General features: G+C 38.5%; 3 protein-coding genes and 2 non-coding genes across 6 annotated transcripts; 1 reads left to right on the top strand and 4 right to left on the bottom strand.

Annotated features, from left to right (window-relative positions):
• Nucleotides 1-2216: 2216 nt before the first annotated feature.
• Nucleotides 2217-32748, top strand: LOC134819893 (uncharacterized). Of its 2 annotated transcripts, XM_063830046.1 has the most exons (13): nt 2241-2356; nt 2449-2557; nt 2749-2843; nt 2995-3307; nt 3433-3531; nt 24545-24645; nt 26859-27011; nt 28826-28882; nt 28977-29062; nt 31631-31742; nt 31993-32148; nt 32294-32388; nt 32522-32682. In XM_063830046.1, the coding sequence occupies exons 1-13, from the start codon at nt 2279-2281 to the stop codon at nt 32598-32600; spliced, it is 1533 nt and encodes a 510-aa protein (XP_063686116.1). In that variant the 5' UTR covers nt 2241-2278; the 3' UTR covers nt 32601-32682. The 2 variants fall into 2 exon arrangements, with proteins under 2 accessions (XP_063686117.1, XP_063686116.1); XM_063830047.1 differs by lacking the exon at nt 28826-28882 and having other exon boundaries at nt 2217-2356; nt 32522-32748.
• LOC134819785 (glutamate receptor ionotropic, kainate 2-like) lies at nt 3734-6612 on the bottom strand. The gene is made up of 2 exons (XM_063829926.1): nt 3942-6612; nt 3734-3738 (listed from the first exon to the last, which is right to left on the bottom strand). Exons 1-2 carry the CDS (start codon nt 6610-6612, stop codon nt 3734-3736), a joined length of 2676 nt encoding a protein of 891 aa, XP_063685996.1.
• LOC134819891 (glutamate receptor 2-like) lies at nt 11487-14887 on the bottom strand. The gene has a single exon (XM_063830043.1). It carries the CDS (start codon nt 14885-14887, stop codon nt 12002-12004), a length of 2886 nt encoding a protein of 961 aa, XP_063686113.1. The 3' UTR covers nt 11487-12001.
• Nucleotides 29247-29317, bottom strand: Trnag-gcc (transfer RNA glycine (anticodon GCC)). Its single transcript has one exon. It is a non-coding gene; the product is annotated as a tRNA-Gly (tRNA).
• Nucleotides 29751-29821, bottom strand: Trnag-gcc (transfer RNA glycine (anticodon GCC)). Its single transcript has one exon. It is a non-coding gene; the product is annotated as a tRNA-Gly (tRNA).
• Nucleotides 32749-60948: the final 28200 nt, after the last annotated feature.

Genomic DNA, 60948 nt, shown 5'->3' with positions numbered 1-60948 from the left:
AGGCGTAGTGTGGGCAGACCCTAATACATCGCTTTGCAATTGCACTAATGACTAATTGTATTCATCCTGTGTTTTGGGATTTCGATTCCACCCCAGCAGCGTATACGATATCTAGTACAAGCTAAACATAAAGGTGCCGTTCTCTTGTGCAATGTGCATAATGCCGTTCTCCATGCAGTTCGGCTTTGTATTAGAGATTCCATAAGGCATGCTAATCGAGAATAGACGACTTCAAGTCTCCGTCGTAGTCCGTTTTATCGATTCGCATCTACCTTACCTGGATATAATAGCTTATAATGTTAGTTATCTTAATGACCAAAAAGATGCTAAATATTTATTTTTTATTAATATTATATTATTTTTAATTAATAATTGATTGATTAAAAAAATCAATGGTGGTTAAAAAGAAACTTACTCGTGAATATCATTGATCTTTTTTCAGGATCAGCAACTGAAGATATGAATATCATATTTCATAAATCATACTGAGTTAATAAGGATAATAACTACAGAAATAACTTATGGCAGAAAAGCAATGGAACCATCATCATTGCAACATCATTTCACCACTAGAAAAGTTATTGATTGTATTCGGGGTGATTGTTTATTTTTTGGATATCATTTTGGATCTAAGAGTGGCTCACTACATGTATCATGAGGGTAGTCATGTTTGGGGAACACTCATCTTATGTAGTTCAGTTACATCTGTCCTTATCAGTAATGGTTGTTCCCTTTCAAAACGATTTGACAGAAAAAATCATCTACTGCCAACAAGGTGTGACAAAATCATTAATATTTCATCTGTCAACTTGTATTCATTCAGAGGCTACTTCTGTCCATGGAAATGGGAAAGAAATCCACGCATCATTCTAAACATACTCTCATTATTGCAGTTAAATCCCATCATTGATATGCTTGAGCTTGTTTTCCACGAAAAGCAATGTATAAGATCCATAACATTGAAACTTGCTCATTATAGATCTACTCAAAAAGTAAGTAAGATGTTAGTTACCTCAATCGTTGTGACTCTCCAAACCATAAGTCTTGTCAACTTTACTCATGAAGAGGAAGGATATGTGTCCAACACGTTGCAATTCAAGCTCAGGATAGCTTCTGTTTTGGTTTCGTGTATCAGTTTGTCCTATATCATTGCTTGCGAGGAAAGGGCAAGAAGGTTTGCTGACCGTTATGAATACGACTTTACAATAACATATGCACTGCAATCTGTGATTCTGTTTACCGGCTGCTTCATGATATATGTTTCTCGAGTCTTTTTAGTAGCTTTGGTTTATTATCATTTCATTACACTCACTGGTCTAACCTTCGTTACTGTGATTGCAATTGAATGCCATCACTTGTTTATAGTTACCATCAATTTAATCTACCTATACAAATCCAATGTGTTTGATGATGTTGTGGTCAGAAGGAATCGCTCAATTTGGTTCTCGATCCCAATGATATATCTGCTTGCAACCTTGGAAATATTTATGGTAAACCTAAGGTTTCCTGTGCAAACTGTGGGTATTATCCTGAAAAAAAGAGAGGCTGTAGGCTGTAGAAGTGGAAGTATGTTTGGGGGATTGTTCATTTTGTTTGGTATAGAAATGGTAACAGTAGTTGTCATAAGCGCTTGCTTCAGTAAAGACATGCACTCAATGTTTTTCTACCTTTGCTATATATCAATTGCGTTGTATATTGTCTCTGGTACGCTGTTTGCAACATACTTCCGCCCGAACGTGCATCCTGACAAAAGAAAGGAAAAGCTCAGTCACAAAAAATTCATGACAGTCTTACCCATTACCTGTGACGTCCCCTTTGAAGATACTGTTGAGAAAGTTTGTATTGTACGTAGTGACATCAGTATGCAAAGCATTATTCTCAGTATTCTCAGTGGATGAGCCGATGATTGTAAATATAAATGACAGCAATCAACAAGTCAATTTTCACAGTTTTATGATTATTCAAATAATGTCGTTCAAGCCATGTTCACACACAATATTCAAATTAGTAGACACTTTCATTGTTAATTTTTTTGTCACTTTGATTTTCAATATCCCATATACATGTTATTTGCACTGTCTTTTTCATTTTATATAATATCAGATGCATGATTGTAAATGAAAAATACAATTTATACTTTAGCATTACTCTAACTCAATTAGACTTTTTAAATTCGTCATTTCATAGTTATAATAACCTACCAATATCAAAGTAAAGCAGCGAACTTAGTTCACAGGATATGGGTAATGGATCAAGCAAAACTATCACTTTGCCAGACATGAAGTTGAAAATGGTGCTCATTGGGAGTGGAGGCTCAGGGAAAACATCTGTCTTTAGTAGAATCACTTCAAATCAGGTTAATAGTGGATTCTTTTGAAATAAATAAATAATTAACTTAGAAGTGGTGATTGCTGTCAGATCTGACAAAATTATATCCCTAAATCTCAGTTCAACTACCACTACACACAAACCACTTCTGTGAAAATTGGAACTATTGTGAAAAAGATAAACGTTCCTGTGGAGTGTCTTATTTCTTTGGCTCTGTGGGATCTACCAGGTAAACTAACCACACCTGCCTGCTCCGGAGTCTCTTAGTTAACTGAGAATTGGATGCATTTCATAATGTTGTATGCGTAAGTACATGACCGTACATTACGAGATTTTTATAATTATCCCATTTACCTTTCTTCCAGATCTCCAAATTCAATAAATTTTAGATAACATCCTTTCAAAATAACTGTATTCCAGGACTTGAAGATATGGACATGAGAAAGAGCTATTATGAAAACATAGATGGAGCTGTGCTGGTTGTTAACATAAACGATACTGAAAGCATTTCTGAGGTCAGATGAAATTTTAATGAACTGTCGTCGTTAAAAACTATTGCCAATTTGGAATTAAAATTTAGTGTTGGTTTGAGATACAAATACGTTAGTTGGTTACTTAGAATTCATTTTGAAAATATACCATGTACTACTTCACTTTCATTCTCAGGCAGTTCAGTTGAAGGAGGCTTTACTTGAGCTGACAAAAACCTCATCAGAATTGGCAACATTCGAAACTGTAGAAACTATGCCAAATGAAGTTGGTGTCGATTCCAAAATAGCTAATACTCAAGATGAAGCTGAAAAACAAACTGATGACCTTGAGCAAAACAATCTTCTCACTGAACAGTCAACTGAGTTTACCCATGAAAATATCGAACAAAAGAAAGATGCATCTCCCCCAGAAGAATATGTGACGAAGGAGTCATGTTCACCCCCTATTCCTGTCACTAAACTCAAAGAAATCCCTACCCTCTTGCTTGGTGTGTTGATTCAAATATTCAGAATTAAATCATAGTAATCATACTATTGCGTCTGATTAATTTAATTGATAGGTGTATAATGATCATTAGAAACCATGAATTCAATAGGCATCATGTCCAATTAGGGAGTAAAGTAGACGATCTACAGATTGAAGAAGACCAAGAAGAACTTCACCCCAACGTCCAGCACCTTTCTGACATCTGCAAAGAGGCCAATTGCACAGGTATTAAAGCAGGAGTAGTTTTTTAATGCATATATTTCTGATCAATGTCCAATTTATTGTTGCATTCAGATGACAGGTTTGACTCCTAACAGGTTTGAAAATCACAAAAACAAATAAAACAATTTATCATTCGAATCTAAAAATCCATTTATTTTAAAACTATAAATAATATAGTAATATACTAATAATAAATTACACCATATTACCCTGTTCATATGTCAGAGGTTTAACCGACAACTCAATGCCATTATCTAAATCTCCACTCACAGGAAAATGTTCTTTACCGTTGATAGGAAAATGTGCTATTGTTTTTCGATTAGATTGCCTAACCCACTGTGTTTTGATATCCAAAATTTTCAACCGAAATCTTCGGGAAAGTTTAGAACCAAAACTGAGATGATCAGCATCACCTTCGTCCTTATGGGCGGCTATGACCATTTCTATCAGTATCAACATAACACTGATGACGACACCGATGCTAAGGAACAGAAATATCCCCCTAACATTTGTGAGCGTGAGTGTTACCCCCTTGCTGTTGTTGTTGCTGGAGCCACATCCTACATGATCAGGTGTCTTATCCCAACTCTTCCACACTTCATCAAAGAACCCCTGCTCACGAAGTCTGATTAGTTGTGTGTTTATCAGCGGGGAGTACGGTGAGTTCTTTGGAAAACCAAACGCATAGTCAAAAGTTTGAACTTCTCCTCCAACGTAGAAAATATCACACTCACCCATGACGTTGTAAGAGATTGCCGGGGTCTCGTCTATGAAGACAAAATTACCATCTCGAACTCTCTGTACTCCGTCAGCTACACTTGTGAGTTTCTCTGCTCGGTCTAGAATCTTCTTATATTCAGGGTCAATGTTATTTTCTAAAAGAGCCTCAACGAAACTGTCATTCAAAATACCCCAGGTATATCTGTTTTGACTCAAAAGATCCTTTGCATTATCTATTTTAACTCCAATTTTGTCTAGTGTAATGAAGGCAGTAAGGTTAGCTGTATAGAGAGATGTCATGAGCATCACAAAGAACCACCAAGTAAAGAGAACGAACCTGCCGGAGGAACTAGTTGGCATGGCTTCCCCTGCCTGGCCTACAAAACCTGCCCCAACTATCCAAACTGCATTGAACAGGGACATGTCCTCCTTGCTGAACTCCTTAGCCTGATCCACTAAACACTCTGTATCTTTGTAATCCTTCAGTCGGACATTTTCCTGGATTGTTATCTCCCGTCTCCTGACACATTCAGTGCAGTCACAGACCTGCATGGCGTGAACTATCCTGCCGTACTCTCCACTTGGCGAGAGCTTGTTGAAGAGACTCTGTATCAGAGATACTATCACTATAGATACTATCACCATTATCCACACACTCTCACTGAAGGGGCTCAGGAAGAAGAAAACATTGCCTTTGTCAGATTGGCCCCTCACTGCCAAGCTGATCCCAGAGTCCATGAAGGACACCGAAAAGTCTATGTAAGTTTTCCGCTCAAAGCTTACTGAAAGGTCCATGGCGATCATGTCTATACGATTGCTGAGAAGATCAGCTATCAGTCCAGTCCATACTTCGGTCTCTTTGTTATAAGTCCCGAATAGCTTGTCTTCGGGTTCAACGAACTCATAGGTGAAGTTCAAATCTGCAGCAAGTTTCCTGACAGTATCTGGTGTTATACCTTCCCAGCACTTGGTGCCTTCACACCCCTTTATATACGCTGCAAAGGGAGCGTTGTTTGTCACACCAAGTCGGAGATGTTCACCAGAAAGTCCCTTAGGACTCCCTCGGGGATGGTACGTGACCCCTCCTATAAACTGTACATCGTCCGAGTCTTTGTGGTAGGGCATGTGCAGACCGTCGTGACTTGTCCAATGTCCAATGTGGGCGAATACGCCGGGGTTGACAAAATTGACTATGTTGTAGGCTGCTTTAGCTCTGCGACCTTCACTTGTAAAGTTGAAGAAACCCGTGATACCATTCATGGGAGTAGATCTCAATTTACGAGACACCAATTCGCCACTGTTCCAAGATCTCTGCTGCGTACAACTTGCACTTTGTTCAGTTGTCTGGTACTGTAAATTGTTTAGTACCTTTCCGACAAGGGTTATTGCATCATAGGTTAATGTCAGGTGTGGAGTGAGGTTATCGGCCGTCAAGCTGCGCTCTTGCAACAAAAGTTGATCTTTGAACGTCTTATACGTATTAGAGTTGGTGTTTATTGATGGAGTGATCCCTATGAGCCCCTCGTAGTAACTCGGATAGAATCCCCCAAAAGCAAGGGCCCGTGGATTAGCAGTGATAGCATCTGTTACTATCCACACATATCCTGATGACATCATCTCCATCTCATTGGCAGCCTCAAAGATGGGTTTAGCGTACTCACTCTCACAGATTAGGATTACCACCCTCGTTAGTGACCTCTTCAAAATCCCTAGAGTACTTGTGAAATTAATCTGATGTATCTGGCGGTGGGCTCTGAAGAAGGTAGATGACTTTATTGAGAACTTTCTGGAAGTCTCCAGAGTAAGGAGGTTCTGGAACGCATTGATGGCATTTGTTCCGTAGCTACTGTCCGAAGCTACAAGAGAAACCTCGTTCCAATCATAGAACTTTAACAAATCTAGGATCGCTCTTGCTTGGTAATCATCTCCAGCCGAGAGAAGCAGTAAACTTCTTCTTGAATCTCGTTTTATCTGTGGATCAGTAGCTACAATTGATAAGAGGGGTATATTTAAAGGGCCGAGTATGTCTGCCTGGTTAGCTACATTACTGGAACCTTCAGGGGAGATCACAGCAGACACCCCCTCCTCTACAAGACTGCAAGTAGCTTCAACTAGACCGTACAAAGAGAACTGATCATACGTCTCAACCAATATTTGTACTGAGCCGTCTCTTGAAGCGTTGTTGAACCTCTCCTCTGCGAATGATACGAGCTTCAGAAGGTTGTCTTTTTGGTGGTTGTCCTCTGCTACCAGGAATCCTATCTGGGCTGTTTCTTTGGACCCTTTGATGTTTGAACGACCGGAGAGGAAGGAAACGGCGTGTGTGTATAATAGTATGTGTCGAACTACATTCAATATTGTCATACTCTGAAAATAGTAATCTCTGTGTCAAGATCCCAATCATGAAAAGACACGAAACATTACCTGGGCAAACGAAAGTGAAGCAGCAAATTCAATAAAAATGCAGATTGTAGATGTAGAGAAGATAGTGATGTGAGATTTTACAATATGCATTATTCAATATGCAGTGTAACTAACTAGTACTACATAAGACATAAGTAGATAGAAACAATATGCATGAGTGTAACTTACTAGTACTACATAAGACATTAGTAGATAGAAACGATTCAATTATCTTCATCGCATCATAATAATAATATCATCATTATAACAATTGTTTCCTTGTCGACAATATTAGCTGTACTACCAATGATAGATGTGTCAAGTGTCAACCAATAACGTAAATTATGGTGCAGTCCAAGTACGTGTTATTTGAGTGTGGTAATACTGAAACTTGAAACAATTCTTTGGATAAAAAGTGAGAAAGTCCAGATTTACAGATCGAAAATAAGGGATGTGATTATCTTTTCAAAACATCTGAATCAGAAACATTTTAAACCAGGATTTCAGGTGTGACCGGAGTGACAAGCAAACACGATTAATTACATTAATCGTACATTTTCCAAGTTCGATTATACTACTGAAAATGAGGCAAAAATATAACAACATAGTAGACTCTATAGTTGTTACCTTGACAATTATCAAGACAAACTGGTAAAATGCGGAAAATGGTTCATATCTCGTAAAATAGCCCGTATTTTGTACGGTCCGTATCTTGGGAGTTTTTGTCGTCTATTTAATGAGGTTACTGGCAGACGTTTCCGCCCCTGCAAGTGTGATTATAAAACTGATGGCAGTGTCCCAATATTTTCGCTGAAAGACATCCTTTGACGCTCCGTAAAATTCATTAACAGTGGAATCCTCAAAGGCTGCATAGTGCATAAGAACACCTATTTAATTTAGTTGTTACGAGGATGGACTTTATGAATATACCTACGAAAAGCCATCGATAAAATTTGAATAAATAGTAAACTCAATATTTCGTGCTCAGTGGAAAATTACAGGTTTGTACTGCCCTAATTGTTGTGATTCTAACCATCTAGCCCTTTTAGTGCAAGAAAAGTGAAGTATTTTGCCACATTATCCTGCATCCTGAGCAGAGAAATAGCCTAAGAGACAAATGTTAACCTCGCCTAACCTGCCTCACCAATGAAAGGAAGAATACAAACTCTGTTCTAACTAAGAGGAACCATATGAATAGGGGGTGAGCCAGTCATCAAATTCAAAGGAATAGTCATCAGACCAGCGTAAACCCCCATTATCAGACCATTATAGACGGGCCTCTAGGCAGGCTAGTCAAGTCATCATCTCCTAAACAGACTCGATGAAGATGTTTGCGTCATGCATCCAACATAATCGTTAATTATATTATGATAATACCGGATTATTTGTGGGATATTTGACAGTTTCATCACTTAATCACTTAATGGCACGGTTTGCATGAAAAATTTTGTGACAATGAAAATGAGATAACGCCACTTTTGTGTTGTCATATGATGTTGGGTCACGACAGCCTGCTAATACCAGATAAATATATCAGAATATTTAATGACTGTAACAAAGCAATTGGGCTATTTGGAGAGTCAGAAACTGATGACTGTAACAAAGCAATTGGGCTATTAAAAGAGTCAGAAACTGTGCAAATAGCCCAAACCGATGACTGATATAGAAGATTTCCACTACGACTAAGGGCTTGCAAGGACGCACTTTAAAGGAGAATGTGGTTGTGCTCGCCAGAACATATTATCGAATATACGGAAGCCAGAGTGTGTGAAATAGAAAGCCAAGATACTTCTAACAAATGCTATCATGGTCAGGGGTGTAGGAATGATTTTCTTCATGGGGGGGCCAAATTCTAAATATTTTTTCAAAACCTGCATTTCTAAAAATTTTCGGGGTAAGGATAAAAGGAAATTGCGGCATGTGCGGTGTCCCGATTTTTCACGTTTGCTGCGACAAATCGCGATTTTTCAGATCCTGGCCTCACGACAAATCGCGATTTTTCAGTTCTCCGCGTCAAATTGCGCATTTTCCTTTAAGTCTGCAGAGGACCAAATTCGCGTATTTTTCTTCAAATCTGTGGGCCAAATATCACGTTTTCTATAATAAGTATATGAAACCAATCACATCCACAACCTTCCGAATGTTATAGGTACGGACTTCAGAAAACCGAAAAAAAATATTTTCGGCTCAGAATGATCAGGGTGCAGGGTAGCATGAAACATGAACAAAAGTAGTTTCCAGAAAAACTTTGAAAAATGTTGACTTAGAAAATGTTCGGTCCGAGTCATTCTCGATACGCACCTTTGAAAGCAGAGCTCCCGCTTCCGAGCTCGTATTGCGAAGGGGAGGCCTGCCTTCCTAGATCGCATTACAAAGAGGAACCCTCGAGTCCAAAATCGTATATCGAACTTCGAAAAAAATATTTTCGGCTCATAATGATAAGGGTAGCATGAAACATGAACAAAAGTAGTTTCCAGGAAAACTTTGAAAATTTTTGACTTAGAAACTTTTCGGTAGGGGGGGGGGGGCGATAGCCCCCCTGCCCCCGCTTCCTACACCCCTGATCATGGTTCACATTTTACTAACTTACTTATTTTAATAAAAGAGAACAAATGGATCAGTATACTCAATACTAATAGCTGTAATACTTTAAAAGTACTAGCTGGAGGTTTTGTGTTCTAGCCATTACAATTATTAAAATCACAAAGAAAGAAATTAAGATGTCTGTTCTATTGTGCAGTACAACTTTATGTTTTCTTGAGTTCAATTTTTCTCAAATTTCCCCTTTGCTATTCGTTGAACTATACAAAATTTTAATTGTAAGCGTGCAAGATAATAGGATATACTGGATGATGGCTTCTACAACTTTTTAAGTAACTCAGATAATAGCATGTCTTCCATTGGCCCTAATATAAGTTATATAACAAAACGGCCAACTTTATTTACAAGGACATACAATACATCACGACTTGTCTACAAGACAAATTCTTAAATTCATTCAAGTCTACAGTCAACAAGCATTTTCTTACTGCACAAGCACTTGAGCCGAATGACAAGGACTGGAACGATTCAAATTTCGTACTTTTAGAAATTTAAATAATTTGGTACAACATACGTTGGTATTGACTAGCAACAAAACGTTTACCTCAGAAAGAAATATGACTATCTTCGAGCACTAATGCCTCCGGGTAGTGCTCCTCAATCAATCAATCAATCACAACAAAGATCAAGTATACCGAATTTATAATGATACTAGTGCCGCAGTTAAAAAGGGTAGGAGTAATTACCCGCTGAGTCAAAACCCGCATTAGGTGACCCGATAGTATCTTAAACAATAATCTGATAATCAGTTCTTTCTCGTGGATAATTAAGTCATTATTAGGCACCACATTCCATGATCATAAGGTCCAAACACCGACTATTACACCTCATCACTTCCGTCTTGAATCGCTTTCCATTTTTATTTAAATCGTTTTAGAAATTAACCCTTGTTAACTCCGCACCACACCCGCCTATTATATTTGAAAAACACGCATAACATTGTCGTATGAAAGTATGAACTCTCTGCAGTCCAAACAGACCCCAAACACTAACAGTGCCCCCTCCCCTAATAAGCTTATGGTATAACATTACAGCAAATCTTACCGGGCTAACCAAATTATGACGCTACTTATGCAGCTACATATACAGTAATGGGAGAGAGAGCGAGACCCGTAACTCTTACCGTTCTGCTCAAGCCATTTCATGTAACATTTGTGGTACAAAACCATCAATTAAACCACTTATCACCGACCGATTTAAAAAACCTTTACCATTTGGCTTCTTCATAGTTTAGTCAGCACACCGAAAAAACCAGCCCCGTAACTCTTACCGTTTTCTTGATTAAGCCGCTCGGAAATTACACACACAGAAAACTCACAGACAGAAAACACACATTCTGAGATTATTGTTTAAGATTATGCGACAGCCCGGAATTCAAGCCAATTTGCCAAGATTCTGTTGCAGCATGTTCCCGTCGGGAGGCATTTTTGCGCTAAAGGGAAAGGACTGCACTACTGTCGATTATTTGTGAAATGGGTTAGGGAAAGGGGCGTGAATTAAAGAGTGTCCAAGAGTCCATAAAATACTAAAACCCCTTCCTCCGTATTCGCTCCTGTACATGGGGAAATTATACATATTTCCCACTTCTAAAACGAAAGCATGGTATACAAATGTTGGCAGGAAATCTGTGCCGTCAAGATAGGTCAAAACTGTGCATCAACAACAATCCTAATATAACACAAGTTCGTTCGTCATCAGTTGAGTCGTGAGTCTCAATCAGAGCGGAGAGTACGACACACAATAACGTGAAATTGTAGTGAACCTCCGTCAGATGAACCGTGGGAGTCTGCGTTATTATCCTAGTTCCGGATACGATACCGTAGCTTTAATGACTAGTACTACTACTGCTACTACTACTAATAACCAATTAAAGGAAACAACCTCTTTTGTCTTTAATGAAGTAGTTACTCACGCTCCTCTGACAAACTATTTCCCAAATTTAAAGTGAACTGTTAATATGAGCATTGTGGGTACGCGACTTATAATCACCCAGAAAATACTCATATAGACATAAATCTTTGAAGATTTTCGAATTTGTCGTAAGTACTAAGTATGCAAATTGCAAGTAGTCATGCTCGTTGGATCTATATTTAATTATATATATATATATATTATCTTATAATTGTGTATATAATTATAATTGCTTTATTTAGTGAGTAGAAAGCTGAGTCAAAATCGTATAATTTAGTTTTTATTTTGAGATAAAATTAGAAAGGAAACTCTCGTTATAACAGCAAAATACTGACAGTTAATTACACTTTTAACTAAATTCCTCTAATTTAACGTAAAGTTAGTTCTCCTCTCACAGATTAAAATTTCGATAAGTTTGCAAAACGAAATACAAAGTTCTCAAAGTTTAGCAACGGATCCAAAGTAGAATAAGAATTTTAATTTAAATTAGCTCAACGGACACAATGCAAAACGTTATTCTCACAACTTCACTCGTTTTAGAAATTGCTTAATATTTGTTTGCTACTTCTTTTGTTTTTCCTGTTATTGTTATCTCTGACATAAAGCAGTTCTCATTGAAACATCCAACTTCTCTGCTGGGTCCATTATGATGTAATCCAACAGTCCGTTGAATCATTATATATGAACATGGGACAATGCAAATTATGTGAGATTTAAATCAAAACAATGGCTAATAATATTTTTGGGATAAATTTATCTCTTGCTACATAATAAAAACGCTGAAACATTAGTTTGGACTAGAACAATAAACAAAGCCCAGTAGTACTAGTAAGACATTTCAAAGAACAGTTAAATTTCCGGGATCGTAAGCAGGAGGAGTTCCGTTCTCACTTATCCCATCCCTTTCCTCGTCAATCTTTTGCAACTTGGAGTAGGGGTAACTAAACCATTCAGTTCTCACGTCCTCTATCTTCAGTCCGATCCGCCTGTTAAACTTCCCCCAAAAAGTCCGGTGTTTGTCGTCGGGAGGGTCTTTAGAAGTAGCAACGACCAGCTCGAAGAAGAAAACTATCATGCTGACAAATATCCCAAAACAGAGGAAATAGAAGAGACCCTTGAGAGTGAGGAGATTGAGAGCAGTACTTCCCCCGGTCACGTGACTGTCACAATCTGAGGAGTGGTCGGGAGTTCGGTCGTATTTCTTCCATAGTCCGTCGAAATATCCCTGCTCTCGCAGCTTTATAATCTGTGTGTTGAACAGGGCGATGTAGGGCGAGCTTTTGGGAAGACCAAACGCGTAGTCAAACGTCTGAATCTCTCCGCCAATGTAGAACATGTCACACTCTCCCATCAGATCGTAGGATATGAGAGGAGTCTCGTCTATCAACACAAAGCCACCTTGCTTCACCTTCCTGATTCCTTCCGACATGTTGGGTAGCTTGAGAGCTCCGTCCACTATCTTCTCGTAGTCTGGGTCGATGTTGTTCCTGAGAAGCGCCTCCACAAAGCTGTGGTTGAGCATGCCCCATGAGTACTTGTGTTGTTGGAGGAGCTGCTTGGCATTGTCTATTGTTATACCTATTCTGTCGAGTGTGATGAATGCTGTGAGAGTTGCAGTGTACATGCAGATAATGAGAAGGACAAAGAACCACCACGTTAGAAGGATTAGGCGTCCAGAGGGGCTCTTCGGCATGGACTCAGCGCCGTGGCCCACAAACCCTGCAGCGTTTAGAAACAGAGCGTTGTAGAAATTCATCTCATCTCTCCTATCGTCCGCTGCTAGTGCGATCATGCACTCTATGTTCCTGTGATCACGCAGCTTGATGTTTTGTTCAATCTTGGCTCGTCGTCTGATAGCACACCTGACACACTTGCAGGTCTGCATAGCGTGGACTCTTTGGCCGTACTCTCCGTAGGGGGACAGTTTGTTAAACAAGTTCTGTATCAGCGACATTGCTATAAATCCAGCAAAGATCATCGTCCAGACCATCAGCTCAAACGGACTCAGGAAGAAGAAGGAGTTGCTTTTGCTGGATTCTCCCCTTATAACCAGACTTATTCCAGAGTCCATGAAGGCGACAGTAAAGTCTATATGTGTTTTGCGCTCAAAACTCACAGACAGGTCCATTGTGATCATATCAGTCTTGCCCTCTAGCATATCACCTATCATTCCATTCCATTTGTCAGTCTGTGGGTTCAGATAACCATACTCATTATCACTTGGTTCGACATATTCGTAAGTAAAGTTCATTTCTTTTGAAAACTCAGCGACAATGTCGGGTGTGATTCCCTCCCAACACTTGTTCGGATCGATATTTGTACAGTTTATTTTTTTATAAGCAAATGGTGGGTTGGTCGTTGCTCCAAGTTTCAGATGCAAGCCTTGAAGCTCGGTAGCAACTCCTACAGGGTGTTGATTGACTCCCCCAAGGAATTGAACCGAGGTAGAGTCCACATCGTTGTACATAATGAGCCCCTTATCGCTAGTCCATCTTCCCACATCAACAAACAGGCCAGGATTCACGAAGTTGACAATTTTGTAAGCCGCCTTGTCCCTGAGAGCCTCGTCAGTGAATGACACATTTCCTGTTATTCCCTCGTGATTCTTACCCAGCAAGGACGAGAAGAACCCCTCTCCACTGGACCAGGAGTCAGTGCTGCTGCACTCCAAGTCCTGTTTAGTGAGATTGGAGCCAGATGCCTCGAGTCCAGCACCTAGAATCTGCACTGCATCGTAAGTGAGTACCACGTGAGGTGCTAGAGAAGCCGCTGTCAGGTTCCGTTCTGCTGATAATATCTTGTCTTTAAACACCTTGTAAGACTTGGAAGTAGTGTCAATGTATGGGTATATCCCTATCAAGCCCTCATAATATGTTGGATAGTAGTTCTCGTAAGACAGTGCATGAGGGCTGGAGGTGATTCCATCCGTCACAATCCACACGTGACCCTTTTCAAACAAACCGAGCTCGTTGGCTTGCTCTAGAATCATTCTCCCGTACCTACCTTCGCAGTTCAATATAATGACTCGAGAGAGGGATCTTTTAACGTTTTGCAGGGTGTTCCTGAACCCCATTGTATCTGGGTGACCTACTGCGTTGAAGAATGTTATCGATTTGATGACAAATTCCAGGCCAGATTTGAGAGTTAGAAGCTGCTGGAAGAAGTTAACTCCGTTGATTCCGTAGTTGGTGTCAGACGCCACTAAAGACACTTCATGCCAGTGATAGAACTGCAGGAGGTCGAGAATGGCATTAGATTGGTACTCATCACCAGGTGACATGAGGAGCAGGCTGGTCCGTGAGGACCGTTTTATGTGGGGATCTGTTGCCACCGCGGAGATCAGTGGGATATTCAGCTCCCCCAGCAAGTCAGCTTGTGTGCCTATATTGTAGGAGCCATCAGGGGAGATGACCGCTACAGCACCTTCACTTACCAGACTACAGGACGCCTCTATCAGGCTGTGCATGGAGTACTCATCATAGAACCGAACCACCGCCTCTAACTTAACTTGCCCCGCTGAATTGTTGTTAAACGTTTCTATTGCGTAGGGTATGAGCCGATCTATGACTTGTTTATGAGTGTTCCGTTTTCCGATAAGGAACCCGATTGTATAGGAGGTGGTATCTTGAGAGTTTTCAGCAGTTTTGAGCGTGGTTTCTGATGTGTTTGGGGTGGTCTGCGCTGATAACAATGAGCTATGTAACAACACCAACAGCCATAACATTCCTAAGGGTAGAATTAGGGGGTTAATAGAATAAAGTGGTGGGAGTGCAAGTGGGGGGGGGGGGGGGGGGGGGGGGGGTGGGGGTTAACAGGAGATTACATACAGATAACCAGATACAAAAAGTCTGAAAGGGTTTCGAAGACCCACTTATCTCCAGCTTTTTACGAAATGGGGAGCGTTTAGTACGAGTTTGGGCTAATGTAAGTAAGGCCCAGAGGCTTATCTGCCTCTTGTCTTATCGATTAAAATTATCCATAAAAAATAATAAAACGTCGGTAGGAATATCATATTCGTTATTTAAAATTATGATCGAATACGTCTCATTTAAGCAAACGTCTTTTTTTCTCTAAAGAATAGAGCACTTTAAGGCGCCTCTGCGCTATTTAACAGTGGAACCGGATCGGCATCACTTATTAAGAAAATGTTTTTCTCTTATATCATTATTCAATATAATTATACCAGTTATTTAATAAATAGAGCACTCCTTAAATAATACAATAAAGTGAAAAGGCTATTGAAAACCACTTACATAACAAAAGCAATATATAGCTTTAAGTTTAACAGATACTTCAAGGTGTCTCTTTCGATCGAATTAATTTTCGGCGACGGTATGGCCCAATTTGCACAGGTCAATTCAGTATCACAACGTCAAGAACAATGATATCAATAACCCTATTGAAAACCTTTTTACAAACAAATAATTGGAATAGCAAAAATACTACAAGGTGCAATAAGTGCATGTGCCAGCTCAATCGAATCAACTTTTTGGCGACGGCCCTTTTGCTTTACAGGCCATTTCTGTATAGCACCAAAGACAATAGATTTAATAAAGCAATCAATTGTGTGTCCCGTCTGAGGATACATAACCGACGGATAGGATGTCAGTTGTCAAACCTTAGTTATAATGGCTTTTGGAAAAGGGTGCATTTTCTTAGCAAAACGATGCTACTTGCTATGGATACTGCATACCAGTTTAGCAGTGTCCAGGAGAAAGTACCACCTGCATACCAGTTTAGCAGTGTCCGGGACTCAAGAGAGTAACATCATAAGTAAAATTTATAATTAAGCAACCATCTGAAGATTAACTTCACTTCAAGACCTGGAACTGGCATTAAAGCAGTTGTCCCCTCCCTACGAAAGGGTGTTGCTGCTTACCACCAGAGTCTCTATGACAATTTACTCGCTGTTATTGGCCCACGTCTCTGGAATTGTCTTCCTGGTTACATCAACAGGATGGAAGAATTTGAATCCTTCAAAATAAAACTTACATCCTTGTTCCGGCAGATCCCTGATCAGCCTCCGGTCAAGGGATACACATCCCCTAATACCAACTCCATCTTGGAATGGCGAAAGGATCCTGTAACATCGGAGCTATGCTATGGGGCGGTCAAGATAGTTGATGACCCTGTTGCAGTGCGCTAAACGCAACAAAAGTAATAAAAGTAAGTTAGTATTAGTAAATACTAATGCCAACGAGCTTGTTGATCAATTAACCATGTTGTTATTAACCATGTTGTTATTGACCATGCTGTCTGAATTCCGATTTAAATCTTGCATAATTCCTGTCGTCTATTCCTTTTCCAGGAAGATATTGCTTTAGACATGTTATACAGATAATCAAACAATAATCAATAGTTTATAGTACTCTCATTTTTAAGAGACATTCTGATCAGGAACTGTGCATTGTTATTATTATTATATACAATAACGAAATAACAATAATATGTCTTTGAACTCAATTTTTGACTATTATATGTTAAATTAAATGCATTTTTCCAGTTACAACTAACGACTAACAACTAACGACTAACGACTGTTTGTTGTCGTTAATGACAAAAAACAATCGTTAGTCGTAGCTGGGAAAATGCTTTTAAATTAAACACATGATAATACCTTATCGGTCATAATTATCACGGACAACTTTTTCACGGACCAAATATTTCACGGACATAATTATTCACGCTCATGGCCGCCCAAAAATGTCCAAAAAACTGTGAACATTTTTGGTGATTTTGATAACTGTTTTACTCTTTTTCCGAACTCTATGATGTGACTGAGGAGTGATTATATTTGTCCTAGTATCTTAGTATACTAATAAGCTATGTAGTAATCAGCTACACACATATCTACGCATATGTAGGGACACACACACTAAAATTAATGGAAATATTTACCAGAATTTATTATTCACGGACCTTAATGCCACAGACATTATTATCATGGACATAATTATTCACATTAAGGTCTTCAGCGTGAACGTAATGTCCGTGATAATTATGACCGATAAGGTAGTCATTTTATAACTTGAGCCTTATTGTAAAGCACATTTGAGGACAAAAAGCTGTTTTCTCTATGTGATCAGACGGGTGTACAACAGTTCTGTCGCAGTACTGTCGCAGTACTGTCGCAGTACTGTCGCAGTACTGTCGCAGTACTGTCGCAGTACTGTCGCAGTTCTGTCGCAGTTCTGTCGCAGTTCTGTTGTTGATGAAATGGTTAATGAACCGGAGTTCGTGGTACGGAATTCTTTTACAAGTTTAGTAAAATTCCACCATTGTCTTATTTCTCAAGTGTTATTGAAGTGGACGGTTCCGTTTTCTGACGGTTTAATCATATCAAACAGAACGTAGAAGTTACTTTTGTCCGCAATTGCGAAATAAATTTCTGTTTCTGTAAATCTGTTGAGTTCAGCTAACAGAGAATTCTTTCTCAGAAAATACAGAGAGTTCAAAACCAGACCCATTGTTTGAAATAACTCCCTCCAGGCAGACCCATTGTTTGAACTGACAACTCAACTGTGTTATGAAGATGGTGTTAAACCATTTAGTAATGTGATGCACAATTTAGGTGAAAATTCGGGCTGAAGATGAAATACAAATAAGATCAAACTGACAAATTTTTTGTTTACTGAGATCAGTATTAAATTAATGCAACTTAATCAACCACCTGTTGGACTAGCGTTTCAGCATATATAAACTAAGGAAATAATTTTACCATCATCAATAACCTGAAACACCCCCTCTTTCTCTCTCTCTCTCCAAGATGAAAGTACTGTTAGCACTCTGTCTGATTGGAACTGCCCTCTCATTAAATGTCCCTCTCTCAGATGTCCTGCGGTCTCCAGCAGCCACCCTGAAACTCTACGGTGATTACAAGGCACTACAACACCTCAACTACCAAGCCAATGAGGACAGGATGCGGCTGAGACTCTTAAAAAGAACGCTCAACTGGTTGCTGCTGTTAACTCTGAGCCTGGAGAAACTGCTCAGTACGAACTCAACTTCTTCTCCGTCATGACGGACGATGAAAAGAAACAGTGGTTAGGACTGAACGCTACAGGGCATCTTCCCAACACTAATATCTCTCCAATTGTCTCCTCCCAAGTAAACACTCCTAAGCAGAAACTGTGGGTGGCAGAAGGAGCAGTAACAGCTATAAAGAATCAAGGAGGCTGTGGTTCTTGCTGGAGTTTTGCAGCAGTAGGGGGACTGGAGACCCGGTATCAGCAGAAATCAGGGAAGCTGAGGAACTTTGCCGAGCAGGAATATCTTGACTGTACGTACGAGGGACAGAAGAACGGCTGTAATGGAGGATGGCCAGATAACGGATACGAGTACTCGGCTAAGAAAGGTGGCAGACTCGCTGCTACCAGCGACTACCCGTACAAAGCTAGTGATGAAGCCTGTAGGGGTGACTCTGTTCGTGATGCAGCAGTAGCCTACAAGATCATGGGAAGTGTTAGAGTCGGTGCTAGCGAGGATGATAACATACAGGCTCTGGGGGAGGGTTCCTTGTCCATGGCTCTGGAGGTTACCAGCAGATTCTCCCAATACGGGGGTGGTATCCTCACTGACAACTCGTGTAGTGGGGGTATAAATCACGGTGTTACTGGAGTTGGGTACACTGAGAGATACGTCCTAGTTAGAAACTCGTGGGGCTCCAACTGGGGTGACCAAGGCTACATCAAGATGGCTCGGCACCATCACAACTGTGAACTCTTCAAGTACAGCAGCTACGCTAAACTTGAAGCTACAGGTGTGCCTGATGAAGGAGGAAATGATAAGGCAACTGACTACCTTCCTGAAGATGATGAACCGACAGAGGAGCCGGCTCCTACTCCCGCTCCTACTCCAGCTCCTACTCCAGAATGTAAGGACAGAGCTTCAAACTGTCATGAGCTTCTAGATTTTTGTTCACCGGACAATAACGAAGTTGCGCAGAAATGGTGCCGGAAATCATGTGGTATGTGTGGGGATGGCTGCGAAAATCAGCATGGTCACTGTGAACAAAAGTTTTGTGAGTACCCTGAATTTGCTAAAAAGTACTGCAAGAAGATGTGCGGGCATTGTGATCAGTAGGATACTCTAAATCTTACAACTATATCGCTATCAGACTGTAGTGATGTCAGGGGTCGGAGAAGAACTATGGTCCTGATAAGGTCCTGATAAGTGACCGACCTCTCACCTTTAATCATTCAACAACTAGATATGATCTCCATTTATCTACATAATTATTGAGTATTCTTTGTCTTACCATCAGGTTGGTTAACCAGAAATTGAAAAATAAAAACAAAAATAAGAGTTTGGCGGATCGTAAGGAAATGGAAAACACAAACACTAAAACATATTATCAACTCTTAGCCGTGCACGTAACTCCCTGTGTCCAGAGAAAATGATATGAGCATAATTTATTACTCGTAACATCCTGTAATGGCACTGTCAAAACAAACTACTCAACACAAGACTCACTATAGGACCAGCATCGTGGGAATTTACCACGATTTCCTACAAATAGTCACGTTGAATGTTGATGCTGACACGTGTTATTAACTCGTAGCTCAAACCTAGGGTGGCAGCAACCTATGAGAGCATGATTACTCTCATATTACAAATTCTAATAGGACAAAAGGAGCAATTTGATCAACCTGCAAGCTGCAGTGGTGGAAATAAAGCGTCCGCCCATTTGCATTATAGACATATTCGACACAATTTCTTGTTAAATGTGGCTCTAATAATCATGATTGCAAATTTTCCCATGTTTCACATCGACTTGGAGAGTCGAAGACTTTTTATAATCGCAACATGACAAAACAAAGCGCAAGGAATTACAGGTTCATGGATGAAAAATAACCATGATAACAAAGTCCAAGAAAGGTTCCATACCGAAGATTGAAAGAAGAAAGCGAAAGGGAAAGATATTATTTCTAAAGGATATTAAGATGGGGTTCATATTGCAGCATTTGGTCGCGTGATTATAAGTTAGATAATTATTAATTCATCATGTTGATTAACTTACACAATATGGGCGCTGCCATACAGTACAGACCAGAAGAAAATGATACTGTATGTGGTTTAGGGAGCAGACTGAGAAGGGATATTTTAGGAGGGGGTGACTGTGGGAGGCAGTTGGAACTGCTTCGTTCCCATGGTTACAATTTAATCAATATTAATCATGATATTACAGTATAATTGTCTACCAAGCTACGAAACTGGGCGTCATGTGAAAACTTTGAAACATTTCGAACTGAACTTAAAAGTTATGAAGAAAAATATATCGATAACGGAGGACCTGGCGAGCTTTGGCAAGCAAACGGTACTTGCGACCAGCATTGATATGAGTTAAACATGACTTTAGTATTCCATTATAATACAGATAATAAAGTTGCAACCTCGCACGCTGAACTCGGTGATTTAAAGTTATTGTAGTTATTTAAAGTTATTGTAGTTATTTAAAGTTATTGTAGTGAGTTTGTAAAGAAGTACAAAGAATGGAACTGTGGCATGTGCCTGTTATGGATGGGGTCAGGGATTTAATCACACATATATTTAAAGTTATTGTAGTGAGTTTATAAATAAGTACAAAGAATGGTAGTGTGGTACGTGTTTATTGTCAGGTCACGAAGGTGCCTGCTGATTAAAAACAAACACACCCGTGAACATAATTGTAAAGAAATTCGCCGTCACGTGCCGTTTTGCGTGATCTGAAACCATGATATCTTATTTAAATCTATTGTCTAGCAAATGATGGGATTAGTTAAAGTTAATTAATAAATTGCTATATAAGATTTTGGTCTCGTAGTTGCAGATAATGATCCTGATAGGCTGGTATATTGATGCAAATGCCGACAAATATGTTCGTTACAAGTACATATCACAATCATTGTGAGTATAACTTGTGAAGTGTGCAAAAAAGTAAGAAAACTTGCCCTTTGATCACTGGAGTGGTTTCAAGGGTAACATTAAAAGGGTATAATATTAACAACAATAATTAGCACTTACTTACATAGACCGTATAAACAAAAGAGGAAGTACTCTAAACCTCAATACTACTCAGGCACTGAGATAAAAGGTAAAAATAAAAGGTAGCAACAGCAGGAAGAAGAAGAACAAAGGGTACTTTAAGAGGCTTTGTTTGCCTTCTCCTCAAGGGGATATGGGTCTTAATTGGGGTGAAAAGGGAGAAAGGGCGAACTTGTTCCATGATTATCTACCAGCTTACTTCCGTTACATATCTTGGAAGTTAAATATTCAAATCAAAGCGTGGATAAAGTGAGATATTAATTAAATCTAACGCTGTTATTTGAGTTTTGTAATCTAGTGAGCAAAACGTATGATCCCGGCGCAAACTTAAATTCTTTTGAATCATAATGTATCGATTCAAAAGAATCTGCAACCGTTTAGGTTCGTATGATCATGTAAAATCGCCCGAATCTTCAAGATTAGTCCTCTCCAAAAATATTTAAACAAAAATACTCAATATATAACGATTTCAACGAACCAAAAAACGCCCAAATGACCACCAAATGAGTTGCTCCATGACTTTAATGCGTGTAGCGGCAAGCCCCCCAAGCCCCTAATAGTATCATGTCGGTGAGAAAACGAAGGCAAGATAGCGCGCTTTACTGGGGATCATTGGTGACTTTAGCTCTGAATTTTGATTTATGACCAGCACTTGAAAACATATCTCAAACTCTACTGTCAGGACCCAATCCAGGCTGGACTTTTAAGTACGACTAAGCTGTAGGCTGGTCAGGTAACCATTAACACTGCATTGGTTCAGGTTGAGAGCCTATTAAAAGCTTGATCTTTAAAGAAGTCAAGAACCGGAAGGCAAGACAAACTGGTGATCTGGAGCAAATAGGGACGAAGTGTAGCAATAAAATAGAAAAATAAAAGGACTTGTTACTTATTGTCAGGCTCATAACCTGTAAAGTTTTAACGATCGCTATAAGATTGAATATCAAATATATGTTGGTTTCTGTTATCAAGTTATCAAGGCTATAAGCCTGCATATTTGACTATGCAAGATGGATAAATGAGCTGAGAGTTGTATTACAGTACAGACAAGGAAACCACTAATAGTAAATACAGAATATTTGTCCACTGATTTCGCTATTTGATAATTCTTTATAGCAGCTCGTCCGATCCCAGCAAATTTATTTGAGAACAGATTTATTCGTTTTATATCAATGTTAATAAACTTTGATCATTTGATCTGAATGATCAATCACCAGTACTACAGTAGGGATATATCAAATATCTGATTGAGATCTAATCTCTTTGTAAGGCTGCCTGGTGTCTGCTAAATCTTAGCAGACACCACGGTGCTGAATATTGAATATGTTATTGTTAAGGTATTTATTAGGTACTACCTAGACCATGGCTGGTTATCAAGTTCTGGCTGTGTGCCAGTTCTGGCTGTGTGCAAAGCGTTAATTTTAAAGAAGCTCACAAATTTGGCCTTTTTTTTATTAATGTATGGTAGCGATACGCAAATTTTTAAAAACATGTCCTTGTTGCCATATACTTTCTCATTGGATGTTGAATTTTGTCGACACCCCCAAGCATTCAAGCAATTCGTTTATAGCCGATTCGTCTATCCCGACCGAATCTACCAATCGAGAAACGTGCATATAATGGGGCTTTAAAATATCTTCTATGTCTGATTTCGGTAAAAATGCCAAAATTTTAGCTTAGTTGTACGTTTAATGTTAAAAACACGGAAGGTTAAAAAAGATATTTGAAGATGATGATAATACATCAGAAGTAAGAAGCTGAATCAATTGCACATTGGACATTCTCGAACGACGTATCTGAAAACAAGGTATTTCGGCGTTGTATTGGGGATGTTGGATATCTTCAAGATGAAATCTCATTAACCAGGCTTGCAGAGACGTTTATAGTATCTTAGTATCTTTGTTCTAAACGGTAAATAGTCTAAACTTCGTCATAATTAGGAGTGACCTCTTCATTCCATTGGGTTACTCTTATTCTAGATTTTAATTATACCAATGACATTTTTAACATACAAAGAAAACAATGACCATTAATCACTGAATATCAATGTTTTATATGATCAATTATTCTACAAAGATTAGCCTCAATGTCAAAGATGTCGGTGATTGGGAGACTTGTAGTGAAATACCGTTCCACCAGCTAGACATGACGTGAACGGTAAATGGTCCATATAGAAGACAGGCTTTACTCTGAACGTTAACAGAAAACTACTCAATAATCTTAATTGAAGTTGTAAACCCAACAATGTGTGCATCTTAGTGCAGCTGTTACGTTAAATAATCGTGACAAGCATGTCAAAAAGCCTAGTGTCTGGGATATCGGACCACTGCAGTCATTAGGAGCAATACATACTGATAAGGGTGTGCGTTTTGGGTTAAAAAATTTCAGTATCTTAATACAAGTGGCAAACATATCCGACAAACAGCAGTATAATACTAGCTCAGTATCCGCTACTCACCATTACATATTGCCAACGTGCACCATCTTTTGGCTGACATCTAATTGCATGATAGTTTATGAACTGTTTTTGATATAGGCTACATTGAATAATCATTAACTTGATAATTTCACAATCAGTGATCAGTTTAACAAAATGGATGGAGCATGGATTTAACTAGATAATCGAATTATTGACGTCCCTGAAGTGGTGCTTTTAGTGATTAGCGAAACCCTGATCTTTCTGCCCAAACGTTTGGCAAATGAAGTTAGACCCGAACCGACCCGAACCAGTCAAAAACAACCGAAAGTTTGGTCATTCGCTTTAAAACAATTATAAAGTTCAATCGGAAGGGCGGCAGTTGAGCACCTATAGTGGGTAAGAGAGGGATGGCAAAACAGAGCGCCAAAATCACCATATTCATGCATTGTGATCACTTAATGTGACATCTAACAAACAGTCACACTACCAATTACAAGCAATTAACAAGCAACATGGAACCTTGTAAAGACTTGAAGTTTTAAATGTTGAGCTGCACAGTGCTACAGTGGTAATGGATTGTGAAACCGGAAGTGACCCCTCTTTTTGGCAAATAATTGGTGGAGCTGTTAGAGACTGCGTCATGTTTTATCAATATTAGCCGCGCGGCGTCTTACTGTTTGTCTCAATCTTAAGTGTTGATTTGTTATCTTACTGACTACAAACTGGTATCTTACAATTCCTGGTATCGTAGATCTGGATACTGGGGGAGAACACGTGACTGTGTTTACATAAAGTAAGTGTTTCAACTAACCAGAGTGAACTATCAAAACCCACAATGTCACGTGTTTCACACACAAATATAATATGGTTAACCTCTCCACCAGTTCACACAATATCAAAACAAGCAGTTATATAACTAGTAGCTAACAACATCTCCTTTAGGTTGGGTACCCGTGTCGGCTAAACAAAACGACAGATCAATAGATTTTGCTTTTACCTCCTTCCTACGATATCTGGTGGAAAAGAAACTTAATCTGGAACAGGTAACATTACAGCGATTGAGAGATCTGAAGTTGACCTGTTTAAAACTACCTACCTATGTCTAATATATAACTAATATACTATATATAATAAACATATTATATAACTAATGCGTTTCAAAACTCTTACAAAGTTCGTCCTACGCAGTAGAACTTGAACTGGCGATAATTGAAGGGAATTGTAACCGTTACTATTTAAATTTAATCGATTTATAAATATATAATTATAATGAGCTATACAAATTGCGCAGAAATCACGCTGGGAATTTCTCTCGGAATTCATCTGAATGCCTATTATATATCAATTTGCCTGCATTTTCCTTGCCATTATAATTGATCTGCTTATTGAATGTCAATTTGTTTCAGCTGCAATTATATGTGAGCGCACTGGCTTGACTGCTCTGCTAACTTACTTGCTAAATGAACTTCCAAAATGAACCAGATCAAATGGATCTGGTTTCGTGCAGTGCACGAAATTTTCGGTTGGTTACCGAAAATATGAAATTCGTAAAGATGAGTTTACTAAAGTTCCCAAAGAACTAAGACTGAGTTAGAATCATTTACCCATTTAGTCTTTAGACTTGCAGAACTTGGATAAAACGCAGCAATGGGGATAGCAACATGGTACTACGCAATATGTAACAATAAGTATCAAATTGGTCGCAACATCAGGTGTATTACCCAAATAAAGACGGCCACGTCCAATCTCAAGTTGAGTTACTGCCCGAACTAGAAATACTATGATCATTATTTACAGAGCCGTGTCTGCCTCATTTCTATCCAGTTTGGAATGCGGATAATTGAGAACCGAATATCTCCGGTTTTTGTTTGCCTGTTTAGAAAATCGATGTGTAGTTGGTAGACGCCAATCCATGAAATCCTATTGGCATTATGAACTATTAAAAATAAGTGAAGATATCAACTGTTTGATAAGAAATATTGGTGTAAAACGGCAAACTTTAGTTTGGAAATAGCCATAATTACGATTGATTTAGATAATAAGTTATTACTTTCTGTAAGTGTAAAGTAAATATTAAATAGATTTGTTACTAAGCTCCACCTCAATCAAATATCAGTGATACTGATATTATAATCATTAATTTACAGGGTTTTTAGACCCATGTACTTGACTGGGACTTCAGTTACTGGGTTGATTACAACTTTCTTGCACAACATTAACATAATTATTGTTATTAATAAGATTATAATTAAGTTGTAAACATTAACATAATTATTGTTATTAATAAGAAATATAATTAAGTTGTGTAAGACAACTTATAATTAAGCCAGTAAATAAAGGTCCAGTCAGTACACCTGTACCGTAATGATTACGTGCTGAACCCCCTACAAATCTATGATATTTACCTTACAGTCAATTTTTAATTCAATATTATACATTAATATAGCATAATAAATCGAATGTGTCCACTGAACTATTAAATAAATCTAATTAGCTAGCTAGATAGGTATCTTGTAGTCAGATTATTAATGACTAATCCTTTAGAAACGCTGGGAAATTGTGTCTAAAAATAGTTCGAATTTAGCTTTCATTTTAGACTTCACGTCTCCCGAAATAAAACTGCGAACAAAGTGAAACAAGGAACTAAGTAACCTTGATAAAGTCCAATGCGTGACGAAAATTTGGTTTTACAGTTTACTTAGTTCCTTGTTTCACTTTGTTCGCAGTTTTATTTCGGGAGACGTGAAGTCTAAAATGAAAGCTAAATTCGTCTCAAACTCACGCTCCGCCTTAAGATCTATTTGTAAAAATAGTTCAACAGAACACTGGATGATCGAAGAATTGGTCTTCTGTGATGGTCTTTAACAAATATTTGGAAAAACTCGAGAAAAAAAGCGACCGAATATTGTCAAGGAAGTAACTGTTAGGCATAAAGAGGTGGAATCTTTGAAGCATGAATATTTGATTGATACGAGCCTAGATATGTTTAAAAATTTACATATGTGACCAATTAATAAAAATGTTTTACGACCGGACCAATTTTTGTACTTCCTCCTAGTAAAGATAATGGAGGAATGAAGCCCCACGTGCTACGTCTTTGCGAGGTTCAATAAAAGTAGCAGTGGATTACTACTTTTGGATTAGTGCCAGAGGTTTTGGTTTTGATTTCCTGCTTTCAGGTTTTCCGTCTGTTTTTACGTTTTACCTTCTCAAAATTATAATAAACATACAAACCACGTGACACTTAAAACGTCAGATTGCAGGTAAAATACGGGGATTGGAGAAGATAAAGACAATGAACACTGTGCCCACGTTCCTGCCGCCCAGCACCGCTGCAACCCGAATCCGGGACCGTTTCCAGCTGCCTACTGAGGATGAGAATGCAAAGAGACTTCCGCTAATTGAATATGTGAGTCTCTGCATAAAACGGGACGGTTACTGGTAAAGTACCTTTTTAAACCAAGTAAATAACTTAGACCTCAAATTTGACAGACAGCCAAAGTTAAGTCAACACAGCAAGTAAAATGAATAGAAATGGCCAAAATGGTACCTCCAAAATAGCACCTCCATACGATTTTTAGCCGCTCAAACATTAAATCATCTGGCTAAATCAGCTGCCCCATTTTCTTGAACAATAAATAAGATTGTCGCACGAAACAGGACCGTTGAACCGTTGGCTGGACACTGTACGTGTGACAAAACACACAGTGGAACTAGCATGCAATATGGGAGCCAGCGCGCTCCCCGCCTACGCTTCATATCAACATAGTAACTAGGTGCAAGATATTTGGTTTATACACCATTTGATGGGTTGTCCTCCCGGTGAGGATCGGGTCTGAGATTAGCTGTTTAGAATTCGAACTGAGGATTTGATCACGTGGTTAACAAGCCGGTAACAATTCCAGTCACGTGTTCTCATCATCCAGTCACGTGTTCTCATCTTCCAGTCACGTGTTCTCATCTTCCAGTCACGTGTTCTCATCTTCCAGTCACGTGTTCTCATCCTATGTTAAGAAACAATTCCTTCTGCACTTGGTCCAGAGTCAAGCGAATGTTCCACATCAAGTTGGGGTATATTCAGCTGTGTTAATAAACACTGATAGAAAAACTACAATTTATCTAATCAAGAACCGTATTAGAATCTCTCCACCGTCTTTGTCAACGAGAGGCTGGGTATTATCACGTGACTGCCACGTGACTTCATTGCTGTATTTATTTTTAGTAGAGCGTGCACCAGGGTTGCCCACGAGAGAATAACAAGTAGATGCTTTGTTTATTTTAGGGTGTGGCAACCCTAAAATAAGAGGGTGTCAGTGATATCATCGTAGGAAATATAGGAGGTGAAGAAGCGAATGGTATGAGAAGGAACTCGTTACATTACCTTATATGGTAGTGTTGCTATGGTTACATTGCCTTATATGGTAGTGTTGCTATGGTTACATTGCCTTATATGGTAGTGTTGCTATGGTAACAGTCTGGAAAACAAAAGAAGGAAACCCGTGGGGATGATGAACATAAGGTTACTCCAGTTACTCAGGATCAATCAGACGATTGGTGTAAGCTGAAAACTTGACTCTCTTTGTAACTCGTTGGTTGTCCAAAATGTCGTTGACAGAGAGGTGAACGTCTTGAAGATATTTGCCTTTAAGTTGTGCTATAGCTGGGCAACACCTCAGAAAATACTAGATGGTCCCTTTATCATGCTCGCACTTGGGACAAGCAATTATTGTGATTGATTCACGAACGTTATGAGGGTTTGTTAACCTTTGTAAGACCATAGTGTCCCGTTATATGATGCATTGCTATCCTTTATATCAGGCTGGTATTAATGAGGGTGACGAAGTTATCAAAAAGTTATGTAACAATAATGTGGTGCAATATGTTTAAGTTTGTTTTACTATAGTAATAATATAATATAGTAATAATATAATAATAATAATATATAATATAATTATTCATTCATTGAATAATTAATAAATCACAACAGGAAATGCGGAAATATATTGTTTTTTTCATCGGCTAGATATTTATTTATCAGGATGATAAAAGTGATTTGCCATGATGTTGTTCGTATGCACGATCTTACTTGATTCATGAATTTGATCATGTATTTCTACATCTTTGCAAACTTCATTTCATTTTTCATAACTTCATAATTCTACGAGAAAATAAAATATCTATAGATTCATCTTGTTAGTAATTAAATAACGTTTTATTTCACAGCATAAGCGCACCTTCAAGCACGTGCTACGATCTTTCGCCATCGCTTCTATTGGAGAGGTTTCACTTTCACTTTCACTTTCACATCTATATTATATTAATTCCATGTTTACTCGTGTACTCTCAAACATTAAAATAACAGTAAACCACCCAGGACCCAGTAGATGCTGAGTACACAATAATCAGACGATTAGTCGGAAAAGTAAGGAGGGGACACAAGGATTGGAGATTAGCTTACAGGTAATTACACGCCATATTATCTTATCTTTCAGGTAATTACACGCTATATTATCTTACGACTATGTCATAGTATTTTAATCTTGGTGGTGGGGAATGAAGAGTGGGGGCTGAGTTAGATCTGCACACATGAAGCGGGATGTTATTTTAAATAGACTACTTTTTAAAACAGGACATGTAAAAGAACTGCGTCGGCCGGGAATCGAACCCGGGCCTCCCGCGTGGCAGGCGAGAATTGTACCACTCAACCACCGACGCTGTTGCACATTATGTGAATATATTTTATCACAATAAAATAAACTGACAACAACTTGCTCTGCTTGCTCTTTACTTCCTTATCATCAATGAAGCATAATAAAGAAGATTAAAATCAAACCAACGATACAGCTAAGTATGACGTAACGGTAAGTGCTCGCCAATTGTCCTTTTATTTACAAAGTCTCAAAATTTTAGGGTTTTCTCAACTTTTGTTTAGCTCAAATCTCTAAGGTTAGTAAAATAAATTTAAGTCAGTCTTTCTTACTCTTAACTCAGAAGCCAAAGCAAACCCTTAGGACGAACATTCATGTAACGTTTATTAGTTCATGAAAAAATTAGTCGAACTACTATACAGTTTAATTTACCCGAGATTACAGTTCAATTTACAACGACATATTTTTTCCTTTACATAAAATGTTGTAGTAAAAAGAACTGCGTCGGCCGGGAATCGAACCCGGGCCTCCCGCGTGGCAGGCGAGAATTGTACCACTCAACCACCGACGCTGTTAGTGCATCATCGATCAAATTGTAATTATACAAAGTTATCCAAACTCTTATCGGTATAGTTCATCTATCATAATCTAATAGCTTAGATGACTGATTCATATTACCGTCCTCAGCCTGGTATCCTGAATTTATGTCTTTATGCGTAAAATTTTGGATGTTGTAAAGTAGGCTGCCCGGTGCCCCCGGCAGGTGGCTCCTGCCTCCTGGATTATATTTTTCGCCCATATTCTTTCGATATTTTGACAGAGTTATAAGTTATAATATATACAGTATAAGTTTGTCCCCAAAATCATTGTTTCTCGCTAGTCTCAGTGGTGAGTAATAATTTGTGAAGTCGGGATTAAGAGAAGTTATTCGCAATAGCCAATATCCTGCGAGGAGTGAAAAAGGAAGTAGACGAAAGGATGAAGTCTGAAGAAAAACACGGCTGGTATGGAGCTAAGGCGGTAGCCGGTAGGGAGTAATATTTTGTCACTGAATGATTAAGAATACGAAATCACATCTGGAACTCCAGTATAATTATAATAAGAATCGGCTAATATTAAGCATAGCATGAATAATGCTCTATTGACTGGCATTGCCATCATTTGGTCGCACTCAAAGAAGTACGTTGACGTAGGGCGCTAAATCATTGTAAAATAAAAACTACCCTGTCTCTCAAACTTAGTGTGACATCTTGTGTGAACGCGCGGCGCGTAATGCGATGATTAATTCGATCGACGCGACGCGAGGTGGGCTTGAAGTCAGTTTTGTTTATCATATTCTTTTATTTCTTTTGTTTATAGTTTATTGACAGAACCTTACTGGGCGGCACTCAGTCTGTCACTCCGCCATATCTTCAATCGGATTGTTATTGAACACTAAGCCTCGCCTGGGCCTGGGATCCTCAGGTACACTACACAGAACTGTAAAGGCGTAAATAGCAGTTTAAGGCTGATACTGGTGGGCTCTTTGAAGATTGGGAGAATGTTTATCAAATGCCCCTGGCCTAACTTTAATAACATCAACATTACCACGCTGCCCGACGTGGAGTCAAATCCTTTCAGTAAAAAAGGTACAAATTGCCATGCAGCGATTGCACTCAACAAAATTTCGGATAGGCAAAGCTCACTTTTGGCCGGACATTATATCCAAAAGCACCATTACAGTTTTACTATTGTAAAGACATCTATTATATACGCTGAGTCAGAAAATGCGCTTGTCGTCAGCAATCCTGGTCAATTTAAGGTCTTTCGTCTTAATTTCACTTGGGTAGCGGGAATTTATTAATACTTGGTTTGGCCCTAGGTAAGCAGTAAGCACATGGCAGTTCCTTTTGTGCTTCTTGCAGTTGGATAGTTTGAAAATATTTTGAGAATAAGGGTTTCAAGAACAGTACTTCACAATTTCAATGGTTGTGACTGGTTAGAAATATTCCGCAATAAACCATAATGAGCATCAATTGAAGGATACAAATTAGAGGCTTGTGATTAAGGGGATGCTAAGCAAACAGTCTCAAGTTTGATCACGTTTCAAAAGTAACGTTACTAATTACCACTGATTACTACGAATTAACTTTTTACTAAGGATTGCAGGCAAAGTTTGTACTGACTGTTATATTGGTACTTTATTTGTCGGAAAGAAACATAACAGTGTTCCGTCACCCATAAAGGGTCGTATATCTGATACATCACCACAATTTTGGTAATTTATTTTTGAAGCCAAGAAATTTATGGTTTATCTTAGTCTTACTTCAGGTGTCACATCTGAAAATCATGGTGACAGAATTGATGTTTGGAATGAATTTTTAACTAATTATTCTTTCAGGAGGTTCAGAAAGTCTGCTTATGATTACCACATAGCCCCCAGTACCAACTGCAGTATCGAGGAACTTATACTTAATATAAAGGAGAGACTCCCTGGAGAACATGCTCTAAAGGTTGGCTCTCTAGTAAAGAAGAAGTATACAGGCCCTGATATAGGAAATTAGAAAGTTTTCGGCCAGTATTTCTCAAACCTTCACTGATGTTCTGATTCACTACTGATCTTATCAACTTATAAAAAGTTGTTGAAGAAACTACATACATATTCAGTAAAATCCCAGCAATAATTTTTAGGCATTTTGAAATGCTTCTTTACCGGTAAACAAAAGTTTCATATATAATAGATGCCATGATGTTAATTACCAGGTAGTAGAGTTCCAAGGATGGATCAAATTGGAACTGGACGACGAAGTGGTGGACATAGACGAGCTGGATGACGATGTGTTAGAAGTGGTAGACTGCTTCAACTACGAACTCTTCCCCAACGCTGCATACGTGGCATCTACCGTTAAAAATGCTATGGTAAATCTCAATTCAACAATTTCCTGCAGATTTGGGAAAGTATTTTTACGTCGAAAAGATATTTTCCCTCAAGTACTTGATAAAGTGAAAGGTTATTTCTTGATAGTTAATCACTGGATTTGACTATGATTTTAATGTGTTCCAGATATCAATATCAGACTGCACAGAACGCCTCACGGAGCTACAAGTTCCAGTGTCGTGCAGTGATCAAGTTAAACTTAATAAACAAGAGATCTCCAGGTAAGTCTGTACTCTATAGACACCATACTGAGGTCCTCCTAATAAGAGATTTTTTTACTTTTTTTTAAACCTGTCGGAGGATTAATACATGGTTAACTTGTTCCAGACTTCCACTTTTACTCTCCACTAACAGGCTGCTACAAATGTGTGAGTCCTCAACAACAGAGGTAAACACTCTACGAAAGGCGATCGAGGTGGCTGCTCTTTGGTGACGCAGTAAACCTGAACTAGCAGTCTTACGCGTTCTGAAGTTCTGTAGAAACTAGAAAGTGACGACCAACTTGTCCTTATATCTTCACAGGGTCATCTCGATTATTCTTGTTGTGACACCTGGTGTGGACATATTCAAAACGTATTTTTAAACATTTTTTGTTTCATTTTTAAACCAACTCTGGTCAGAAACATAATATAGTGACAAAAAGTGAAAGTTACTGAGTAACCATTGACTTAAGCATTAAGAGCATAACACTATGATACATATAATAATGCGATTACTAACGAAATAAGTACGTCTAGATAGTAACAATCACGAACTGAGTACATTAGTAGGTTAAGTGATTCGTTATTGATGATTTTCGGGAAGATTTTGTGAATGGAATATCTGATTGTGTATAATTTTAAATTGTTTGCTCAACTGCAGTGGCGTAACGAAGGGCCCCGCTGACCCCACTTGCACTGTGCGGGGGGGGGGGGGGGGGGGGGGCATCTAAGGAGGCGCAAAATCGTCGTTGGATTGTGGGACATTTTTGAAAAACTCAACTGAGGTACTACTACTAGCAAAACTGCGCGTTTTGCTCTAGAAACACAATTTTTTTTAAAGAGATTTTACCGGCGATTTTACCGGATGATAATTAATCACTCTACACTCGACTGTCACGTGACTTTTTCAACCCGTTCTCTAGCTGGTCCTGAACGACTATTCGAAACCCTAACCCTCTTATCTGATCCCAACCCTAACCCTAACCCAATCCTTAACAAAAGCATATGCTGAAACCCTAACCCTAACGAGAAATTAGACTAACTTCCTTATACGGTCATATCACGTGATCGAGACAGTTTTTCGCCTATATCTCGTCAGGGGATCATTTTAACCCTATGTCATGGGGGGTGATTCGGAATCAGCGTCCGAAAATACATCGATTGAGGTTGGTTTCACCTGTCGGGGGCCCTTTTAGAACAATCTCGAAGATCGACTGTAGAGTGATTTAGTACGCTCGGATTTTACCGGCGTATCCTCTAAAATCACCTAATTTGTCCTATTTTAGGGAGAGGCGCCAAAAGGGGAGGGAGCGCGAGCGTATTTTTGGCGGGGGGGGGGGGGGGGTTGACGCGGATGTTACTCTTCTAAATTTCTTCGAAGTAGCGCGCGCTGCGCTTTCTTCTCGAAGTCGATGGCAAGTGCTACGAAGTAGCGCGCGCCGGGCCAGACCATTAACAATGGTTAAGGGGGGAGGGGGGCGCCAACAGGCAACGTAACCAGTTACGCCACTACTCGACTTGAACTGGTGACTAAAAACTGTTTCTAGTAATACAGGCAGTGAGTGAACTTATATTACGTTTGAGGTTGAATTGACTTCGAGTACTAACAGTAATTTTAATTTTTAAAGTGATTCTTTCCTGTAGCTGTTTTTCCTGTAGTTTTTCGGCACAGTACACCCGGCCCTCTGTGTGAGACTAGTGTTCATAGTTTGAGCCAAAAAATTACATTTAACTTTGAGCCAAACATACTTCATATCCAGAAATTTGGCAAAAATCCTTTAAATATGTGCAGTGTTTGGTAAAAATTTTTTCGGATACTCTACGCGACGTACCCTTGAACGGTCCCACATTTTTATGGTTTGTGGATCACGTTGAGTATTAATAGTAGATTTTCATTCAAATCTACGCTGATTGCTAATATTTGGTACTATTATTGAAGAAACTTTGAAAATGTTGTGAATTATTGTAACCTGTTAATTAGACAGCAAATGACCCCGTAGAGAAGGCGACAGTTCCTGACTCCAATAAAGCAGAACAAACTAAGACCGCCTCAAATACTTCTACCCCTGAGAAGACGACAGCAATTGAGTCCGCAGAAGCAGATCACGCTATGACTGTCATAAATTCGTCTACCCCTGAGAAGGCGACAGTTACTGACTCCAATAAAGCAGAACAAACTATAAAGACTGCCTCAAATACTTCTCATCCTGAGGAGACGACAGCTCCTGCCCCACCGAGTGTGGAGACACAGAGCACCATCGACCCCTCGAAAGAGTCGGCACCGGACGCGGCATTCATTGATACCAAAACTCTTAAACTGTTTCTGAGTAAAGAAACATTGGTGCAACTTGCTGACCGAAACTCGAAATCTAAAATCATCGAGCTGGTGAAGCTGTGCCACATGAGAGTAGCGCATACTTCAGAACAAAACAGGAAGATGGTTCTTGACCACCTGTTGGATGCTTCGCAAGGAAAAGTGAAACTCCAGCCGAGTCTAATCGATAAACTTGTCAAGAGACTTAATGATGAAGCAGTCACTGCCGAACTGATGAACATGGGTCTTGAGGTGCCTCAAAGTGCTAGAATGCGTAAAAACGCCCTTGAAACCTACCTCAATAATGAATTCAGTACTCTTAACTCAAGTGACTTCAATGAAACCTGTTGCTTGGAAAAAAGTAGAATCGGAAGCCCTAAGACAAAAAACAAAACCCAAAGGGAAAGAAAAACAAGAGCAACAAAAAGACTAGGGCAACCAAGAAAACTAACGACAATGCAGCTAACACTACCGCAGAAACGAGAAATTGTGCTAATGTCACTTCGGATAGCAATGCTATATTACATGCCACTCAGCAGAACGGAGAGGATGATAAAATCACTGAAAACACCGATGAACCGTCTGCACAAGACTCAAAGACTGCTAGGTGTTTTCCTACCACACCAGAAGAATCTGCTGAACCACATGAACTTGTCCCCAAGAAAGGCAAACCAAAAATCGGAAGAACAGAGGAAAAAAAACCAGACCCAACAAATCAAGCTACTGGAAGCCTTGGAATGAGCAATCCAGCATTTGAAAAACCCCTCAAAATACTTGAGAATAGTATTCTCAAGCTCCAAGAAACAACGAGCAATCAACAAGCTCAGCTGGAACTTTTCAAGAGAGACCAAATAGCCAAAAGCGTCGACGCAGAGTTGTCAGACCTGAAAAGCAAAGTGCTATCCCTCTTAGAGATGATAAAGATTCAGCAAAGCACCCTTGACAACCTTGTTAATCAAAGATCGACTCAAGAGCAACAAGTTGGGACTTCCAAAGCTCTACTTACAAATCCACCCAAACAAATGATGAACAGAGAAACCCAAACTACAAACCCCCATGATCACAAAATAAATGACAGAGGGACTCATACCGAAACATCATGTCAAACAGATCAACCAGCTTATAATACATCACCATCTCTGATTGAAAGCAAAGAAACCCAGACCATCCTTATGATCAGAGAAGCGCCCTCGCCAAACCAGAGATCTACCACTTGTAGGGCTACAGCTAACAATATTGAACAACAGCCGGAAAATAAAGAAATTCCTCCCAGCGGAGCTGACCAAACTGAAGGAAAAACCCAAACTAGTACTCCATCACAAGCGAACAAAGTTGTATTAGCTACAGCTAACAAGATTGAACGACAGCCGGAAAACAAAGAAATTCCTCCCAGCGGAGCTGACCAAACTGAAGAAAAACCCCAAATCAGTACTCCATCACAAGCGAACAAAGTTCTTTTACCTACACCATTCGTCGCTAAGAAAGCTCACGACCAACATGCTGGAAAAAAGACTGCCAAGCAAGACGGCTCCAAAAAAGATAACCAGTATGATAAAAACTACAGCCACCGTGATGGTTCTATTAGTAGTCACCAGGAGAAAAATAAAGAGACGACACCACCACGTAGCACAAATGACACTAATAAAAAGCCACGATGCCTTCTTGTTTTTGACGACCAGCTGAACGAATTCGAAAGTGATAAATTCAGTAAACAGTTTGATATCAACACATACAAGGTGTTTTCTGTAAATGATATCCTGTCAAGAGGCGGCCTGGTAGCAAAAATAAAGAATGTCTCATACGACACAGTCTTTCTCCATGTGGGACTCCAAGATCTACACTGGCTTAAGACAACCCCTGAAGATCTACACGATAAGTACAAACAGCTTATTTATAAACTCCTAGAAACAACTAATACCAGAATCTGTGTTTCTCAAATCATCCCCATCAAGGGATATCCGTACCTGAACGAAAGGATACAACAAGTCAATGAAATGATGTCCTCCCTGATAAGCTCGATCAGGCTTACTTATGAGTACAAAAAACGTATCTTCACTTCCTGCAATGACAATTTAGCTAACCTTATCACAAGGGCTGTTGGAAGTCATGGAATTGAACTAACCCTATCGCCTGAGGGTAAAAGGAAAATCTGGCTGCTAGTTAAGGATTCCTTGCAAAGAACCCTTGGACTTAATAGAGATAGAGTAAGAAAACTCAATATCTCAAGATACACAAATAAGGACAGAGACAATGACTAGCACAATCGAGTCTTGCTCCTCCGTTCTTAACATATCGCAGCCCAATGTTAGACTGGAAACCAAAATCCTCTCGGAACTCCCGATCTTATCTTGGAACATCCACGACACCGTGATGAGCGAAGAGGGCCTTAAAACAAATGACAGTGATTTTGTGGAAATCCTGCAGCAAAGCTTGATTTTCTGTCTCCAAGAAACCAAACAAAACTTCTCGCTTCCCAATTACGAGTGTTTCAATAGCTTAAGAGCTGACTCTCGCTCTGGTGGCATATGTATTGGTGTACACCGTTCCCTCACTTCGAACGTCAAGCTGTTAAGAACGGGATGTCCGGATCTCCAGGCCATCACTGTATTCCCCCAAGATGATAGTCGGAAATTCACTATTATAAATGTGTATGACTCCCCTGAACAATCCTCTTACAAAGCACGACGAAAAGGATTGTCAGAACCGAGTACATTAGATCTCTTATTGGAATTTAGGGCCAAAACCCCCAATTTAGGAGAAACACTCCTGGTAGGTGATCTGAATGCAAGAACTGCCGGTAAAAACACCACACCAGAAGAGCTCAGTGATGAACATGAACCGGAAGTAAATTACCCTATAAGTTTTCCTGAGTCGGTCGAGAGAATTAGTAAGGACCAAATACACAACTCAAGGGGAGCGCTTTTTCTGGACTTCTTAGCATGCAACAATCTACAAATCCTAAATGGGTGTACACTTGGAGATATATTCGGAGATTTCACCTCGGTTAACTACAACGGAAGCAGTGTAGTTGATTATTTTGCTGCTACTCCTAATACCCGCGAGAGAGTATCTTCATTCCAAATCCTAGAACTCACCAAGTTCTCTGACCACAAACCGTGTTTCTGCAAACTAAAATGTAAAAGTGTTATCTCCGACGCGGAAGCGCTAACAGAAACCCTGGAAGATGCACCCCAAAAACATAAATGGAACGGGGCTGAAAATGAAGCGAACCGGTATCGCTATATTGCAGTACAAAATACCCCTCAGTTTGCAGACCAAATTGAAAGTATAATAGGAACTGAATGTTATAACAAAGAAGACGTGATACGTCTAAGTCAAGGTATTGTTAAGATTCTAAATGATGTTGCCGAAAAAATGACTCCTAATAATAAAACAAAACAAAATAGGAAAAAGCGCCAAAAATACCGAGGAAAAAAGGCTCGGATGAAACCCAAAGCACCCTGGTTTGATGCTGCGTGCATCAATAGCAAGCGAGAACTGAATCGTCTCGCCAAGTCATACGGAAAAAACCCGGCAAGCCAATACCTTAGAAACAGCTACTATGAGAAACGTCGTCTTCACAGAAAACTCATCAAACTTAAGAAGTCATCCTTCTTTAAAGAACTGTGTAGTGATATTGAATCAGGTGACAATATTAATTGGGCAAGATTCAAGAAACTTAAAGAACTGAAGACAGAAGGTAGCAAACTTGACGTCTTTGACATGCTAAACTTCTGCAAATTCTTTAAAGATCTATATGGCAAACCTTCAATCGATGAAACTAGAATCGAGCAACTGCAGAACGGGATGACTAGGAGTAATTTGCAGTCGGAACTCTCTGAATCTCTCGATCAAAACATAACACACGAAGAACTCCTTAGATGCATCAACTCCCTTAAAAGAGGCAAAGCGGTTTCCGAGGATTGTGTCCTGAACGAATTTCTTAAATCTTCGAACATGAACATGCAGACCGCTATCTTACACTTGTTCAATCAGTGCCTCTCTTTTGGTGTCTACCCCTGGAGCACCTCAGTCGTAACCCCGCTGCACAAAAAAGGTAGTATATACGACCCAAACAACTACAGAGCAATTGCTGTTGCTAGTAATATCGGGAAGCTATTTTCTGGTATACTTCTACAGCGCCTGATCAGTTTCAGAAATCTTGCTTGTCCTGACACCTCGAATCAACTAGGGTTCTGCAAAGGAGCACAAACTGCTGACCATATGCTAACCCTTTCAACATGTGTAGAGAAGTATATATCAAAGAAGAAAGAGCGAGTCTACGCGTGCTTCGTCGACTATGCCAAAGCTTTCGACACAGTTTGCAGAGAAGCTCTCTTATACAAGATTTGGCACTTAGGAATACAAGGCCGATTCTTCAGCTGTTTGAAACACATGTATACTAACTCATCAGCGAAAATTAAACTCTTGAACAAACTGTCAGAAAGGATTGATGTTCTTTGTGGCACAGAACAGGGTCACCCAATGTCTCCTGAACTCTTTAAGATATTTATCCATCAGCTCTCTGAAGACCTTAACGAGCTGGAAGAAGTTGAAGTGCCTATCATCAATTCGACACGAGTAACTCACTTACTCTGGGCTGATGATCTAATACTGCTTGCCCTAAATTCGATGAGTCTCCAGAAAATGCTCAACACTCTCGAATCCTACTGCCTTGAGTGGGGCTTGTCAGTTAACATATCTAAAACAGCTATCATGGTTTTCAACCGTGCTGGGAGGATACTAAAAGAAAGCAAAAACTTCACTTACGGCCAAATATCCATCTCCTCTGTCCGAGAATATACCTACCTCGGCATAACATTTACTCTTACTGGAAGTCTGAAGCTAGCACAAGTGAAATTGAAGCAGAAAGCTATCAGAAGCTACTTCTCACTCAAAAGTATGATTGACCTACAGTCAATTAAGAAAACTGTGATATTTAAGCTTTTCGACGCCTTAGTTCTCCCTATCGCCTCTTACGGTTGTCAGATATGGTTACCCCAGACCAAATTCACGACGGCATTCTCTTCCCGGAACAAGTTCCCTCAACTCAAGGAAATTGCCGAAGATCAGATCGAGAAAGTTCACCTCTCCTTCCTAAAGTGGACTATAAGCGTCGGCAAAAGAACCTCCAATGCAGGAGTGTGGGGCGATACGGGTCGATACCCTCTTGCTATTGAGGCCAGTCCCCAAGTATTTAACTATGTTCGAAGACTAGAAAGCATGGAAACTTCCGGATCGGACGCCCTTGTTCGACATGCTTTCACAGAACAAAAGAAAATGGGCATATCATGGTACTCCGGCATTACGTCGATGAATCAATTTCTGGCAGAAACGAACGAAAGGCAACTATCACCCATTCAGAAACGAGATGTTCTCCGTTCTTGCTTTAGAACGCAATGGGATGAAGAGAGACAGCTCAACAGAAAACTTGGATTTTACAATTCGATTAAATCAAGTTTTGGTTGTGAAAAATACCTCTCTCTCTATCTTCCATATAACCAGTCAAAAAGACTAGCCCAAATAAGGACTAGCTCTCACCGCCTAAATATTGAAACGGGACGCCATGGACAAGACAGAAGAAACAACATCCTAAATCGTATCTGTCCTACATGTTCCACTAAGGACAAGAACACTCTGGAGTACATGGCAGAGTTACCCTTCTTTGATCCCATAATTGAAGATGAGGTTCATGTGCTTAGAACCTGCCCCCTCTACCAAGACAACAGGGACCGCCTTAGCCCTGAAGCTAAAACCAACCTCTTCGAGGGAATGGATCTCATATTCACTCAACCAAAGCTTTTAAAAGAGATTGCTAAATTTTTAGTTAATATAGATTCACTTCGTTTCCCGAGAGACTTAGCTTAAATTATGATATTTGTTTTTTCACGGCTTTCGTATCTGATTTCTAGGTTATGATTTCATTCTTGTATTGTCAAGCCAGGAGTGTTAGGGCTTCTCTTGACCAATTAACGTTTAATCCGTTTAATCCGTTTAATCCGTTTAGTAGAGGCTCTTACGGGCATTGTCTGCTCGATACGCTAGGGACCCCAGATACACCTTACTAGACGTATTTTTGACCGTAGAATCGATTAAAAGTAGTTTTAAGATGATTGGACTGACTTTTTGGGGGTAAAATTGCAAAAAACCGATTTTTGGGCAAAAAATAGGCCAAAAACCATGTTTTTTTGATATTTTGAACAAGTTAATTTTGTTGGCATGTCGGCAAAACTTGCATGGAGATAGCTAAAACACAGCCGCACAAGATGATATAAAAATTTGAAAAATCCCTCTATTTTTTTGGGGGTAAAAATCCAAAAAAGTGGTAAAAATTTGACTTTTTTTGCTTGAAGTTTGAATAATTTTTTGCAGTTGCATTAAATCAACCCAAAAATAGTCACATCGTGTTTGCCAAAATTTTTCCTTTCCGAGAAGTACCCACTTCATATACTTTATCGAAGTTTGAATATTGTCACTCCGCAAGCGTTTTTGCCAAATTTTCGACGCGCACTACGCGCAAAAGCATTTAGTTGTTATCAATTGGCAGCCGCGCGTTCATCATAAATTTCAAACAGCTATAACTCAGCGAGATTATGTCCGTTCTAGCTCATATTTTCACACTAAATAGAAAATAATGTGATCTTATTGCTGACAAAATATGAATATAATTACTCTATTTGCCTTAGAGTAATAGACTGTCAAAGTTTAAAACGCGCATTGGTATAGCACGTGACTAATAAGGCCAAATTTATACTTCTTAACATATTATCGATCTTTAGACATCATACTATTGTGTCCAATTAGCGGTTAGGTCTCTAAACTCGTAGCAGAAAACACGTCTTTTTGCCCGTAAGAGCCTCTACTAAATTTGGTTTTACAGGCAAAAAGTCTGGTGATCTTTTCTAATTCTTGTCATATGTTGTATGACCCGCCGCGCACAAGTGCGCGGCTCCCCCTGTATCGTAGAAACGACCGTGGGGGTCACGACGTGATACAAATCCTTTCTAGGCTATATTTAGATCACTAAATAAAAATTATAATGTAACACGCCACAACGTAATGAGTAAAAGTACAAAGTCTAGTATCAAATCTTTTTTTATTTGCCAGCATCGAGTATGACACAGCGCGCAACTCGCAACTACTGTAAACTGAAAGTCACACCGTGCACGAGCGACTTGAAGCTCGTGCGCGCGCCACCGACTACACGTACATACTATATACTATGTGCATCCTTGATCACATCTTGTAGCACGATGCACCACTGGGCCACGATGTATGTTTATAACCTACCAGGACGCGCGCCGAGTTGGACTCGTCGAACATATATTTTACGAGTATCACCCGTTAAAAAGGGTTAAGGAGGAGTTGCGGGTTGACCGACAACTAAACTTAATATAATCTACTTGTTATGTCTGTTTTATGTGTCTTGTGTTTTGATTACATATATATAATAAAGCATAAAGTAATAAATAAATATAAATGATTATGTTTGCAAATTTTCAGGTGTCCGTGTACTCGATCCAATATTTCTAAAAATTATGTTATATAATTTTATTTTTCAAAGATTGTGATCAATAAATCAAATCAAATTTAGTTTCGTCACTGTAAATTAAACTCGTACTCCATACTCAATCGTTCCCTTAATTTCGATTTCGAGCTCGGGTTTTCTTTATTGGGCGGCGCTCAGCCTGTACGTCATTCCACCGAATCTCTATCGTTTATAATTATGAACATTATTATAGCCTGGGGTCCCCAGGTAACGCCGGAACGGTTTTTTAAAGTATTTTGCGTTTGGTGCTGCTATAAAAATAATGAGCTAACTTATCAGCTGACGTATTTGTCCGACCAGATTCCTGAAAGTAGACACCAACACTAAAGCTGAGAGTGAGACCCAAATTGTTGCTCCGCGCTGGGATGATGATTAATCACCCTACACTCGAATGACTCATGACATTTTCAACCCGTTTTGACCCTGAATGACTATTTCAATTTGAAACCCTCACCCTTTAATCTGCTTCCAACCCAACCCTGAAGAAAAACTAAAAGATCGAGTGGAGAGTGATTTAGCACGCTGTGGCCCCAGCCAGATTTAACAAACAGCAGGTATCGTGACGTGAATCTATGCCTATGCCTATGGTACGTGACACACGGGTGTGGTGGATACTGTGATTCATGCGTTCTTTAAATTTACCTACTTGAGAGTTGAGCTAGAGCTTATTTACTGGGCGGCGCTCAGCCTGTCATTCTGCCATATCTTTTATGAACTCAAAATCCTGAGGTCCCCGGCTAAAAGCTTAATAAATCTTTTTATAACACAGACAGAGTGGGTGACAGAGTGAATCCACTTTGAATTGCCCAATTCCACAATCTTACATCAAACGCCTGATCAACGACAAAGTCACAAAACTTAATCAAGAATCATGGATTACTGATGGTCCCAGACACACTAAACTGACACTTGGACATAAAAACATCAACATCATCAAAAATCTCAACACTACACTCAGTAACAACAGACAAAATTACAGAACTGCAGTGCACCTCATCACGGGACATTGTGGCCTCAACAAACACCTACACGCCATTCGCAAATCAGACACAAGTGCTTGTCCTAAATGCGGCGACGGAGAGGAGACTGTCTCACACTTTCTCGGACAGTGCCCGGCTATTGCTCAAATAAGAGGTCAATATTTCCGGGACTACTACCTCTCTGTCAATGACATATTCGACAACCAACACATCTCCACCATTGTCAACTTTACAAACCACACTAAACGCTTAGTGGTGCCAGAGGAGTTGGACCAGACAGGTGTAACATAGCGACTACTTTAACGCCGTCTTATTTCGCCTCTCTCTTCCACACTCAACCACCACTTAAGCGTTTATCTATGACACACCCCACAACACTTGCCATCATCCTTGATTACACATCTTGATTCCACTGGCATCCTCCCACAGGACTGCCATAACCCAGAGGTAGGCAAAGCATTCATATGCTATCCTCTCGTGGGCCAACCAGGCCCAGCCTCTCTTTAAAAAAAAGAAGGAAAAAAAGAGTGGGTGACTCTGATATTCCTTTGCTTTACTTTGCTCTCTAGAACGACAATATACTTTTAGTATGTAACAGTTTCTACATACGTCCTTAGTCCTTAACCGGGCGAGTAGACAGTGAGCTACCAGCTAACTAATGGTATTGGGACTGCTGCAAAGTAACGATATACTGGTCTTTCTGAATAGTGAGTTACTAGTTCACAAATGGTATCGGGACAGCTGCAACGAAACGGTATACTGATCTTTCTGAATAGTGAGTTATTAGTTCACTAATGGTATTGGGACAGCACGGTAATATTGACCTCAGTCAAAGAGCTGCACCGCATACGCCCCATTCATCCAGCCTTATATAGTTGAGTCAACTGGAATCTAACCATTTTTTAGTTGAAAAGTGATCTGTATGCAGGATCAGAGATCCACTGGTTCAGAATTGAGCATGGTGACCAAGTTCTCAGACATCTTGTTCTTGAGTTATAACCTAGTTTTAATGCTCTCGTGAGTAGCAAGTTGAAGTACACTTAATTCGAAATATTTCAGCTTCTCACGAGAGTTTAGTGTTAATATTGGGCAGACTCCAGAATGTATTATAACTTACTCAAATGTACAAATTCATAGAATTTGGTTGTAAAGATATTTGTGCACAATGCAGTATGCAAAATCGACACACGACATATTATTCTTCATTTTGCTGATGTCCCTCAGTAATTACCACCCTATTTACCACCCCATTTACCACCCCATTTACCACCCCATTTACCACCCCATTTACCATCCCATTTACTACACATTTACCACACATTTACCACCCCATTTACCACCCCATTTACCACCCCATTTACCACCCCATTTACCACCCCATTTACCATCCCATTTACCACCCCATTTTAATAAGACATCTAGCTGATATCCGGGAAATATCATTACATTCATATTAGATATCTGATAATATAGCACTATTGATTATTTAACTGTCGTTATTTGTTGTATAATGTGGCCTATTTTCCCGTGTAGTTTTTAACGGAGGTTTTCAACGTATCATTTCGTATCATGGGGATAATCTTGCTGCTGTCCCTTTTCTTTATTGAAAATGCTGCTGAGGATCTAGATGAAGGTAGGATCACCATTCACCATGGTTTTTACATGATTTATATTGTTAGCAGTCAAATAATATTTTTAAATAATATGTGTAGTCTATTGAACTATGAAATGGACAATTGATCTAATATAATATAATATAATATCTATAATATAATATCTATAATATAATATCTACAATTGATCTAATATAATATAATATAATATCTATAATATAATATCTATAATATATTCATTACACAATCGTCGAGTAATTACTATAATTGATAATATTTTACTCGTGATATTATTATCTACCAGCTGATATACTGTAATAGCTACTTTGAGATAATAACGTGGTTATAACAACAGGCTGGGTAGCAGTTATACATCGTGGGGTTGATATAGACTTCAATCTGGAGCAGTATTCTCTTGAAATAAAGACTGATAGCGCGCTAGGGAGTGGAAATTTAGTGCGTGTGTTGTTCTGGAATTCAAAGGGAAACTTTATAGGAGGACTCAACCTCTACTTCACCTCCTCTCCTCAGTACCTTATCGAGGGTTGCAACTCGGGCGGTGCTAAGTCTAACATCCCTACTGACCTACCTACTGCAAGAGACAAGGTATGGAGGATAACGTTAGCTAGAACCTCAGGTATCAGGCTAGTGGTACACTGTAACGAGGCGGAGGTGCTCAACTACCTGATATCAGGCTCAACGTGTGCTGACAATAGCTGGAGCACTAACTGGAGCAGGAGCATTGCAAAGATGCAGTTTCTTCCCCAAGACACTGCCTCGGATTTTTACAGACCTCTAACAGGTAACTGGGTAATTCATGAGCTAAAATCTAAAATACGAAGATAAATGTTGATTGTAAAGCCTGCATAATTGTTTTACGTACCTATCATGAACGTGACGTGTAATACTCGATGTATTTGTTTTCAATTTGTTTTCTTTTATGGAATAATTGAGCCCTGTATAAAATTTGTGAACTATCAAACTTTTTTTAATTAGCAAGGGCAATATTTTTCAGGATGTACCAAACTGAAGGCTGAGTGGACAAGTACGATTGAGGCAGCAGCCGACTTTCCAGTAGACCCAGGAACTGTCTTGGAAGTGACCTGTTCAGCTGACCCAGGAGCTCTCAACAAAGGGAGCAATGAAGTGACTTGCACGATAGGGACAGAATTCACCTTCTCAAAAGAGCCTTGTTGCTTCAGCCTGGGTAAATCATTATAATAGTATTTGTTATGCGCATAATCTGGTTAAATACATGATTTGAGAACTGACTTTTTGGAAGATGGATGCATAAAACAGGTCAACACTTCAAAATGTCCCCAATCAACGAATCTATTTTTATTTAAATCTAGTGGCCGGGATAAAATCTAATTGCCCAACTTGACCCTACCATGTCCTTAATTCCTGTAATTTACCCCTGTCCATATTTACCCCACCCTACCCATCTGATAACTTAGATATCAATTAAAACAAGAAAACTTTATAACTACATATCTGCCAAATATCTTTATTCGAAATGTATACACCCTTTTGAATATCTCCCTTGCAAGCTTCAAGCATAATTTCAAAATTTCTGCCGGCAATATCTGTAGATAACACTCTAAATAACTCTAATTCAGGTGAGTAACTTAACAATGAAGCAGGAATTTCTACACGAGAAAGGGACGTGATGAATGCTGAACCATTCTACATAAGCTATATATATATAGCTTTATAGCTATATATATAGCTATGTATATACTGTAATGTTTTTTTGATCTCAATAAGTGAAATCATCGTCAATTATAAATTTGATCTCCTAAAACCTCATGCTTGATTAAAATCGTTTTACTGCTGATAATACTGTAGGCAAATTATATTAATTAATCAAGTTCTAATTTCAGAGCAACGAGAAATAAAAAGAACAGGGGACCGTTCACAAATGATGATCCTACTCAATCTGTCGCCATGAATTAGTTCCTTCAAGGTTATATTACATTTTTATTACAGTTCCATACTTAGGACCATTCATTTAGATCATAAAATTGATAGAAAATGTTATAATTTCTAGTACTGCACTATCCTCAAACACTGTTATCTAGTCATTGGCATAATGGGGTGTCGAAATACTATGGCTTTAACTTAAGCTACATCCATGGCGATTTAAAAACCTCTCACTTTTAGCTTCATAATGAAATACTCTCGTCTCAACTCAACCACGTAACAAAGTTTAATTAATGACAGTATAGATTAGAATGTACGGGGAGTGCTGACTTATATTTTGATATTTAACTGAAATATACTTTCAGTGAGTTATTTATTCTTACTGAATGGTTAACAAAAAAAATAGGTGAGGTGGTCACTGCCAAAATTGGAAAAACATTAATCGTTAATCTTAAGATTTTTTAGATATCATTGAGCATAAGCAGTGATACAACGTATCTCGGGATGATCCGCAGAGTCTCGACTAGTTTCGGCTTACCGCCATCAACAGGATCGATGAATCATCTCAAATTATTTGTTATATAGTAGTGTTGAAAGTATTGAAAGTTTTATTATTTTAATACTTTCAACACTACTATATAACAAATAATTTGAGATGATTCATCGATCCTGTTGATGGCGGTAAGCCGAAACTAGTCGAGACTCTGCGGATCATTCCGAGATACGTTGTATCACTGCTTATGCTCAATGATATCTAAAAAATCTTAAGATCCTAACGTATTTTATCTTGGGAGGATTGCGGCTAATTAACACCCTTGCTGGACAATCTCTACTTTCCTTAACGTCAGCGAAAGCTTTATCAAATCGTTAATCTTACTATATATAAAGCGAGACGATATATATATATTTATTTATCCGCACCATTTTACTGACACCACGGCATCAACTTTAACACGGGTTTCCGCAAAAACCGTACAAGATATAAAACTGAGACTTTTTTAACTGATTCAAATGCTTTAATGGCCTTCAAATCAGCATGAAAAAATCGAAAATCGGCCAAGGAATAAGAATTTTAGTACCCAAAATTTGGACCCCCAAGTGGTGTCAAAAACGCGAATTAAATAGGTAATAATTATTTTTACTGGGAGACTTTAGGGTAGGAAACTGATCCGACCACCAAAGAGCCTTGACACCAGTCTTAAAGGTTTGACGGGTTCCTGCTAGTAATTTCTAATCCCCAGGAAGGTTCCTGAGGACACAGGAACAAAGATTGTAGAGTTGACTAGTCAGCAGCCGCATGGAGGGGAGGGAGAGGAGGGGAAGGATCTAAATGCACGGAACACATGATCAGCCTAATACATTTAAATTTTCCTGTAATTTTGATCCTTCAAGCACCGAACATAAACATTTAGGGTCCGACCTTAAACTGTTGGTACCATATCATAGAACAGTACAACCACCCATCTAACATCTAAATGTGTGTCTCACATCAATGAAACTGATTTCGTATCTTTAAATAATGCTGCTCAGAATTTGTGTTACAAAACACTGGGTTTCAACTTTGAGTAGTAGTACATAAACAATCCACACCATGGTACACTACCACCCCAATACCATGCAGTTAGCGTCCCCATCCGGCCTCCCGCCTGTAGATGGAAATATACGCATTCAAAAAGGTGAGTTTAAGAGTCTCTGAAGGTGAACCAAACTTGAATGAAATGACGTTTTATCACGTATTTGACATATATTAAACAAATAATAATACCTTAAATATGGTAAAGGTCTCTGATAAAATTTTAATTTTTTATATTACTGAGTTGTTCAATTGTTTGATTTCAGAGCAACAAGGTCGGCAAGGAAAACAGCCCTAGCCTACCAAGTATCCGCAGGGTTTAAATGTAAGTTTGAACTTTACAAATGAACATACATATTTTTAACAACATACCACCATTAAAATGCTATTCATAGCATTTATAAATGGGTTTTATAATCAAATTTGTTAACGACCAATTTTATAAGTAATTTAACTAATTATTTTAGCGATTGGTGAACGACAGTCATCGAATAGTTTGACAGCGATTAAAAACTCAAACCAACGCCAACACGACTTTAAAGTTAGGAAGTAAGATAATAATAATTTTTTAATAAAATAACTACTTTAATGGCAGCTACTTGAAAAATGTTATTTTTTAAAGGTTATTAGTGTGGTTTATTTGTAAGTTCTAAGTTAGTGACGTTATTTCAACCCCTCAGGGCTGCTCTTCAAGAGCGAACATCGACTCATGATCACTTGGAAAACCCTTATCTCGCAGATAAGCTTTTGAGCTTTCTGTCTCATCAATGTGAGTTTTGGATCGTAGTGTAAATGAGGAAGTGAGGGACCACATGCAAAACTGGTATATCTGTTTTTGATAGTTTTGAGATAAATGTATTTTACTGATTTATAAAATTCTATATCATGTGTAAAACACACTTCTAAAAAATGGTATATCTGTCTATATACCATTTTTAAAACTAGAATTGTTCCAAACTGGTATATCTCACGATATACCATTTTTTCTATACTATTAACAATAAAATAATTTAACTGAGAATGGTATATCTGAAGATATACCATTTGGGTTGGCTAAAGTCTATAAAATTTGTATAGATATACCGGTTTTATAGAAGATAAGTTTCTTGAAGGTGGTATATCTGCAGATATACCATTTTGTTATCATGATTGTTAAAAGCTGAAATGGTATATTGTAACGTATACCAGTTTTGGAAAAATAAAATTTCACTTTTTTTCAAAAATTTCTTCAAAATTGTTCAAAAAAAGTTCCAAAGATGCACCTTTTCACCCTGAAGACTATGTGCTACCTGCGCAAAATTGGTATATGTTCAGATATACCAGTTTTGCATGTGGTCCCTCAAGTATAATTTTAATCGCTAAATGATATACAAATATTAATAGCATGAACTCGTGATTTAATTAACTTTGATACATCCCATTATTTAACTTATCGGTAATAATTATAACGGACATTTCTTTCACGTTAAAGACCTTAGCATGAATAATTATGTCTAAGAAAATAATGTCTGTGGAATTAAGCTAGGTCCGTGAATAATAAAGTCAGGTAACTGTTTCCATTGACATTTGTGTGTGTGTCCCTACATATGCGTATGTATGTGTATAGCCAATTACTAAATAGTAAATTAGGTTATAATTCTCGACGATTAGATATATACGGTCCATGTAATTAATTACATTTAAATATTTCAGAGCATCAGCAACATGTATCTTGTATCCCAGAAAGAACTTAACGACATCCCCGAAGTAACTTCACATCCCAAAAGGAACCTACCAACATTCAACAACCCAGAAGGAACCTAACAACATCCCAGAAGGAACCTAGCAACATCTTAGAAGGACCCTTACATCGCAGAAGGAACCTAACATCCCAGAAGTTTCCTGACAATATCTTAAAAGGAACCTAACATCCCAGAAGGAACTTAACAACGTCCCAGAAGGCACCTAACAGCATGATCCCATAAGGAACCTAACAACAATACATCAAATAAAGAACTGTGAACACTAGCATGCTAATAATTTAACACGAATGAAGCAGAAAGTATTTCTATGCAATCAATTGTATCAATGTGCTCCTCATTTTATATATTAGACATGAGATTTGACAGTGAAGACATATCTAGAAGTACAACTGCTCTGATGCCGTTTTGACTTTCATTTTCAAGCTTTCAAAAATGTTCATGAAAAAACCTTTTATAGTATATTGTCGGATTATTTTTCCTTTAACTTTTATGTCAGATAAGTTTTCTTGGTAAATTAGATTAAGTATCAACAAATATATATTTTAATACTTTCTCAACCGCAGTCAGCAGCAGTTTGTTTGCACTATTATATATATAATATATAGTCCCCCTGTGTTTTTCTGGCACGAGTAATGACTGTTTTTGTCCCGCAAAATAATATAAGCCCTATTGTAATTTGCATGGTACCGGAAAGTTTTCTCCAATGTGAATAAGTTTGAATAACCTAATATGGTAATATGACTTCTATAATAAATTTTCTTGTACGCGTGATTAGGATTCGTTTTTAGGACTATATTTACAAAAAAAGATTATGCTGACACAAACATTTGTAACCGCAATTTTTAGTTATTTTACTGATTTTAGCGATTTTTATAGCGTTATGCTATAAGGTGGAACATTTTGATATAACTATAAGGTTGAGCTTTTTGAGACCAAGATCAATGCAACCCCGAACCTGAAATGAGAAGTACGTACCGTACCCGGCTTAAAGTACGTACGGTACGAGGTTTTTTATTAGTACGTACCATACAACAACTTTAAAGTACGAAATTTGTCCGAAAAAAATGGTGTCCGTTTCTTACCTTATTTTTCTATTGTTGTAAAATTGGCAGGTATGTATGCAATTTTCAAACCACGATTTTGGTTCCAATGAATGCTAAAGTCGAACTAAACAATTTTTAAAACAACAAATTAATTTGAATACCTGCAATTATACTCGATAGGAGTACGTACAGTCATACTAATACTATTCCAATGACGGAAATAAGAATGCGGCGACATAAGTTTAGGTGCCCGTAGCGCAATTTCAAGTGTTCCTGCTATTATTTTGTCACGTGACTTACTGGGCCGCGCTCAGCCTGTCATTCCGCCTAATCTCTATTGTTTATGAACATGATAGCCTGAGGTCCCCAGGTAAGTCATGACGAAAGTCGGACTTCCATCGAAAACCCATTTATCGTACTTTATAACCAATTTTATTAGTGCGTACGGTACAGCCATTTTTGAAAGTACGTACCGTACGAACTTCTCATCATGATAGCCCGAACTTATCATCAATCCATTCAGTAACCCGATGTTAATCAAGCTTTATCCCAGACTCTTTTTTTTTGTGATACCTGCGCTGTGACTGGTTGAAAACTGAATTAACATAATTCCTCTGATCTCCTCTCGTAATAATTACACTTACCCTCAACACTACTATACTTACTATACAGGACTATTAATAACGCATATTCTCACTAAATTATATTGAATATTTAATATAATCTAATCCGCTAAACATACGTAAAACTAGACTATAATAGAGTACAACTACAAAGAAGATTTAAACATGTGTCTGTATACTGAGCCAGTATCCGAGACACATATTCCCTTTCAACGCGATTCCTGTTTTGTTCCTCACCAGGGTCCCAGCGGCCAACCGATAAAACTTAATTAATCAGCACTGCCGCTCACTTCACATAATCTGATAACCCTCCCATAAACCTGCTTCAAACCGGACTTTGCTGTCACGTGACCTCCCAGCTGCGCTATGATAGGATGCCAGGCGAACTTTAGTTCCTCTGCTAATCTCTTCCTAAAATAAACCAAACCTCCATGTAACTGCATACCATTGAATCGCCCCAAATTATGCCGATAATTCTTTCCATGAGCCAAAAACAGTTCGTGAACTTAAAAAATACCCGGACTTTGCTGTCACGTGACCTCCCAGCTGCGCTTTGGTTGGATGCCATACGAGCTCTGGTTCCTTTGCTAATCTCTTCCTGAAATAAACCAAACCTCCATGTAACTGCATAACATTGAGTCATAGCACCCGCGTTGGTTCTTAAACAAGGATACCTTTCTGTGCGTACACTCCGCTTTTTTTGTTACGGTGTTGCCGGTCTGAAAAACACTTCTGAAAGTGTTACTACCTTATCTTCTACTCTTAGTCATAGGATCGTTTCCCGCTGCTGTAGAGGGAAATAAGCACAGAGCATTACGTGACTCGCTTTAACACGCTCTTTAAGGTGTAGTGTAGTGTAGTGGCCTTGGGTGACTATTTGAAACACAAACCCTATACTCCGAGTCACAGTAGTGCGCAAATACATGACAAGCTCTTACTAAGTGACTAGGCCGAATCATTCATTTATTTTAGTGATTTTAATGATCTTAGTGATTTTTGTGACTCTAGTGATTTTAGTGATTTTATAGATTTTTATAATTATATAAGGTCGAACTTCCTGATATAAAGTTGTATTTGCTGATATTATAACCACTGGACCCCCATACTTATAATAATGAACGATAAAATTCTACATTAGATCAAAAATCCCAGAAGAAATTAAAAAATTACTCAAACCAGAATTAACATCCACCCACTTTTTAAATTTAGGCGAGTTAAATTACTAATAAGAAAAATGCAAATGATATCAAACCTTAAGGGGATATAATTATCAAATTAGTAGAGGTCGACGCCCAACTTATTTTATAAAATTCTTGTCCGGTTACAACTATTTACATTTTTCTAGTTGATAGCATCTAATTTGCAAATATTTCTAAGCTTTAGCCATGGGTATCAATGCCAATGTACTTTCCTGTGTTATTCTTATTCTGTCCGCTCTATTCGGAGGAGTAAAAGCTCTCAGACGTCAGCAGAGTCGGTGAGTAATTTATAGTAGGATTTTACAGTTGAAATTGTTGAATTTGTATCCGGTATCATATTCATACTTTCATAGAATAACGCAAACTTATGCTGATACACATAAGTTGATAGTGGAATTTTTGTTTTTCTGAACAACAGATGATTTCCCGCCCAACACAAAAACAAACTTTACATTTAAGTTTATGGGTACTGAGTATTATTTTGCATTTTATCTGCAAGAGATGTATTAAAACATGACATTCTTCAGGACATATTATTAGCATCGAGTATACTCAGTAACGCCCGACTTACGCAACTAGTGACAGACCAAGCAGATAAGATAGTCGCCATTAGGACCGAGCTAGACGAATCAAAGGCAGAAAATAAGAAGTTACTGAGCACAATCAACAAGCTAGAGGGCAAGATTGAAGAATATGATAACCTTAATGAAACTAAAACGGAAATTGAGGGACTGAGGAACGATCTTTCTGCTAAGATCGAGATTTTAGAAGAGGAGCAAGCAGACCAGAAAAGGAACTCTAGCGATCTTTCTGCTAAGATCGAGATTTTAGAAGTGGAACAAAATAAGACCATAAATGGGACTAGAAAGGTAATTGCGGGACTGAGGAGCGATCTTTATGCTAAGATCGAGGTTTTAGAAGTGGAACAAAATAAGACCATAAATGGAACTAGGAAAGTAATTGCGGGACTGAGGAGCGATCTTTCTGCTAAGATCGAGATTTTAGAAGAGGAGCAAGCACACCAGAAAAGGAACTCTAGCGATCTTTATGCTAAGATCGAGATTCTAGAAGTGGAACGAAATAAGACCATCAACGGAACGAAAACGGACATTGAGGAGCTGAAAGTAAAATTGACTGATATAGCTTCGTATAAAAACGATACCAAAACAGATATGAAAAGTTTGGAGATCGAATTAAAGCAGACAATAGCAGGAGTGAAAACAGATACCAGTTCCGAAATAAGCGACGTTTTAGCGAAGGTTGAGGAAATCTCTTGGCCAGAGGGATCTTATTGTATACTAGGAAGTGGGGGTAGTTGCCCCGAGGGATTCACAAGGTATCAGGGGTGGTCTAAGGCTATTTGGACATACGCTAATAACGGGTATACAAAAGCAGTGACATTTGGAGACAGCAGTATAGGGTGCAATAGTGGCTGTTCACGCAGTATTAACTACTGGAACGTTGACATCATTATAACGTCTTGTTGTAAGTAGAGCACACAGCCAGGGTACAGTTGGCACACAGCCAGGGCACAGTTGGCACACAGCCAGGGCACAGTTGGCACACAGCCAGGGCACAGTTGGCACACAGCCAGGGCACAGTAGGCACACAGCTAGGGTACAGTTGGCACACAGCCAGGGCACAGTTGGCACACAGCCAGGGCACAGTTGGCACACAGCCAGGGCACAGTTGGCACACAGCCAGGGCACAGTAGGCACACAGCTAGGGTACAGTTGGCACACAGCCAGGGCACAGTTGGCACACAGCCAGGGCACAGTTGGCACACAGCCAGGGCACAGTTGGCACACAGCCATGGCACAGTTGGCACACAGCCAGAGAGCACAGTCGGCACACAGCCAGAGAGCACAGTTGGGATTTTATTAGGACTTCTGCGTTTATTAGGGGTAACTGAAGTAGTATAAACATTATAAATACAATGAGATGCAATGTACATTTTTATTAAAATCTGATTGTTATGTTATACCCTGAATTGTACATGATATGGATTATTTTAATAATAACTCGACTGCCTAAACGGAGTAAATCAAGAAATGCAATAATATAGTGGACTGATCATAAGACTTAGTCTTGGGAGCATAACATTTAATTAAAAGATGGTGCCGAAATAGCAAATTGGAGCCAACGTTTTGTTTTAATGCGCACCTTACAGTCATGGTTACTTGCTGATATTGTAATATACTATGACTCTTTAAGGCCACGGCGGTAATAAGTCACGAATTTCTGTATGTAACTACTAGGGCTACTATGTAACTAATAGTAATACTGTGGTATTAACTATTTCCGTGCTGCTTAATTAATCTACATTCTGTACAATTAATTTACACAACTTTATACTTTAACATGATATTATGAGACGTGATTTTTGAATAGTCCGAAAGTAGGCTAGTCACTTTGCCACTTTAATGTTGAACTGTTATAGGTTAAAACCGCTCCAAGTTTAAACAGGTCGTCATTTTAAAGATTGACATTGCATTCAAGAGCATGTTCTTTAATTCTTCTTAATTTTTATCGTTACATATGTTTAACTATATTTTTAGATTTAACAAAATATATAATTATAACTTGATTATCAAGAACTAAAGCGAGCTGCAGAAGAACAGATCTTTAAAGAAATTCATTTGTTACTCTTAAAGCTATACATCAAATCCCAGAATGATTTAGTGATTAAATTTAATGATTTAGTGCTCACTTATACGATTGTATTATATCGCTATGTATTAAACTTGAGAAATAAAGATTTGCGTCTTTCAACTGTTATTATTACTAAAGACAATCCGAATTTGAATTGGGGAGGGGGTCTGGTAAATTTACATTAGAGTGTGTTCTACAAAAAAGCTGTGTGTAAAGCATCTAATGTCGGGATCGTGCTATGAAACTCAACAAACAATCAGTTTTTGAACTGCATTTCACCCAAATTAAAATATCTCTCAGAACCTGTGTTTTATCCACTGTCCGCTGTATACTCACGTATTGGCCCTATTTCGGTTATTTTCCATTATTTACCGCTTTATTCAAAAACTCTGTAACCACTTTTATTGACTCAATCACAAATAAATTAAAAATTAATGACAAAAATGGAAAGTACAATAAAAATTTTTAAATGTGTCTCAGCTATTTCTAAACTTGAATGATCACTTCCATCAGCTGCTCATTTTCAACTCGAAGATTGAGGTCTGCTTCATTTTCAACTCGAAGATTGAGGTCTGCTTCTGATTGAGTTTCTTTCAATTTCAGGCACGTTTTTGACTCATATTGTTTGCTGAATGCCCCCACAATGATTGTTAAAGGCAGAGCCATGAAGATCATGCTTACGTACACAAACACGGACCCGAACAGCTTGCCTTGCGTTGAATTCTGGGAAATGAGATATGAACATATTATGTATGTATATTGTATATGTATATGTGTATATATATATATATTATTTACGCATGTGTGTATATTAGCTCATTCATCGGTAATTCACCACGTAAGTATTTTTAAAGGTTTTTTAACAGTAATAAATTATCAGAAATAAGTATAAATACATACTTACAGGTACTATATCACCGTATCCGACAGTGCTTAAAGTAACTACAGCCCACCAAATGCCGTGAAACCCTGAGAATAAATATTTAATGTTTAATCAACTTCTCACAAAAAAATCCAGTAAACAGGGTATACAACCAGTTTGACAGGGTTAAGATTTTCCAGCTCCGTCAGCCACAATAGTGATACGTAAAAATAAATATTAATAAGAAACTTAAATATATCAAATTTTATAAAAACATAAGTTTGGTTAAGAGTAAAATATAATGACATGTATTAAACATGTAGCTGTGTAGCAGCACGTTCCCATTTAAGAAATTAAATCGGCCCACGTAGAGCAAAACAAATAACTGCGCTATAAAAGAGAATGGAATTAAACTGGAATTAAACTGGAATTAAACTAGAATTAAACTGGAATTAAAATCTTAAAATTTAACCGCGTTACAATATCACGAATGGTGACATTACTAATTTACCTGATTTGATATCTGCAGAATTGTCCGTTTCCTCGATGAAGTAGAGGCTCATCCCAGCCACAACAATACACATACTCCACACAATAAACAGCATGCTCAGCTCACCCATAGATCTTGACAGAACAGTCACCATCAGCAATAATCTTTTGTTCCTCTTAATCAGTTTCAAGATTCGGGCGATCCTGGCTACTCTCAAAACTTTTATCGACCCAAAATGCGCTACATCTACAAGTACCTCGAGGAAGAAAGGGAGAATTGTGAAGAGGTCCAGCCATGTCCCTGGGCTTTTGACAAATTCGAACTTTCCGTAGGTTACTACGAATCTTAGTAGGACGTCAAATGTAAAAAAGATGATTGTTGCCAATTCCAAAGAAGCCCATATTTTAGTGATTTTCAAAGTTTTGTCCATTAACATTACATCTATTTTAGGGTCAGTCTCACTGATCATAAGTATGATTGAAAGGATGATACAAGCGATGTCAACCCATCCATAGATAAGACCAGCTTTGCTGCAGCTGGGATTTTTAAATGCATTATCAATTTGCTGTCTGATTCGCCCTAAGCAAGTCTTTGCAATTGTATGTGAGTGTACCTTGCTTTTCTCCTTTTGTTTTTCTTGAGCTTCAGCTTCTTTAATCACAGACACCATCCGGAAATATTCTAACGAATCCTGAAGACAGTGTTCATAATAAGCGTGTTAAAGCGTTTACAATTGAGATTGAGAAGCAACTTAGACAAACGAGTAATATACTTACCTTACCTATTAAAATTGTGAAGAGTTGCAATAATGCAGCATCCAAATTAAGCACACCCTCTTTGTTTACCTCAAACATTTCGCTGGGTATAGACGCTGGTTGGTAGAGTTTTCCGTAGAGGTAAAAATCAAAGATACTCTCAAAGGCCTCCTGGTTTGTGTCGAAGAAGTAGTCCCCGTAATGTGTGTCGTAGTGTTTATCTAGGTCAGCCGATCCGAGCAGCGTCTTTGGGTACCTGATCATCAGGCTAGTTATTTACCAATATTAATATTTTTGGGATATCATCAGAGTTCGATATTTTTGATTGGTCCATTTCCGATTACTCTACAGTTTGAGTCAAGTTGACTTTAAAGCTATTACTCCAAAAACAAAAGTAACAAGTATGCAGCAGTATCTAGTTAGAATGGAAACAGTTAAAGTTTTCATATTTTCATAACAGTTTTAGTACCTTTCCAAATAGCTGCGATAAATTAAAAACTTTCTCCCGGATACGTTGATAAGTATCTTTTTTTCTGAATGCGATTTTCCTGCTCCAGCAACTTCCGTTGTTGTCGATACTTGGTTTAAGGAAAGAGTTTCGCTTATCGTACTGGGAAAATCTGAAGATTGGTAAGTTTAAGTTGCAGCTACTGCTGTCTGAATCCTTTTCCTTTTCTAATTTCATCTTGGTATCAAGTCCAATAAATGTTGAATTCACTAATAAATTCTAGCCACGTTGCCATTTAAGTTTCAACATACTTTTTTTCATATCATGAGGTGAGCCGACTATTTTCTACATCTTATTAATATTAAACGGTTACCATATAGACTGACTTTTAAAACTTACTGTTATGCCGCATCATGTGTTTACCAATAAGGACATTAGGTAGTAGGAAGGTCAGAACCTTAAATTTATAACGGTTTGTATTTAATGATCTGGGATTTCAGTTAATGCCTTAAAGCACTATATGGCAGTTTCATTACATCATAATTTCATAATAAATAGTATTATGATTTAATAATACAATAATTTCATAATATGATAATTTATGATAAATAATGTTATGATAAGTTCATTTTATAATTTCATGATAATTTAATATGGGATTGGGTGTCTCTTCGCATTGTCAAGTTGGTATTTATGAAAGACAGTGTTGACTAATCCTCCTTGATTAGATCTTTAGATGATAAATATGTGCGATGTTGGGTCAAATGAACACATGGATTGCTCAATATTTAGAATCATTTAGAATTAGAGTAAATTGTGTAAAAAAATTGTAATTTAATAAATGACCAAAAATGAAGAAATCATAAAGTATATAATAATACTTTTTAATTGGTTTGTACTTTGTACACGATAAATATGATTAATCAAGGCTTACCTAAATTGTGATCATTGCCACAACTAGTTGCCATACCAGGCTGATGACCGATCAGGCTTATCACTGACTCTCGCATGTGTCTCTGTTTGGTATGCACAGCCCCTCCCATCAGTTGCCGCCTCGACCTGCTCGGCTCCATGAAGATCTGGCAGTTATCGTGATCAAAGTCGGGACTTTTAGATCTAGATGGTAGTTCTCGTACCAGCTGAGTCTGAGAGTTCTCCGATAGACGTAGTGTTCCGAATGAGAACAGGTTCTGTATCTCGTGGAACATTGTCATTTTGTTTGGAGTTCTTCTTACTGTATGCAATTGATGATGTTAGTGATTCGAACGATGCAAAATATTCCTTTAAACTTAAATTTCTGAGCGGGTTTCTAAAAAGGCTGAATAGTGAATAGTTCATTAAATTTAAAGCTCGATTCCATGCTTAAGCTTTAGATGCCATGCTTTGACCAAATAACTATAGGGGGGGGGGGGGATAACGGGGTCATAAAAACAGTGTTTCAACGGAGGGTAGGAAAGTCAACGCAATAATGCTCACATCTAATTATCCTTCCCTCATCCTTCTTCTCCTCCTCCTAATTTACTAAACAACTGAAAGGAAATTCAAAATTGTCTGAAATTGGGCTGAACTTTATCTGATGAAGCTCTATAATCCAATTTCTGACAATAGCCTAATTATCTAATTGATATACATTAACGTTGTAACTGTAAGTGAAATAATTAGTCCTTTTTAGAAGACAGTCGTCTCTAATGGCTTAATTAAACAACTTCAGAGTGACTGCTTTATTTTGCTCCTGCATCATATACTTTAAATTAAATAATGACTCCTGCAATTTAACGTACGGTATAACCAGGATTTTTATTTAGGAATAACATCTGCGAGGCGAGTCTGGTCTAGAAACATTAGACCGGTCGGCTCCTGGTCTGGTCGCCAAATTTAATGGCATCAAATTAAAAGCTCATAAATTTATCAAATATTATGCATCTTTCTGACAACAATTGATATAAAGGGTAACTAATAAAATGTTCTATACTTGTAGCTTGATTTTTCATTCACACCCTTTTGTAAAAAAGCAATAATGAAACTGAAGGGTTACGAATCATCGTTTTTGCAGAAAAACGTGGATTTTGGAGATCGCGATATAGGTCTCAATATGTCGTATTCCTAACGTCCGTTACCATGACAACTAGCCGCGCGCAGCGCGCGAGGGTTGCTTGCGGAGATGTGATGTATAGCTAGCCTGTGGCCAATGAATGCACGGCGCGAGTGTATTTAAATGCTGCTAATTGCTGCTAGTGCTAACTTTAGCAGCAGTTTTTTTGCACTATAGTCCTCTTAGTGTGACTAGTATCGTTATGAAGCAGTACATTCACTGAACTTGGTGTCGAAATTGGCATGAGGGAAGCTGCGATTGGCCGTAAAATTATCTAGAAAAAAAAATGGCCTCGGTAACATTCATTCCTCTAAGTTGAAATACGACAAATGATCAATTTATGAATAAGTATGAAACTTGGTGTGAATAATAGGTGTAACTCTAAGTAGAGAGATGAAGGTGAGGAAGTATAGAAATGTAGAACATAAGGTAACATCACCTGTTTTAATCACCTGGGAGTTCGAGCAAAGATAATTAAAAAGGTTAATTACCGATTAAATTCACGAACGACGCGACTTAAATAGAAATGGAGGAATTTGGTAATAACGAATAATTTAGGAGCAAAACTATAAAATATATGTTGAGGAATACTGGATGGAACTGAACAGAAAAAACCATATTACTATATTATATAATTTTACCAAAACCCATATTCATGGGTAGAGTGGACCGCTGCCAGTGTCTCTCTTTCCCAAACAAAAGGAAATGATATTAATTTGATTG

Source organism: Bolinopsis microptera, chromosome 8, assembly GCF_026151205.1.
Source record: "Bolinopsis microptera isolate Bmic1 chromosome 8, MBARI_Bmic_1.0, whole genome shotgun sequence".
Classification (NCBI taxonomy): domain Eukaryota; kingdom Metazoa; phylum Ctenophora; class Tentaculata; order Lobata; family Bolinopsidae; genus Bolinopsis; species Bolinopsis microptera.
The sequence above is the reverse complement of the archived record's forward strand: the minus strand, read 5'-3'. Positions and strand labels throughout refer to the sequence as shown.

Bases quoted from the DNA above. Each gene is read 5' to 3' on its own strand.
- LOC134819785 (XM_063829926.1), bottom strand. From the start codon at position 6,612: ATGACAATATTGAATGTAGTTCGACACATACTATTATACACACACGCC.
- LOC134819893 (XM_063830046.1), top strand. From the start codon at position 2,279: ATGAAGTTGAAAATGGTGCTCATTGGGAGTGGAGGCTCAGGGAAAACA. The intron at 2,558-2,748 runs GTAAACTAACCA...ACTGTATTCCAG, and splicing joins GGCTCTGTGGGATCTACCAG to GACTTGAAGATATGGACATG. The intron at 3,532-24,544 runs GTATTAAAGCAG...CATCTCCTTTAG, and splicing joins CAAAGAGGCCAATTGCACAG to GTTGGGTACCCGTGTCGGCT.
- LOC134819891 (XM_063830043.1), bottom strand. From the start codon at position 14,887: ATGTTATGGCTGTTGGTGTTGTTACATAGCTCATTGTTATCAGCGCAG.